The sequence below is a fragment of the Hibiscus syriacus genome, unplaced genomic scaffold, assembly GCF_006381635.1.
Source record: "Hibiscus syriacus cultivar Baekdansim isolate YM2019G1 unplaced genomic scaffold, ASM638163v2 tig00008013_pilon, whole genome shotgun sequence".
Classification (NCBI taxonomy): domain Eukaryota; kingdom Viridiplantae; phylum Streptophyta; class Magnoliopsida; order Malvales; family Malvaceae; genus Hibiscus; species Hibiscus syriacus.
The window spans coordinates 2,360,779-2,432,867 of record NW_024062150.1 but is presented as its reverse complement, the minus strand read 5'-3'; the positions used below and the strand labels follow the sequence as shown (position 1 = coordinate 2,432,867).

Here is a 72,089-nt window from a genome sequence, read left to right as displayed (position 1 = left end):
TATAATAAGAAAATATTGGAGCCTCATTTAAGGTTTTATAATTATATATGCAACCCTTATTTAATATAATTTTTAATAGAATTGTAGCAACAAATTTGTTCGAGACTGGAAGGAAAAGCAGCAATAAGAAGCGGACAACGTGAAGAAACAAAAACATCCAACACTCGCTCACTCACACCTTGTATTGCATATCCAAACTGTGTGAGACTCATGCATTCATCCTCTGCGTACGTGTCTTCATCTCTTTGATCCACGTGTTCCCTTTTGCATGTACCTCTCTCCCTTCCTTCTCTCCCACGACTCTTTCCAACCTCAACTGATTCATCCATTTTCAAACTTCCTTTTTGGAACAAAAATGTTTAGCCTTCTCATTTGCCATTCAATGTAGAAACCAAGAGCAGAAAAAAACCCCCATTTTTGTCTTAGTCCAAGAGGAGACACGGTGAAAGAAGGGCAATGGCAGCGAACGAGTGGATAAATGGGTACTTGGAAGCGATACTGGACAGCGGGGCAGCAGCCATCGAGGAGCAGCATAAGCCGGCTGTGGATTTGAGAGAAAGGGATCACTTCAATCCGACAAAGTACTTTGTTGAAGAGGTGGTCACTGGTGTTGATGAAACCGATCTACATAGGACATGGATCAAGGTTGTCGCCACCCGGAATGCCAGGGAACGTAGTTCAAGGCTCGAGAACATGTGCTGGCGCATTTGGCACCTTACCCGAAAAAAGAAGCAGGTCCCTCCTCTATCCTTATCAGATATCTGTGTGTATGTAATGTAATGTAACTATGCATGTATATATATGTATGTATATCTGCTCATGTAGTATGGTACCCTGTGTTTGAACGAATTCCTCATTGAAGATAGTTAACTCCGTGATGTATTCTTTATAGATATGCGTGTGTATGTAACCATGTATGTATAAATATGCATATAACTTAGTGTGTATGTCTTTGGATGTCTTATGCGTATGCGAGGACTAGTTTGATTCTTAATTCATGGCTTTCATATTTATATCTGCTCATCAAGCTGTATGGTACCTTGTGTTTGAACAAATTCCTTATTGAAGATAGTCAACTCTGTGAATGGGCAATTCTGTAAATGCTTCTTCCTGAATATGGCTAAATGAGAGTTTTGCTAGAATATTTCTAAAGTGTGACATTTCACCCTTTAAATATGATAACATAGCCCGAGCTCCAAGAAACCTCAAAATGAGTTTTTACTTACTGAGAGTGAAGCAATTTAGAGTACTCAAATTACGATCTTATGATGTAAATAGTTGGAATGGGAAGAATTGCAACGATTGGCAAAGCGGAAGTGGGAACGTGAACTTGTGCGCAAGGATGCCACTGAGGACTTGGTTGAAGACTTGTCAGAAGGAGAGAAGGGAGATGCTGTTAGTGAGTTGATTAGCGCAGAGACCCCGAGGAAAACGTTCCAAAGAGACTATTCCAACTTGGAAGTGTGGTCAGAGGACAAGAAGGGAAAGAAACTTTACATTATCCTTATCAGGTATCACTTTCCCTCCTCATATGTATTAATCTTGAATTAATCTTAAGATTTGTTATTGGAGCAGGTGGAACAACCATCATCCGTGTCTCTCAATTTCCCAATGGGTTACACAATTCAATAATGGACATTTTTTAATGCATGTATTTCTTAAATTTCTTCGTTTCATTATTCATAGAAGCAAAAAGAACGTAAATCAAATAACAGTGCCTGAAAGTTACCGTAATGATTTGACTCCAAGTGGCATGACTTGCTTGCATTTTAATGAAAGGGAAACTTTAGAGATTATGTAAGGAATTCAGCTAATTCATTGAAGCACTGTTATATTTCTTCTCACTCAGTTTGCATGGGTTAGTCCGAGGAGAAAACATGGAGCTTGGTAGAGATTCTGACACTGGTGGACAGGTAAATGCAGTATTCTACAATAAAAAAATTATTGCTTGCATTTTGGCTTCACTTAATTTATTTTATGTTTTTAAAACAATAAAATGGTCCACAGGTCAAATATGTGGTAGAGCTGTCTAGGGCTCTTGCAAAGATGCCAGGAGTGTATAGAGTAGATCTTTTTACTCGACAAGTCTTATCACCTGAAGTTGATTGGAGCTATGGAGAGCCTACAGAAATGTTAACGACCGCAGGTGAAGATGCAGATGGAAACGATGTTGGAGAGAGTAGCGGGGCGTACATTATAAGGATCCCTTTTGGTCCACGTGATAAGTACCTTCATAAAGAATTATTGTGGCCTTATATTCAAGAATTTGTAGATGGTTCTTTGGCTCACATTCTTAATATGTCAAAAGTTCTCGGTGAACAAATTGGTGGGGGCCAACCTGTATGGCCATATGTTATCCATGGCCATTATGCTGATGCAGGGGACAGTGCTGCTCTTCTCTCAGGTGCTTTAAATGTCCCCATGGTTTTAACAGGACACTCTCTTGGGAGAAACAAACTTGAGCAGCTTCTTAAACAAGGACGACAGTCAAAGGAAGACATCAATTCAACATACAAGATTATGAGAAGAATTGAAGCAGAAGAATTTTCCCTTGATGTTGCAGAACTAGTTATCACTAGTACACAGCAAGAGATTGAAGAGCAGTGGGGGCTTTATGATGGGTTTGATGTCAAGCTTGAAAAAGTTTTACGTGCCCGTGCTAGACGTGGGGTAAACTGTCATGGTCGATACATGCCAAGAATGGTGGTAACAATATTTCTCCCTTTTTTTTCCTTACTCTTTTCCCCTATTTCGAGATATTGTTTTGATCACTGCTTCCTTCATATGGGTGTTACAGATGATGTGAAAAGAGAATTACCACAGAAGTATATTTTTCCTTGTTTTGAAACATATTGTTAAATCCACGTTGTCTAGATCAATGAGATGACACTGAACTATCTTGTTTGCACCTCTTATTTTAGCTTTGAAGTACAAGTTGTTTGCAGGTTATTCCCCCTGGCATGGACTTCAGCAATGTTGTAGTTCAAGAAGATGCCCCTGAGATTGATGGAGAAATTGTCTCGGTTATTGGAGGAGGTACTGATGGATCTTCTCCCAAGGCAATTCCAACAATATGGTCAGATGTAAGTAGGTCAGCTATGTTATACACTCATCATTTAACGGATCTGTTATTGATTCTTCCTATCATTGGCAGGTGATGAGGTTTCTTACAAATCCCCACAAGCCAATGATCTTGGCCTTATCTAGACCTGATCCAAAGAAGAACATAACCAATCTTTTGAAAGCCTTTGGAGAATGTCGTCCTTTACGAGAGCTTGCTAATCTTGTAAGTTAGTTTGTGCGACAATTTTGATTTACAGAGTGGAAGAAAGGCTACTAATACTATTTTTTTTTGCAGACACTTATAATGGGGAACCGGGATGATATTGATGAAATGACTGGTCCGAGTGTTAGTGTGCTCGTAACAGTATTGAAACTCATTGACAAGTATGACCTCTATGGACAGGTTGCCTATCCAAAGCATCATAAACAGGCTGATGTTCCTGATATTTATCGACTTGCAGCAAAAACAAAGGTTAATTAGAGTTCATTTTTGTTGGAGCTAATTCATGTGCTGTTGTTTTTATATTAACTGTAAGTAAATATCGCAGGGAGTTTTCATAAATCCAGCTCTGGTTGAGCCTTTTGGACTTACACTAATAGAGGTTGTTTTTTTATCGGTTGAAATTTGTTTTTAAAAGCCATCTTATCAAGTTCAATGAGATAGAATCTTTATCTCTACTTATTTGACATAATGCAGGCAGCTGCCCATGGCCTGCCGATGGTGGCAACAAAAAATGGTGGACCGGTTGACATTCAGCGGGTAAGAATGATGAATATATTTTTCAACCATTAGATATAGCCGGTGGACTTTCCAGTGCTTTCAAATATAAACTTTTGCCAGGAAAGACGAGCACAAGAGACTACAAACTTGAGAGGGATTATTTTTCTGAAAATATTAAAAGATTCTGAACATCAGCGTTGTCGTCTATACGGTTTGTCTACAAAATATTACAATAGTTCCAATTCTTGACATTACTTTTTTCCCTTAAAAAATTTTAGGCACTAAATAATGGCCTTCTGGTGGATCCCCATGATCAGAAAGCAATTTCTGATGCCCTGTTGAAGTTGGTATCGGAGAAAAACCTATGGCATGAGTGCAGAAAGAATGGTTGGAAGAATATACATCTGTACTCATGGCCTGAACACTGCCGAACATACTTGACAAAGGTGGCTGCTTGTCGGATGAGACATCCTCAGTGGCAAACAGATACACCGGGGGATGACATCTCTTCAGAAGTATCATCTTTAAATGACTCACTTAAAGACGTGCAAGACATGTCCCTTAGGCTCTCAGTTGATGGAGATAAAGCTTCACTAACCGGATCCCTTGACCCTGTAGCTTCATCTTCTGGTGAACCTGAGCTGCAAGACCAAGTAAAACAAGTCCTAAGCAAGATAAATAAGCCGGAAACAAACTCGAAAGAAACTGAAGGAGTGAAGCTTGAAAATGTGGGAAGCAAGTATCCTATTTTGAGGCGGCGGCGTGGATTAGTTGTTTTAACACTTGACTGCTATGACAGCAAGGGGTTCCCTGACAAGAAGATGGTTCAAATTATACAAGACATATTTAAGGCCATTCGGCTGGACGCTCAAATTGCAAAATTGACGGGGTTTGCTATATCAACAGCTATGCCAGTCTCAGAAACAGTAGAGTTTTTTAAATCAGCAAAGATTCAAGTAAATGATTTTGATGCTTTGATCTGTGGCAGTGGCAGTGAAGTGTATTACCCTGGAACTTACACAGCAGAAGATGGAAAGCTTTTTTCCGATCCTGATTATGCGTCTCATGTTGCCTTTCATTGGGGCTATGAGGGTCTAAAGAAGACAATTTGCAAGTTGATGAACCCTGAGGGTGAACAAGATTCTCCATGTGTCGAGGAAGACATGAAATCGAGCAATGCTCACTGTGTTTCATATTTTGTAAAGGATCCGACTAAGGTATATATATATATATATACACACACATTGGTGACTTATGAATTACTAGAATTTGTTGTTTGGATCTTATGGTGGCTGCTTTTACAGGCAAAGAAAGTCGATGATTTGAGGCAGAAGCTTAGGATGCGAGGTCTCCGTTGCCATCCGATGTATTGCAGGAACTCGACTAGAATACAAGTTGTTCCTCTCCTTGCATCTCGAGCACAGGCACTCAGGTAGAGAGTTCTATAAACTTATGCAGACTGATTCTTTATATTAAGATGGATCTTGATTCTTAAGGTACATGTCTGATACTTGTATCCAACATGTGCATTCGGATATGAGCCTACCTCCAAAACATGGTAAAACTTAAAAAAAAGTGAACATACCGGTGTCCGACACATGCCCATGTCTCACACTCAAGTCCGAATATCATAGGTTTAAATGCTTTAAAGAATGAGACAATCAGAGGTGCATATGGGCATATGTAACATGTAAACTAAGCCCATATCAATCACAAGACAACTGATATCAAAATGTTCTATTTCGTCTAATAAGAAGCTTTTTTTATAAGATCTTTCATTCATGATAAAGTTGATTAATACTCAAGAACTCCACTGTTGATTTTTTCAAGTTGATTTCATGTGTAGTTATTCAATCACTGGTGTTCTCTTTTCTCATGGTCTTCACTGTACCAGGACTCGATTATAATCGACTTTCGGATCATTACTTATTCATCGGATTAACCTGTTCGTTCTGATTATTAGGTACCTTTTTGTGCGTTGGAGGCTGAATGTCGCAAACATGTTTGTCATCGTCGGCGAAACTGGAGACACCGATTACGAGGAATTGATTGCAGGGGCTCATAAGACTTTGATCATGAAGGAAGTGGTGACAGAGGGTTCCGAAGCGTTGCTCCGAACAATGGACTTTAGAAATGACATCGTTCCTCCGGACAGCCCCTTGATCAAGAGTATTAAAGGTGGAGCAACGCCACAGGAGATATCTGAAGCTTTAAAAGCATTGTCTAAAGCGAGCTTGTGAAAGTTGGTGTTTAGAGCATGAAATGGTAGTTTAATTTCCATATTTCAAATAAAAAATTATTGTTAATGGGAAGTTTCCATGTCTTATAGTATTATTCTATCATGTTTATCCCAAATGTAGATAAGTTTCAAATGGTCTTTTTTCTTTCAGGTTTATAAATGTGCAAACTGGTCTGTAATGGCCGCTGCTGATTTCTATCTTGTATTTCATGTAGATAAATTTTTAGCTACCATTGCTCAAGTTATTTGCATATACATATGGTCGGTGGTGAATTTCCATCCCTTCTGAGATTTAGACTCTTTTTAATTAGTAGTCTCAAATTCTATTGAAAAAATAACAAGAATGAGAGGTGTTAAGCTTTTTATCATCCTAGCGTTGAGTTATTTTTCCGCAGGACCTCCCCTACAGTATTGTCACCGCAGTAAGTTTAACCACCAAGTTCGAGATAGATTGGTGTTGTTTCTCTACGCTTAGGACACCAGAATATCGAACCATAAATTAAGAAAGACATGCGAGAAAAGGAAAAGCATAATTAGTAGTGATTAGGAGGCTCCAATTCTTGATGGAGGGGACATCAAAGGCATCCTACCTTCCATCCCATCGATAGATAGAAAGGGAAGATAGAGAGCTTTTTGGTTTTTTCATGTCAAAGAATTGAACAATAGATTTTTAATGTGACATTCGAATTATTTTTCATTTAATGTGATATCTAATTTAGAAGAAAAATTCAAACCGATCATTCGAAAAAGCACTCTATTTAATTACTGATGTCACTGAATAAATTCTTAAATATAAAATTAAACAAGATCAAAGTTAATACACTAAAGTGACTGTGAATCAAAGAGAAAATTAACTCAAAAGTACACAACGAAACATGTTTTACACGATTGAACTGAGATTATTTTTGAAACTTTCAGAGACATTAACAGAAAAGAGGTGAAAATTGTGATGAGTTGCAAGGTTTATTTGTTGAGGAAGCTGAATCCAGAACCACTCAATTTGTCCTCCATGATGTTGTCGAGCCGATCACCTATCTCATCACTCAAATAATTCCTCCAATCCTCAACTTTCCCCTTCCTCAAGTAAGCGCTGTTCTCCATAAACCCCTCCTTTACCTGCTTCCCACTCTTATTAACCTCTAAATTACTCAAACTCTCAAAGCTACACAACTCTACGATCTCCTCTTTCTTCCTCCAAGCTGAAAGGCACCCAAAGAACTCGGCCAATCTCTTCACACACAATTCAGTCTCCTCCTTCATCACCTCATATCTCAAGAACAATATCCTTTCAGTTCCTCAATGGAAACAAAGGACTCTTCTTTGCCTGTTTTGTTGGTTTCAACCATCTTTTTGAAGAAGTGCCACATGGAAAAGAATGTGTCCTTTGGATCTCTACAAAGGTAGACGATATTACAACGTGAATGTATTATTGATTTTGGCAGACATGTGTATGGAATGTGTGAGCCGTAGAGTGGGATTTTGGGACAACTGGGTGAGTAATACTCGCCGAATTCCAGCATAGGGATGCAGTCGTGGGGCAGTGGCTCCTTTGAGAAAGAAGGAATGGAACCAAAAGTGTAGGTATGAGCGAAGGGTCATCATGGAACTCCAACCGTTTTCTTTCGGGAGAGTTGATATCTTCCCCTCGTATTTTCGCAGGGATTCCGGTGTGTCGTTGGATACAATAGTGAGCTTTGAGGTGGCCAAGGGTTCCATATTTGGTTATGAGGGAAAAAAATAAAAGTTTTTTTCTTGGTGGAAGGACGAGCAAGAAATTATTGTACACTGAGAAGTTATATAATTCATCAAACTCTAGTAAAACACATAATATAAGTATTGAATAAGATATAAATTAGGCTTATCATGTTGTGAATAAAAATCATTTAGGGATGATTTATCATATTGTATTTTTTTAAGGAAGACGACGTTTTGTGTTTACAATAGTATAATCCTAATCTAAATTCAAACAAACTCTTAATCTTAATTTACATCTAACTTTAGATTTATATGTAAATAAATGATTAACATAAGGTGTCATCTTCCTAGCAATGACTATCATCGCCGGATCCATTATCAACATGTCCGTTGTAGGCAGCACAGACAAACTGATTTTAATGCATTTGGGCATGTAAAAATTGTCACATGGCACGTCTAACTATATGACAATATATAAGAGAACACTTGATTAATTATATTATCACCAAGGAAACAGGTCATTGTTAATGACATAACAAGTTCATTAAACAAACATTTCATTCACGTCCTTTCCAACATTATACGCATAAAGTCTTTATTCAATTGAAATGATCAACATGTATTCATATTATTTACAAGTTCAACTTGCATTTGATAGCAACATATTGTAACTACATCACAAGTAGTCATTTTATATCACAATCTAAGCCTGCTTTACCTTATTACTTATAATCGAATCAAGTGTCTGATCTAGAAATTTTTTTCAAGGTGTACACATATGTATTGATAATGAAAATTTTTCATACGAGGTGGGTACAAATAAATTTTTAGGGTAGACATATTTAATAAAATAAACAATTAACATAAAGAAATTCAGATTCTAGGATAGACACATATCTGCCCTAAATTCTACATACATCCTCCACTGACCGAAACCATGCATAAAGCATATCTAACGTGCCGAATTATATTTCTAAGCACATGTTTTAGTATTCATTAATGTTCAAGATCAAAAGATCCAAAAATACTATATCTACTTAAAAAATGATGCCGTTTAGGTCAAATTATCTCCAAAATTTTTCAGCATCTTTTTTCATCTTCGTTAATAGGCGACAATACTAGCGTTAGGGTTTTATATAGGGATGAACATGGGTTGGGTTTCAGCCAATCAAATTCGACCCGAAAATTTTACATCCTTCACCTAATTCGACCCGAAATAATAAGAAAAATATTATTTTTATTCAATAAAAACAATGATTTAATTGAAAAAATAATATATAGAGGGGTATTATTATAATTATTCCTAAATATATAAGGTAAATAAATTCGGGTCGGATCGGATATTTTTCACCCTAAACCCGAATCTAACCTGACCCGAACATCACCTTTAAAAAAATCCGACCCGAACGGGTCAGAACCCGTCGGGTTCGGGTCTCAAGCTCATCCCTTGTTTTATAGCATGATTTAATTTTCAATAAGTTTGCTTTATGGCACGTATTTCTCTATTTTTATAACATGTTTTTCTCTGTCTTTTGACATATTTTTGATATTTTCTATCAGCAGTTTAGTTATTCTTTTCATTTAATTTTCTCATGTTAGATCTGATATCGTCTCGACTGATCAAGATGACACTTATTCATTATTTTGTTAATCTTCTTTGCTTTGGACCCTAATATTGGATTTGGATACACGGTTTGCATCCGAATATAGTCTCATGATGTCGACTCCGATTTACAATTGTCGGTGATCTTTCAATAATTTCATCCATGATAGAGTTTGTTTGTCGATCTTTTGTTCGAGTTTTTTTTATGTGTTTATAACATTTTCCTTGTATCCATTTACGCTTATGAATGTAAGTATTTCACTAAAATTTTAGATATTTTCTCATTTTTTAATAAAACTATCGACTTCAATTTGCATAAAAAACACTCTCTCTACTTTACTGAATTCATCGATTTGTTAGTCTTTCAACTTCTTGTGTTTCGTGTTGAGAAGTCTGGTATTGTTTCTGCTCCCAAACATACACTAATCATTGATAATTTATACTTTTTAATTTGGACAAGAAACACAATCGTTAATTTTAAGAGGAGTGATGAGTTAAAGACGATGGATGATGCGTGGCTTAGAGAGTTCAAATCCCCTTTAGTCTTATATGAGGAGTTTATATAATAACTTTTAGTGTTATGTCATGTCTAGGATTATAGTGAATACTCGTAAATTGATAGACTAAATAAATGTGATTACCTAACGTTATATTTAGTTCTAACATCTGACGCGAGCCATCAGATAATTATATTTCGCTAAAGGTTAAAACATTCCTCCAAAAGGTTCAATCTTGGAAAGTTTTGATATGCAAAAAAGTGAGAGAAAAAGATTTGGAAGAGACATAGCATTCATATAAAATCATTATTAACATATCAAATTGAAATTTAAGGTCTAAAATACTGTTTACTCAATTTTATGAGAATAAGTTTAAATCTCTGACTCGATTTTAGTCCCTCCTTGGTTCATCTTTTAAATCTTTCGATCTTATTCAATTTGCTCCTCAATCCTCCATTCTAACTATGGCTATAATCACTATAAAATTCACGTAAGTTTCTATTTGGATCCTGTTAATTAAGTTTACGCAAATGATTAGTTTTTGAGTAAAAAATTAGCTGATCATTTTTCCCATATGTAATGTCGTAAGGGGGAAGTATGATAATAGGTTGCCCCCAACACTAGGTTGAGAGCAACTTCCGTGGGAGACCTCCGAATTATGAAATGCCCTCCGTGAGACTCGATCTCACGACCACAAGATTAAGAGTATTGTGTTCTACCAATTAAGTTTACGCAAATGATTAGTTTTTGAGTAATTATCATCAACTTAAAGTGAGTCAAATAACAGCCTTTTTATCCAACTATAACCCAAAAAAATTATTTTATAAATCAACACCCGTTAAAGATTAATTTTTAAAATAATTCTCTTTTCTAACAGATAAAGCAAAAGCCGTGCCTAGTCAATCATATTCTTAGAAGGCTTGCTTAACTGAGTGTTTATTTTACCTTACATAATAATCCAATCAACAAATGATAATGAAAAAAAAATTTAATCAAAGACACATTTCTAAAATTTTTAAAATATAAAACTGCATAGACTAAATATGTATTTGGGCTCCATGAATTGAAAATAGTATTGATATTAATTTATACAATGAGTCCACTTAAAAATCAAATTAAATTTTTCTTTAATTTTGTTTAGTCGGTGGTGACACCGATTTTAATATTGGTCGTCGGTTATCATTTTCTTTTTCTTTTTTTAAATTTTTTAATAATAATAAATTTGTCTTTGTGGCACTTTTTTTTGCATCGTTTGGTCTTTTATATTTCGTGTTTTTCAGGGTAGAATTTGACAACGACACGGTTAATCATGATAATGCTTATTTGTAACCTTGTTGATTTTCCTTGCTCTGGACCCTTGGATTGAATTTGGAAACATGATTTTACGTTCGTGGATAATTTTTTACAACACTTGGCTCTAATTTGTGGTTCTGGTCTTTCAATAACTTAATCCCTTTTGTTGTTTGTTTGGTTGAGTTTTTAATATTTTTCATGTATAGTTTTTGTATGATCTAAAATGACTAATTTCTTATGTCAATATTATAGGAAAATGTTCGACTTATATTTTTAATTTACAATACTAATAAAAACTCTTATTATAACTTTAAATATTTTTGTATTTTAATAATACTAGGGACTTATATTCACGGAAATTTTTACGATAATGATGTGAAAAAAATGACTCGAATAACACTAAATCAAAAAATTTTGCTTGAATAAGGTGAATGCTACAATGATTCTAACTCGCACGTAGCACCATGTGACACCCATGCAAAACGCATGGAGCACCATGTGTTACCCATATTTTGGTTTTTTTTACTTATGCACGTATTGTCTAGCTATATCGAACCATGCCCTACTCATTAGGTACAACTATATCCCTATATAATCCATACCTTGACACTACAAGTTGCTCGAACTATGCCTTAGTCTTTAGGTACAGCTATATCCCTGTGTAGTACATACCCTGGCATTACAAGTTGCTAAATTTTTTTTTCAGTTATATATATACACGTGGGAATGAATCCGGGAATGAACATTAAGAAGAGAACAACAATTGGTGAAGTGTAAAAGATTTAAGTGCTCATTGTGTTTTTTTTTTTCTGATTTGCTCATTTATAGTGTGTTTTTGTCATTTTGATTTGAATAAGTGTAAAATTATTTGTTTAAATTTTTGTTATTTTATCTAAAATTATTTATTTAATCTATTAAAAAATTTACAAATGACAATAGAGATAGAAGGAATTTTTTTCAAGTCAAGTTGTTGAAAGAAACGATGAAGTAAGTGTGAATAGATTTTATTTGAAGTATTTTACAATTTATTGCTATGTTATTATTATTTTTATAATATTTATAGTTGTATTTTACCTTTATAGATTTATTGTTGTTATTATGATTATAATATTTTTATATTATATAATTTTATTTTACGACTGATGATCATAGTATAACTATTTATGTACCTGTATTTTTTATTCTAAATACAAATTTTAATTTGTAGAGAAAATGAGCAACAAGTAGAAAATGAGGTTGGGGTTGTTTTTCAGTCTGAAAGATTTATATATATGATGTTCAAAAGGGACATCACATTTGTAGAAATAAAGCAGAGGATAGAAAGAAAAATGTGAGCTATTGTTGATAGTTTGAATTACATGTTTATGGTATGTCCAATCCAGTTAAATATTATACAATACCAATTGAAAAAGATGATGATATTGGAACCATGATTGAATTACATGTGTTAACAAATGTTGCAGTCATTGAGTTATTTGTTGAGGTGTGTAACATATCCGATGTTCCTGGGTCATCAAAAAATGTGGCTGAAAGTTCATCTTAAATGGATTTCGAAAGTGAGCTTGAGGACCCGACATATAGGTCGACAAACAGTTCTATGGCGCTATTATAAAGTGAAAATAAAGTCGGTGGGACATCCACAGTAGCAGAGTATGAGTCAAGATGCATACATCATCCGAAATTGACTGTTAGCGTAGATGTTGAAAATTGTTGGGGGAAAATAAATGATGATTCCAGTGAAGATGAAGAAACTGATGAACCCGTTTTGGCGGATAATGACAATGTATGCGGTGGATGTGCACTTGATTTGGGCGTCGATGAAGTTCTGACACCGTATCAAGTCACCCCTCACATGTACGAGATAGGTTATGATGCAATGAGGGTCCCTGAATTCCCAAACATGCCACATTTAACTCCCTATCACATGGTTGAATCATTTGAAAATTTAGTATGCAATTTAGAGGGGAAAATGAAGCTATGTTGGCGATTAAAGAGTATTCCATCAAAGGTCATGTTGATGTCCACGTTGCAGAGTCCAACCTGAAAACCATATATGTGAAGTGTGTTAAATATGGCCCAAAGTGAAATTGGAATATTAGAGTGTCAAAAATTTAGAGATGCGATACTTGAGTCACCACAAGGTACGATACTCCTCATACATGTTTGTAAAATTCCATCGAACAAGACCACCAACTATTGGACTCCAATGTAATATGTGAATACGTGAAGGTTTTGATTGAAAAATATCTAAGGATCCCTTTTCAGTGTTAGCTGCATCTATTGGAAGCCAGTTTGGATGCCAAGTAAAATACGACAAGGTTTGGAATGCGAAGTTGAAAGCAATGAAGTTGGCGTGTGGAGATTGGATACATCGTATAATGAGCTATCGGATTTGTTACAAGCAATGAAGCGATTCAGCCCTAGAACTATAGAGAAGTCTCAAACCATGACTGCATGTGGCAAAGAATGTGAACTTGTTCTAGGGAATAAAATATTTCATAGACTATTTTGGGCATTCAAGTCATGCATAAAAGGATTTTTGTTTTGCAAACATATGGTCCAAGTAGATGGCACATAGTTGTATGCTCAATGTAAGCATGTATTGTTGATAGAGGTTGCCTAATATGGTGAATGAAATATCCTCCTAGTTACATTTACCAATGTTCAATGAGAGACATTAGAGGCTTGAGATTTCTTTTTGACTAATATATGATAATATGTCATTCAAAAATATGGAGTTTGCTTGATTTCCCGTCGATGAACGAGTATTTTAAGCAATTGAACGACCAAACAGTCGTTGGATACCTTTATATGCATGTCTCACATTTTGTATCCTCCATATTGGTAAGAACAATACCGATCAATTTCATAACACCCACATTTCCAGTGAGATAATTAGCATGGATAAGTTTTGTTTTATTTTCAATATGTGAAGTTATGTGTTTTTAATTGATGTTTAACACAATATATATTATGAAATAGGATACAAACTATGCTAACCAAAATTTGATAAGAGGTTGGAGAATTTGAAAGTGGTTTTATGGTGAGAGTATTTAGAACTAAGCTTCGAGAATTCTGCAGGAAAAATGGTTGCAAGCATACGATGGTGGTCGGTGATACGGACATATGACAACAAACCTTGCTGAGTCCATTAATTTAGTATTAAATTGTGTACATCATCTTCCAATGATAAGTGTGGTGAAAGAGACGTATTTTAGGTTGGCTAAGGTTTGGTCCGATAAAGGGAGAGAGATTGAGTGTTTTATAAATAAAGGACAAACTTAAGCTCCTACAGTAGCGGAAGCAATGAAAGCAAATGAGCGATTGGCAACCTCAATGCTTATAACTTCTATTGAATTGGTCATAATTCTATTATGTCATGCATACGCTATAACAAATGAGAAAAATGTCAAACATCTCACAATATATCCAATATTATTGATCCCCAATTATATTGATGAGTATTTTGAAGATTTCCTAAAAACAATATATAATAAGTGTGAACTAAATTACTGGATTTATCCGGCATCTAAAATCCCCCATTCAACTCTAATATATATGCTCGAGTTGCATATAAAACTTCTTCCTCAATACTATTATTTTCAAGCAAAAATTTATTATGCAACCATGATATCCTCAAATGTTGGTCGTTTAAATATGGGGATACTGTCATTTAAATGTGGGGATACTGTCGTTTTCCCAAATAACGTATTACAAGCAAAATCCACATTGTAATTATTATCATGCACTATCGGCATCCCATTTGTTGGGACCCAGAGTTGCATAGCCACCTCCTCCAAAGTTATCGTACATTCTCCACACAGAAAATGAAACATGTGTCTCTCGTCTCCAACGTTCAATCAACACACTGATTAAACCCGGAACCAACTTGAACTCTCAAACAAAGGTTACATAGTAAAATCCAGCATGTTGCAAGTTATATTCAATCAACTGGCGAGACTTCTTGGGAATATTGATTCGATGACGGAAGACTCGTTGTGGGTCTTCCTATAATTAATTAAATCATGAAATTAATCAATTAATAATAAAACAAATTTTACCATTTAAAAATAACGATCGTGTTCTCAAATAAAATATAATATTTTATTAAATTAAACAATAATAGCACCATCAATCCCAAACTGCTAGAAATATGTTGAGCGTCAAGATAAAACAGTTGATTTTATTCTACCATTTGAACATATCTACAGCAAAATAATTTTTAACAATAATAAAATAATCTAAACATTAATTTAAATAAGAATTGTTTTATGTAAAAAAATAATCTAAACAAACTAATTAATTTAACGGCACTACTAAACTTACTAGGTCAAACCAGTCAATACATTAAAAATAATAATAAAATAGTCAAACATGTTGAAAACAACAATTAGTCAAACATGTTGGAAACAACAATTTTTTTGGTGTCAGATCTTTTTACTGTCAAGATGTTGAAAATTACAAACTTTTTTTTTGAAAATTAAAAAATTTAACTAAATACATTTAATTACAAAACCAAATATAATCATATATATAAATGATCTAATTTTGATTTTTAAGTATACTTTACTTTCTTCTCAACACTACAAGGTAATTTTGATTTTTAAGTACATTTCACTTTTTTCTCAACAGTGCATAATCCTGACCCGACCCGCCATCTCCATCCTCATTTCGATCTCCAAACTAGGGTCTGATTTTTTATTTTATTTAATATAATTTTATTTTATTTTATATAATTGTATTTTATTCTATTTTTTTATTTTGTTGCAGGAATATTGTTCTCATTTGACATATAAAAATGTCATTTTTTCTGAAAACAACTCAAATGGTGCTGAATTTTCTACATTGACGTCGCCTTTTTTCTCTAATCAGGTAAAACAATCACATATTATATATATTTTATTTTATTTACTACTATATATATTTTGCAAGAGAATATCATCATAAATGAAAATAAATTGAATTTTAGGTGTTTCGCTCTCACGAAGATTTAAAGAATTAGGCGCAAAGCAAGGGGCGCTCTCTTGGTTACGTCATAATAACTCAAAGATCATACACGGATACAAGTGGTTTTTTGTATGAAGTCACGCTTATGTGTGATCTTGGTGGTGAATATAAACCGAAGGAAACAAGTAAAAATATGCTACCCGAAAAATTAATTGTCCATTCCAATTGGTAGGAAAATATTCAAGTATATATAATGGTTGGTTGATAAGTGTAATATGTGATGAACATAATCATCTTCCTGCACAACATATGGAGGTGCATCCATATGCGAGATGATTTTCTAAAGATGAATATCGATTGTTGAAGATATGACAAAGAAGAATGTGCCGCCACGTGACATTCTATCAATATTAAAGTCGCAAAATGAAAATATTGTGTCAACACTTAAAGACATATATAATGCACAATATAAAATTTGCAAGTCCTTACAAGTTGGGAAAAGTACGATGCAGGTAAAACATTACACATCTTTTTATGTTTCCTTTATATTTTGACTTTTTTATTTTCAAATAATCAAAGTGTAATTTAATTATGAAAATTTGAATATAGGTTCTTATGTCTCTTTTATACTCCTATGGTTATGTTCACGACTTTTCTACAAATGATGTTACGAACGAGTTGGAAGCTTTATTTTTTGTTCATCTAATATCTTTTAAGATATGATGTGTATTCCCACATGTGTTGATGATAGATGCTACGTATAAGACGGACAAGTATAATATGTTTTGTTGAGATTGTTGGCATAACTTCTACAAGAAGGACATTTTGCATAGCTTTTGCCTTTATAAGTGAAGAAAAGATGGACAACTATAAGTGGGTGTTAGAGTGTTTAAAGTTGACACTAGATGAGTGCATGCTACCACGTGTTATAATTACCGACAGAGAATTGACTCTCATGAAAGCATGCAAAAAAGTTTTTCCGAATGTTAATCGATTACTTTGTAGATGGCACATTAGCCAAAATATTTTGAAGAATTGTAAGCCAACAATCAAGACGCAACGTGATTGACTCTTTTCTTTCGGCGTGGAAGTTACTAGAAGATTCTCCGATGTGGATATCGTACATGGAGAACTACAAGTAACTTCAATTAGTATTGAGGAAATATCCACATTTTTTTATATTTGACATATTTTTATTTTTTAATATTTCATATCAAATAATTATATTTTAATTTTATTTAACTTTTCAGGTGTTTTAAGTTATTTGGATGAACAATGGCTGAATAATTATAAAGAAAGGTTTGTGTCTGCATGGAGTGACCAGTCTCTCAACTTTGGCAATCGAACTACCAACAGAGTTTAAAGCCAACACGCCAAGTTAAAAAAGTACTTGAAATCAAAAAAAATATTCATTAGATCAATTTGTGGGCTATATCAATCAAATCGTGCAATCCCAGGTTACAGCAATAAATGAAAGCTTTGAAAGAAGTAGAATTTATCATTATCATCAACATAACCAACCATGTTTCAACTTATTACGGGGTTTTGTTTCAAATGAGGCTCTTGATATGATTTTAGGAGAACTACATCGATTGAGTGATATTGAGTTTAACTACTCAACATGTGGTTGTCAACTTTGTAAGAGTTATGGGCTACCTTGTGCTTGCGTACTTTCAGCGTACTTAAATTCGGGTCAGTTTATTTAACTAAAATCATTTGATTATTTGGAGGTCTTGATTTTTTAGAAACTAAAACTTTTTTTTCCAGGTGAGGATATTCCTTTGGATTCAATTGATATTTTGTGTAGGACACTAGATGTTTCATGGTCAACACCCTTGGAAAATGAAGATATTCAATGTGACGATGAACTGCACATTTTCAAAGAAGAATTCAAAAAGCAGTCCAACGCTGGAAAGAATAGTTTTTTAAGAAAGCTAGGCGATATATTCAATCGAAGCACAAATCTTATTAGAGAACCCACAGTTAAAAAAATACTCGCGGGCGACCAAGCTTGAAGAAACAAAAAAAGAAGAAGTGTGTTGATCCGAAAAATCAAGATCATAGTAAAAGTAGTTATTCCACCAGATTTTTTGATATAGACTTGAATTTGGAACCGATAAATATTGAAACGGCGAGACACGGTTCATATGTAATAAGCGCAAGCGATTTGTTCCTGGATTTAAACGAAGAACCTGCGAGACACAATTCATATGTAAGCCAGTCGTTTGCCAGACCTGGTTCAGAAAGATTTTTGAAACAACTTCCACAAATTTTCCGTCCTTATCTTACAGGTTTACAAGATGTAATAGGTGATGGGAATTGTGGATTTCGATCAGTCGTTGTCGCTCTTGGTCTATCTTAGGATCAATGGCCTTGAATTCGGTCAGACTTGGTGCGGAGTTAGATGTTAACTAGCAAAAGTATAAGTATATATTTGGAACGACATGTTATAAAAAAATCTATAAACCCGTACAATTAGCTGGAAAATGGGTGGAAATGCCAAACACATGATTGATTATTGCTTCTGCATACAATAGAGTTGTTATAAGTCTAGCTAATGGAGGAAACGTCGGAGGTTGTACTACGATTTTCCCGCTTTGGTCCAGACCAAAATCAGAGCCACATGGGACAATCGTCGTTGCACATGTGAATGATAACCATTATATTAAAGTGGCATTATGCGAATGTTGTCCTTTGTCGATGACTCATCCACTTTGGATCACATATAAAAGTTATCACATATAAAAGTGACATTGCATCTGCATGGGAAGACCCATATGTTAGTCGTCAGGAAGAGTTTCGTGAATATTATTTTCGTATTCCTGAAACTTTTGACATATCGAAGTAATTATGTAACGTTCAATTTATTGCAATTCTAGTTTATTTATCAATGAATGTTTTAATATTTACTTTTTTTATACATGTATGTATAATTAAATAAGTAGAAAAGATAACAAAAATTTTAAAAATAAATAATTATTACCATGTTGAAGAAATAAATAAAAAATATTTTAATAAAAAACTTTAATAATGAAAAATATCTTAATAGAAAATTTTAATAAAAATAAAAAGACATCATTATTACATAATGATAAAATATTTTAATAAAAAAATAAAAAAATAAAAAAACATAATTATTACATTAATATTTTGGTGTTTTAATAAAAAAAAAAAATATAATCATTACATCAATCTTTTAATAAGTTTAATAAAAAAATTAATATATTTAAACTAACCCTTAATTTAAATAACAACAAACATACTACAATAATATATGAATAAAGTAAAATAAAAATATCTTTACCTTCTTTTTCGAATCTTTCTTTCCCTCTTTCTCTTGTCTCTTCACTTGGATAAAAGTCGGGTGTCTAATACATATAAAATTATCATCATTATTATGTACCAATAATTGTACCCATAGTCATGCATTTTTTTTCACTTTGCAGAGGGTTCACGTGGTAAGTTTGCAGCTTCTTTCTTTCTTTCTTTGTCTTTACTTTGCAGGTTCACGTGGCCATGTGTTTAATCTTTTTTTTTTAGTATGAAGCTTTGCAGGTTTAGGGAATAGGGATGGACGCATTTGGAGCTTTGCGTCAAATGGGGGATCACATTGACTGCAATGCGAAAACGAGTCGAGTTCGAATATTGCTGAGCTTGCCTCGGCTCGAAAATTCGTGAGTTTAAAATTTTCAAGTTCGACTCGAACTCGAAATCCTAAACTAAAGCTCGTGAGCAGCTCGAAAAGGCTCGAAATGAAAAAAAAATTCTTAAACTTAACTCGATTGAAGCTTCAAACTCAAACTCGAACATGAATTATAAATACATAAAAATTCTTAATATATTATATTTTCGAGTTGCTCACGAGCTTTTCGAGTCGAATATCGAGTAGCTCGTTTCGGCTCGTTAAGAACTCGAGCTCGAGCTCGAGTCGAATTCATTCGATCCGAGTATTTATCGAGCCTTAATCGAGTCGATCTCGAGTAGCTCACGATCTGTCTCATCTCACTTACAGCCCTAAATGCGACACAAAAAAAAATCAAACCCATTGATCACCAATATTTTCAAAACCGGACCGGACATTGAACCGGTGAAGGTAATGGTTCACTGGTTCAACAAGATTCAACCGCGGTTAAACCGAATTTTATATAAAATAATATATTTTTTAAATTTTACATAATATTCAAAACAATATTAATATATATGTAACACTTTTTTTAAGTTTACAATATTAAAAGGTATAAAAATATCACAAGTCATAACATGTATAAATGAAAAACCATAAAATCAAGTGAAACAAAATGATTCAAATCAACTACAACATAATATTTAAGGTAAAACATATTAAATAATAAATATAATTATATAACTATAATAAAAAATAAAATTGGGGTTTTAAAAAATCATAACAAATGATGTCATTTGGTTTAATTGTTTAAAAAAAACAATCTCACATGGCTAAGAAACATAGAAGAGTATCCCAAAAGTTTAAAGAGTAAAAATATGAGAACAAAACAATCCAACATAAAAGAGCATCCCAACTTACTTCTATAAATAATAGAGGTAATTTGACATTCAAAATCATGGAGCCTTTTGGTGAGCACAAAGCGAACTATTCTTTCGCTTCAATTGAGCTCAAATTTTAGGCTTCAATTGAGCTCAAATTTTAGGCTTCAATCGAACTTCTAATTTTTTTTTGAGTTCGAGCCTTTTCGATTTCAAGTTTTAATATTATATTTCGAGTTGATAATTTTTAGCTCGTGAGTTTTTGAGTCGAGTTGAGCTTACTTTTAAAGTTTTCGAGTTCGAGTCGAGCTCAGCAATACTCGAATTTGACTCGGCTCGTTGAACAAACGACGTTGTTTGGTTTAATTTTTTTTTAAGAAAAAAAAGTGAACCGACGGTTCAAACCGATTTTGCCGATTTTTAGCCGGTTCACCCCGATTTTCTCGGTTTTCTTCCGGTTCTTTACCGGTTCTATGCTAATCTGATTTTAGGAGTTAACCGGACCAGACAGGCCACCGATTCACGGTTCAACCGGTCGAACCGACCGTCGATCTGATTTTAATAACATTGTTGATCATAATGCGACATCGCCTTGACTGTAGCAATCACATTATTCAAGCAAATAAATTCGCTTGATCTTTATTCGAGCCATTTATATTTTTGGATCATTGCCCTAAAAATTTAGCCATTTTTGGCAAATTTTTTTAAATAATGCTGTGAGATTTTTTTTATTTTCAAAATAACGCTGCTTTTTATATTCAAACAATATTTACCTAAATACTTCTATAAATAAAAGCAATCTAATAACAAATAAAATCAGAAAAGGTCTTCCCCCCAACACACTCTCTTTCCTCTCTTATTTCTCCCATACGTTGAGACTCTCTCTCTCTCTCTCTTCCATTGTTCTTCCCCTCCATACTCTTAAGTCTTAATCTTCTCTGTTGTTGAAGGAGCAAGCTGGTGCATTGCAGGAGTGATGCAATGCGACCTACAAAAGCTCTTCAAACCTCACTTGATATATATGGTTTCAGTGGCTCCTGCTTCCTGGCCATCCCAGTTTGTTCATCATCTCTTTCTTTTCCTTCATTTTCTGTTTTTTTTAATACTAGGTTTTCGCTTATTTTGTTTATCATCTCTCTTCTTTTTGTAGGTTATAGATCTGATATGTAATGTACCCATCTTCTTAAAGGTATGAATGTTTTTTCCTCCACTTTTGCTCCTTCAGCTTCACAAATTCTACTGATATTTATCTTCTATATACTTTCACTAGTGTTATTAGGGCAAAATTCTTGAGATAACGCTTTGAAAAAAAAATCTTGAGATATTGTAATCCAAGAATTATTTGCTGAAATAGGATGTTTACGACAGTTCGAGAGTTGGTCGTAAGGTGCTCCGGGCGACCTGCACATGCACGTCGCCATGCAAACCATGCGACCTTCTTAGGTCTCCATGCTACCATCCCGTAGGTCGCCCATGTGTCCTTGCGACCGAACTGATCGACCATGTGATCTCTGCCGTGAATAATTGCACGCGTGTTACTATATATCAAAAGCTGAGCAGAAACAAAAGCTCGGGTTACTGTGAACGCGTGAATAATTGCAGTAGGGGGTCGGTTTAGGGTTATAAATTGGCCATGGGTATGGGGTGTTAACAGGAATGAAGAAAGAAAGGTAGAAGAAAGAAAGAAAGGGAGAAGAAAGAAAGAAAGGGAGAAGAAAGAAAGGAAAGGAAGAAGAAGAAAGGATCGGGTAATTGGTAATTATTAGTTTCTTAGTTTAAGTTATATTATATTATAATTTGTTTCTAGTTTAAGTTATATTATATTATAATTTGTTTCTAGTTTAAGTTATATTATAAATAAAAAATTAGTTAATTAATTTGTTAGTTTATTAATTTAAGTTATGTTAGTTTGTTTGTTGAAGTTATATTATATAAAAAAATTAGTTAATTAGTTTGTACGGTTATATTAACATAAATAAAAAAATAGTTTATTAGTTTAAGTTAATTTGTTATTTTTTTTTTGTGCAAATTAGTATTAGATTATATAAAATTAATTTGTTTAATTTATTGTAGGAAGATTTGAAAATAGTATATTATATTATTTATTTAATGATTTATGAAATTATCTTATCAAATTTTTTAATCTAAATTTATATAATTTTTTAATTTGTAGAGAAAATGAGCAACAACTTTTTCACGATTGTCCATTATAATGGACATATTATGGAAAATGAGGTCGGAGTTGTTTTTAGTCTGAAAAACCAATAAATATGATGTTCAAAAGATACATCACATTTGTAGAAATGAAGTAGAAGATAGAAAGAAAAATTTGAGTTGCAGTTGATGGTTTGATGTACAGGTTTATGATATGTCACAACCCAATCAGATATGCTGCAGTTCCACTTGAAGAAGAAGATGATATTTGAACCATGATTGGATTACATGAGTCAACTAATATAGCAGTTATTGAGATTTGTTGATGTGCGTAACATATATGATGTTCCTAGGTCATCAAGAAATGTGGCTCGAAATCCATCTAAAATGACTTTCGATAGTGAGATTGAGGACCCGACATACAGGTGCCAAACAGTTTTATGGCACTATTGGAAAGTGAAAATGAAGTCGGAGGGACATCCGCAACAGCAGAGTATGAGACGAGAAACATACACCATTCGGAATTGATTGTTGATATTGATGCTAAAATCGATGGGGAGAAATTCATGATGATTCAAGCGAAGATGAAGAAACCGAAGAACCTGTTTTGGGAGTCTGATAATTTTATCGGTGGATGTGCACTTGACTTGGCCATTGATGAAGTTCTGACACCGTATGAAGCTACTCCTCACATTTACGAGATAGATTATGATGTAATGAGGGCACCTGAATTCCCAGACATGCCACATTTACCTCCGTACCAAATAGATGAATCATTCGAAAATTATGGTAAATTTTCAATTGGGGTGCAATTCAGAGGAAAAAATGAAGCTACGCTGGCGATTAAAGAGTATTGCATCAAAAACCATGTTGATGTCTATGTTGCAGAGTCCAACCAAAAAACCATATACGCGAAGTGTGTTAAATATGACCCAGAGTGCAAGTGGATGATCAGAGTGTCGAAAATTCAAAGGCACGATGCTTGGGTCATCACAAGGTACAATGGTCCTCACATATGTTTGCGAAACACTATCGAGCAAGACCACCGACTATTGGACTCCGATGTAATATGCGAATACGTGAAGGTGATGGTTGAAAAGGATCAAGGATCTCTTGTTCAGTGTTAGCTATATCTATTCGAAGCCAATTTGGATACCAAGTAAAATATGGCAAGGCGTGGAATGCGAAGATGAAGGCAATGAAGCTGACGTATGGAGATTGGGATACATCGTATAATGAGCTACCACATTTGCTACAAGCAATGAAGCGATTTATCCCAGGAACCATAGTGAAGTCTCAAACCATGCCCGCATATGACAAAGAAGGTCAACTTGTGCCAGGGAAGAAAATATTTCATACTCTTTTGGGCGTTCAAGTCATGTATTGAAGGATTTCCATTTTGCAAACGTATGATCCAAGTAGATGATACGTGGTTGTATGATCAATATAGGCATGTACTCTTGATGGAGTTTGCTTGATATTCGATAGAGGAACGGGTATTTTGGCGGCAATTGAACGATCAGGAAGTCGTTGGATACCTCCGCATGCATATCCGACATTTTGTATCTGTCATATTGGTAGGAATAATATCGACTAGTTTCATAACGCAAACATTCGTAGTGAGATAATAAGCATGTATAAGTTTTATTTTCAATATGTGTGTATTTTTTACGTGGTTTTTTTAATTGAGGTTTAACACAATATATTATGAAACAATATACGAACTATGCCGACCAAATTTTGATAAGTGATTGGACAATTTGAAGGTATTTTATGATGATCAGTGTGTTTGGAAGTGGGCTTCAAAAATACCGTGGGAAAAATGGTCACAAGCATACGATGAAGGTCGGAGATACGAACATATGACCACAAACCTTGTTGAGGCCATTAATTCAGTACTAAAAGGTACATGTTATCTCCCAATAGCGAGTGTGGTGAAAGAGACGTACTTTAGGTTTGTTAAGGTTTGGTCCGATAAAGGCAAGGAAATTGAGTGTCTCATAAATAGAGGTCAAACTTGGGCTCCTACAGTGGTGGAAGAAATGGGAGCAAATGAGCGATTGGCAACATCAATGATTGTTCATAATTTCGACCGAGTTGGTCATAATTTTGTTGTGTCATGCATACACCGTAACGTAGGAGAAAACCAAACATTTAGAGTTGATTTACGACACAAATGGTGTGATTGTGGTCGCTTTCAGGCATGGAAATATCCATGTGCTCATGCAGTCGTTGCATGTATGTATGCTGATGTAAGCGCATACACTTATGTTGATGAATGCTTTCACTTACATAAGATATTAAATGTCTACAGCTATGCGTTCATGCAGATCCCAAATGAATCATATTGGCCCAAAAAGGATCATGACGAATGACTGCCAAATCCAATGCTTCGTAGAAGTCCAAAGGGTCGACCTGAGTCCAGTCGTATTTATACCAGTATGAATTTCCATGCTAGAGAGAGGTCAACCAAAGAGATGCAGATTATGTAGGGGTGAAGGTCATTCAAAAAAACAAGTGTCCTAATTTACCAGAATATAGGTCTCATAAATAATCATATATGTATTTCTATGTATTTATATATTTGACATTTTAATAATGAACCTATTTTTGCAAGGAAATTTATGTGATTTTTTAACTTAAATTATTAAATCTTCGAATTTAAGTTGAATTTATGTTTTATAACTAATAATTATTAAATCAAATTTATGTTTTTAATAATATTTAAGTTTATTTTAAATTGAATTATTTATATTTTATTTTTATTTTATCTTATTATTATTTATAAATAGTCGAATTTATTCAATTTAAATCGAATTTATAAAATTTATGTATGGGCAAAATGGCCGGAATAATGCATAGGGGATTATTTTTCCCCAAAATAATGCAAGGGGGAATTATTACTAATAATTATTTAATATGATTGATTGATTACTAATATTACTAATAATGATTTAATATTTATTATTAATATAATGATTTGATATTTAATGATTTAGTAATGATATGATTTAATAATGAATACTATTAATTATTTATTATAAATATTTAATGATTTAGATTTGATACTAATGATTTAGTAATGATAAGTAATAATAAAATTATAAGATTTGATAATGATTTGATAATATTTTTAATTATTATTACTACTAATTTGATAATATTTTTGATTTTTTTAAATATCAAACAAATTTGTTAATTCATTTTTATAAATTTTAAGATTATATTCGATTCAACTTTTACTCCTTACTCAAATGAAATTTTTTTACTAAAGGTTTTGAATTTAATCGAGTAAAAGATTCAATTTAAACTAAGTAGTATCGATACTGCTAATGTAATACCGATACCATGAAAACAAACCTCAAAATGGTACCGATAATACTAATGATTTATTATTAATATTTAATGATTTGATCTTTAATGATTTAATAATTATATGATTTAGTAATGATTACTAATAATGATTTATTATTAATATTTAATGATTTGATACTAATGATTTAGTAATTATTACTAATAATGAAATTATAATAATTACTAATAATGATTACTAATCATTATTAATAATTATTTAACAATGATTAAATATTTAAATAGAATTTATTCAATTTAAATAGAATTTATAAATAGTTGAATTTATAAATAGTCGAATTTATATTTATAAATAGTTGAATTTATAAATAGTCGAATTTATATTTATAAATAGTTGAATTTATTCTTTTTACATTTCACGTGGAGGCATGCATATTAATATTATAATAGTTAAGTTTTAATAATATTTAACATAATTAAGTTTATTTTAAATTAAAATTTAAGTTTTTAAGTTAAGGTTAAAAAATTCTAAATACATAACTTTTGTTTACAAAATAAAATACTAGTATAATTTAAATATTTAATTTTAAACAAATAACAATTGAGTTTATAATTGTTGTCGATGTTGGGGTGTTGTTGAATGATAATGTCGGGGCGGACGTCTAATGCGTTGTGGTCGTTGCAGTTGCTCAGAGTATGATACTCATCCTCCTTATTCATTGGGGGCATTTCAACTGGTGTTGTAAATATATTCCAACCACTATGCTCTGTCATTCCACCAGTTTGCTCTTCCATCCCACTTGGAAACGTTGACTGACAAATACTGGTATTTGACATCACATATGTCATTTGGTCAAAGTCATACGTCGACTCAAACATGAAAGAGTATATGGGTACCTGAGGCTGCACAAACTCTAGTACGTATGTCGGGACAGTAGAATCATAAAATGCATGATGCATCAATCCCGCATCGCCGAACGGTTATGGTGCGCTATTATCCACATGGGTTATTTTCGCTTCAGGTTGTGAGATGAACTCCCAGTCCCACTTGGTAGAGAGTATTCAGCTTTACCAAATTTTTTCTTAAATTTCAAAAATTATCGCCTTTCTACATTGTTGTCAAGAAAGTTTTTCCATTATCCCAATAATAAACAAGGTAAGCCGAAGTCTCAAAATTAAAGTCATCATCTTGAATGGGATCAAGAGTTGGTAAGAATGAGGCCCTATTGTTCCAAACATTAATGTAGCTTGCATGTTTCTCAACCCAATTCACCTTTTCTTTACGGCGACCATCTAATTTGTGGAGGTGATCATGCGTCTCAACCCAATTCATCTGACGGTGACTATCTAATTTGTGGAGGTGGTCATGATCCCATGTACTCTGTGGAATAGGTTGGTGGAAGCCGAATTGTCTCAACACTCTATCCGCTAATTGGATCTCAACAAAAGCAAAATTAATCAATGGTGTAACAAGACACCAATATTGACACTCATCAAAAACATCGTGCGGCACACATGTCATAATTTATGCATCTACGTATGGTCTTCAATTAAACTGTAAAATTAAAATAACAATAAAATTGATTTAAATCAAATAATATAGTTAAATTAAATAATAACATATTATATATACCTCCTTTTTGCCTTTAATGTCGATCTTCAGCCTAAACTCTTTAATATTGTTGTGCACCAACCCCGTGTCTTCTAGTTTATGTCTCCATCTGAATATCAATCAAAACAAAAATATGGTCATTTTATTCAATATTTTTAATCAAAATAAATAATTTATAATTAATATTTTATATTAAAATAGAGAATTCATATTACCTTCCGGCAAGTGGAAAGTCAACCGCAGTCCGACTAATTGGTGTCAAAAACGGAAGTCTATACCAAGCCCATCATGTAGCAGCATCAGACATCCACCGATTTCTGTTGTATTATTATTATTCACGACTAATGACGCCTTTCACATCTCACGATACAAGAACACCAATATCGTTGATCCCCAGCTATATTGCCTAGTATTCAAAAAATTTCTTAAAAATAGAAGATACTGAGTGTGAACTAGATTACCAGATTTATCCTGCATCAAAATTCCCCCAATCAACTACAATATATATGCTCGTCTTGCATATATAATTTCTTGTTTCGTACTATTTGGTTGGAGCTAAAATTGATTCTTCAACCATGGCAACTTCACACGCCACCCTTTACACTCTGGTTTTATTGGCGTTTGCCCAAGAAACACACTGCAAAGTTGTTCCACATTATTGTACTCATTTGTCATTACCACCGACATCCATTTGTTTTGACCCTGAGTTACATTGCCACATCCTCCAGAGTTATCGTACATTCTCCACGCAGAAAATGAAATGTGTGCGTTTCTGGTCTCCAACGTTCAATCAACGCACTGATCAAACCTGGGACCAAATTTTATTCTCGCACAAATGTTACATAGTAAAATCTAGCCTATTGCAAGTTTTCTTCTATCAATTAGTGTGGCTTGGTCGAAATATTTAGCCGATGACGAAAGACTCGATGCTCGTCCTCTGCAATTAAATAATTCAAAAAATTTATCACAATCATAAAATAATCTTCAAATATTTAATAATAATAATTCATTAAACAAATATTTTATTTTATTAAATAATAATAACACCATTATTCCCAAATGAGTATAAATATGTTTATTGTCAAGTCTCAGCAGTGGATTTTGGTCAGCCATTCGAATGAATCTGTAAAAAAATTAAACAACAATATTTAAAAAATCATTTAATATAATCTAATCTAACTAACTAACTAACTAACTAATTTACAATATATATATATATAATAACTTATAATATAAGAAACTAACAAACTAAATTTTTTAAAATATAACTTAAACGTGAATTAGTTTATTAGTTTGTTATATTATAAGTTATTACATAAAAAAATTTTGTTGTTTTGTAAATTAGTTAGTTAGTTTATTTATATTATATTAAATGATTTTTAAATATTGTTGTTTAATTTTTTTTACAGATTTATTCTAATGGCTGACCAAATTCCACTGCTGAGACTTGACAATCTACATATTTCTACTTATTTGGGAATAATGGTGTTATTATTATTTAATAAAATAAAATATTTGTATAATAAATTATTATTATTAAATATTTGAAGATTATGTTATGATTGTGATTAATTTTTTAAATTATTTAATTGGAGGAGGACGAACAGCGAGTCCTTCGTCATAGGCTAAATATTCCGGCCAAGCCACACCAATTGATAGAAGAAAACTTGCAACATACTGGATTTTACTATGTAACATTTGTGCTAGAATACATGTTGGTCCCGGGTTTGATCAGTGCATTGATTGAACGTTGGAGACCAGAAACGCACACATTTCATTTTACGTGTGGAGAATATATGATAACTCTAGAGGATGTGGCAATGCAACTCGGGGTCCAAACAAATGGGATGCCGGTAATAATGACAAATGAGTACAATAATGTGGAACAACTTTGCAGTGCGTTTCTTGGGCAAACGCCAATAAAATCAGAGTGTAAAGGGTGGCTTGTGAAGTTTTCATGGTTGAAGAATCAATTTCAGCTCCAACCAAATAGTACGAAACAAGAAATTGTATATGCAACATGAGCATATATATTGCAGTTGATTGGGAAAATTTTGATACCAGATAAATCCGGTAATCTAGTTCACACTCAATATCTTCTATTTTTAAGAAATTTTATTAATACTAGGCAATATAGTTGGGGATTGGCGATATTGGTGTTCTTGTATCGTGAGATGTGCAAGGCGTCATTAGTTGTGAATAGTAATAATACAACATAAATCGGTGGGTGTGTGATGCTGCTACAATCATGGGCTTGGCATATGCTTCATTTTTTACACCGATTAGTCGGACTGTGTTGACTTTCACTTGTCGGAAGGTAATATAAATTCTCTATTTTAATATTAATTATTTATTTTGATTAAAAATATTGAACAAAATGACCACATTTTTGTTTTGATTGATATGCAGATAGAGACATAAAATAGATGACACAAGGTTGGTGCACAATAATATTAAAGAGTTTAGGCTGAAGATCGACATTAAGGGTAAAAGAGGTATATATAATCTGTTATTATTAATTATTATTTAATTTAACTATATTATTTGATTTAAATCAATTTTATTGTTATTTTAATTTTACAGTTTAATTGGAGACCATACGTAGATGCATAAATTATGGCGTATGTGTCGCACGATGTTTTTTATGGGTGTCAATATTGTGTTGTTACACCATTGATTAATTTTGCTTTTGTTGAGATCTAATTTGCGAATAGAGTGTTAAGGCAATTCGGCTTCCACCAACCTATTCCGCAGAATACATGGGATCATGACCACCTCCACATATTAGATTGTCACCGTCAGGTGATATGGGTTGAGACGCATGATCACCTCCACAAATTAGATGGTCGCCGTAAAGAAAAGGTGAATTGGGTTGAGAAACATGCAAGCTACATCAATGTTTGGAACAATAGGGCCTCATTCTTGCCAACTCTTGATCCCGTTCAAGATGATGACTTTAATTTTGAGACTTCGGCTTACCTTGATTATTATTGGGATAATGGAAAGTCGTTCTTGACAACAAGGGTAGAAAGGCGCCAATTTTTGAAATTTAAGAAAAAATTTGGTAAAGTGAATACTCTCTACCGAGTGGGACTGAGAGTTCATCTCAACAACCTGAAGCAGAAATAACCCATGTGGATAATAGCGCACCATAACCGTTCGGCGATGCGGGATTGTTGCATCATGCATTTGATGATTCTACTGTCCCGACATACGTACCAGAGTTTGTGTATCCTCAGGCACCTATCTACTCTCCCATGTTTGAGTCGACGTATGACTTTGACCAAATGATATCTATGATGTCAAATACCAGTATTTGCCAGTCAACGTTTCCAAGTGGGATGGAAGAGCAAACTGGTGGAATGACAGAGCATATTGGTTAGAATATATTTACAACACTAGTTGAAATGCCTCTAATGAATGAGGAGGATGTGTACCATACTCCTGAGCAACCACAACGACCACATCATATTTAACGTCCGCCCCGACATTATCATTAAACAACACCCCGACATCGACAACAATTATAAACTCAATTGTTATTTGTTTAAAATTAAATATTTAAATTAGACTAGTATTTGATTTTGTAAACATAAGTTATGTATTTAGAATTTTTTAACCTTAACTTAAAAACTTAAATTTCAATTTAAAAATAAACTTAAATATGTTAAATATTATTAAAACTAAAATATTATAATATTAAATATACATGCATTCACATGAAATATAAAAAGAATAAATTCGACTATTTATAAATATAAATTCGACTATTTATAAATTCGATTTAAATTGAATAAATTCTATTTAAATATTTAATCATTATTAAATAATATTAGTAATAATTATTAAATCATTATTAGTAATTATTATAATTTCATTATTAGTAATAATTACTAAATCATTATTATCAAATCATTAAACGTTAATAATAAATCATTATTAGTAATCATTACTAAATCATATTATTACTAAATCATTAAATATCAAATCATTAAATATTAACAATAATAAATCATTAATAGTATCGATACCATTTTGATGTTATGTTTCTATTGTATCGGTACTGCCTTAGCAGTATCAGTACTACTTAGTTTAAATTGATTTTTTACTCGATTAAATTTAAAACCTTTAGTAAAATATTTTCATTTAAGAAAGTAGTAAAAATTGAATCGAATATAATCCTAAAATTTATAAAAAGTAATTGACAAATTTGTTTGATATTTAAAAAATCAAAAATATTATCAAATTAGTAGTAATCATTATTAAAACATTATTATCAAATCTTATAATTTTATTATTAGTAATCATTATTAAATCATTAATATCAAATTCAAATCATTAAATATTTATAATAAATAATTATTAGTAATCATTACTAAATCATATCATTAGTAAATTATTAAATATCAAACCATTAGATTAATAATTATTATTAAATCATTATTAGTAATATTAGTAATCAATCATATTAAATAATTATTAGTAATAATTTGCCCATGCATTATTTTGGGGAAAAATAGTCCCACATGCATTATTCCAGCCATTTTTCCTATACATAAATTTTATAAATTCAATTTAAATTGAATAAATTCGACTATTTATAATTAATAATAAGATGAAATAAAAATAAAATAAAAATAATTCAATTTAAAATAAACATAAATATTATTAAAAAATCATAAATTCGATGGCCCAGTACTCCTTATGTTCAAGTTCAACCGGGAGATGACAAGCTTTCCCATAGACTAACTTGAATGGTGACATTCCCAAAGGAGTTTTAAACGATGTTCTATACGTCCAAAGTGCTTCATCTAACTTTGGCGACCAATCCTTCCGCCTTGGGTTCACCACTTTCTCTAAAATCTGTTTGATCTCTCGATTGGATATCTCTGCTTGGCCATTTGTCAGCGGATAATATGCCGTTGCAATCTTATGTCGAACTCTATATCTCTTCAATGCCTTGGAAATCAACTTGTTATCAAAATGGGTTCCTTCATCACTAATGATAGCATGAGGTACTCCAAACCGATTGAAAATATACTTGTGCAAAAACTTGAGTACGGTTTTAGAGTCATTCCTTGATGTTGTTATTGCTTCCACTACTTTGACACATAATCCACAGTAACCAAGATATATAGATCTCCTCCAGAAGATGTAAATGGTCTCATGAAATCGATGCCCCAAACATCAAACAACTCTATTTCCAAAATATTTTGCAGTGCCATTTCATGTCGTTTAGAGATGTTTCCAGTCCGTTGGCATCGATCACATGATTTGTAAAATGCTTGAGCATCTCTAAACAGATTTGGCCAGTAAAAACCTGATTTAGGACCTTAGCAGCAGTCCTTGATCCACCAAAATGGCCTCCACATGGGGCTGAATGATAATAGTATAAAATGTTGTGTTGTTCTTTTTCAGGTACACATCGTCTAATGAGCTGATCGGCATAATGCTTGAACAAATATGTCTCATCCCAAAAATAGTGCATTTCATCGTGCTTGAACTTCTTTTTACCTTGGTTATCTAAATCAAAAGGCAATATTCCACTAACAAGAAAATTAACAAGGTCAGCGTACCACGGGTATTGCCGTGGCATATAAAATTTTCTCATCAGGAAATTCCTCTTGAATATCTACGATGTCATGGCATTCATAATTGTTCTCTAGCCTAGATAAGTAATCAGCAACTTGATTTTCAGTTCTTTTCCTATCTACCACCTTTAAGTCGAATTCTTGCAAAAGTAAGATCCACCTAATAAGTCTAGGCTTTGCATCCTTTTTGTTCACTAAGTATTTTATAGCCGAATGATCAGTGTGAACAATAACTTTAGTGCCTATTAGGTATGGTCTAAATTTATCAAAAGCAAATACCACAGTAAGTAATTCTTTCTCAGTGGTGGTGTAGTTCAATTGTGCTTCATTCAAAGTGCGGCTAGAGTAATAAATAACATGAAAAAGTTTACCTCGACGTTTCCCCAAAATAGCTCCTACGGCATAATCGCTTACATCACACATCATCTCAAATGGTGATGTCCAATCGGGAAGAACTACAATAGGTGCCGAGATTAACCGTTGTTTCAGCTCAGTGAATGCGTCAAGGAATAACTCGTCAAACACAAAGGGTTGGTTTTGTTGAAGCAATGTGCACAAGGGCTTAGAAATCTTGGAGAAGTCTTTGATAAATCTTTTACAGAATCCAACATGTCCAAGAAAACTTCTTATAACCTTGACCGAAGTTGGTGGTGGCAACTTTTCAATTACTTCAATATTCTCTTTATCTATCTCAATGCCCCTATGAGAAATTTTGTGGCCTAACACAATGCCTTCAGTCACCATGAAGTGACATTTTTCCCAATTCAAGACCAAGTCAGCCTCATCACATCTTTTGAGAACTTTTACCAAATTGTCGAGGCATCGTTCAAAATCGTCTCATGAAACATAGAAGTCGTCCATGAATATCTCCAGAAAATCCTCAACCATGTCTGAAAATATGGCTTGCATACAGTGCTGAAATGTTGTCGGGCATTACAGAGTCCAAAAGGCATCATCCTAAAGGAAAAAGTGCCATAGGGACAAGTAAATGTAGTCTTTTCTTGGTCATCTGGTGTGATGACAATTTGATTATACCCCGAGAACCCATCCAAAAAGCAATAGAATGCTTTGTCGACTAATCGATCCAACATTTGGTCGATGAAAGGTAGAGAAAAGTGGTCATTCTTTGTAGCTTTGTTTAGTTTTCGATAGTCCATGCATATCCTACATCCAGTAACAGTGCGAGTGGGTAATAGCTCATTATCTCATTGGTAACCACCATTATGCCTCCTTTCTTCGGAACACATTGTACAGGGCTCACCCATGAGCTATTCGAGATAGGGTAGATCACTCCAGCATCAAGCCATTTCAGAATTTCTTTCATTATCACCTTCTTCATAACAGGGTTGAGTCTTCTTTGTGGTTCTATTGAATTGCCATGGCAATCTTCCAGCAGAATCTTGTGCATGCAAATCGTAGGACTAATTCATTTCAAAGCGGCCATAGTCCAACCAATTATTTTTTTATGCTGCATCAAAACACTTAACAAAATTTTCTCTTGATTAGCAGTAAGGTTAGTGGAAATAATCACCGGTAAAGTTTCATCGCTACCCAAGTAAACATATTTAAGATGCCCTGGCAAAGTCTTAAGCTATAGAGTATGTGCATACAATAATGAAGGCTTAGGAGGATTAAAGTCCTATTCTGACCTTAAAAGAAAAGAAATTGAATTTGAAGTTGGAGATAAAGTTTTGTTGAAAGTATCTTCCTGGAAGAAAATATTGTGGTTTGGACGTAAAGGAAAACTTAGTCCTCGATTTATTGGACCTTATGAGATTGTAAAGAGAGTAGGACCTATATCATATCAACTAGTTTTGCCACCTGAAATGGAAAAGATACATGATGTCTTTCATGTTTCAATGCTTCGAAGATATAGATTGATCTTTCTCATATCGTGACACCAGAAGAGATCAAGGTTCAATCTGACTTGACTTATGAGGAAGAACCTGTTCAAATATTAGCTCATGAAGTGAAACAACTAAGGAATAAGACTATTCCATTGGTCAAAGTATTGTGGAGGAATCACAAGATAGAAGAAGTAACATGGGAGAGTGAAGAGGATATGCGGCATCAATACCCTCATTTGTTCGTGGAATGAAAATTTGAGAACGAATTTTCTTAAGGGGGAGATTTGTAACATCTTTAATATAGGGTTAGTGATTAAAGTGTAAGATTTTAAAATTCAATGACCAAATTAGATAAATTAAAAAGTGAAGGAATTAATTGAAATGTATTGTGTAGGATGATTTAACAAATGAAGGAAAAGAAAGGGGCAAAAGGGTCATTGAACAAAGGAAATAATAAAATAATAATTATGGGTATTATAATACCCATGTGGAGCATGTTTTGAGGAGATAAGTTTCCAGACTTATCTTCTTCATCTTCTTCTCTTCTCCAACGTGAAACCCCAAGCCAAGGTAAGTTTGATTTCTTTTGGTTAATCCTTAAAATTCAAACATGGTTTTGATTCATGAAACTTTAGAAAAGATGATGGACATAAAAAAGGTCATATAAACTCAAAGATTTGTAAGTTATGAAGGATTAAAGATAAAAGTGATAAGTGAAATTTTGAATAAAGATGTATAAATGAATTTAGAAGTTGAATTTGACTTGTCATAGGTGTGAATAAGAAGTTATAAGTGTTAGAAATAAGTTTGGATTACATGGAAAATTTAGTAAGATTCTTGGTTTTAAGAATTTGGATGAGATATGGGAGATAATAAGATGTTGGAATGATAAAAGTTAGTTAAAATGATTGTAGTTGAGTTTAGTAGTATGAAAGGAGTTTTATATGAGGAAATTTAATGAAAAGTTATGGAATTTTCAGGTGAAACCAATTTATTATTGAGAGGTGCATCGATACACTATGAATGGGTATCTATGCACTAAGACCAATTTTGAAGGTGCATCGATACACATCGGCAGGCATCGATGCATGAAAATTTTAAAGCTATTTTGAGTACCGATGCACCCATAGTGCATTGGTACACTCCTAAAGGAAAAGTGAATTTTTGGTTCATTGAATTAGCTTAAGTCATTAACATCAAGTTATAAGGTTTAGGTTTATGATAATCATCTTGAAAATTATATTTATGTAGATATATAGCCTAAACGAGTTCCAGAACAAGTGACAAGTAAGATTGATCGAGGGAAAGGCAATGAGACATAGGTGAATGCATATGCATAGCATGAATATAGTAGTATATTTAGTTCTAGACTTGTGATAAGTCTAGATTTAATATCTTGATACTTGATTACATTCCATATTATGATACATGACATGAATTCATATTATATGCATTATTTGACATAAATATGCAGGAAAGTTATATGAGCTATGTGATAAAGGTATGGAAATGATATGTCTATGAGATACACTATGTGAATTGTGATAGCTCATGTTATGTAGATGAGAACTATAGGTATAGTTGGCATGCCAAGAGTAGAGGGTCTACGCGGTCATTCTGGACAATTCTACGTGGTCCTTCGGGACATATATGTATTCTTTGGAACATGTATGAGGTCTTTTGAGACACCTACTTGATCCTTGGTATATGTATATGATTCTTAAGGAATTTCTATGTGGTCTTATGGACAATTTTATATGGCACTACAGTGCAATTCTACGCGGCACTTCGGTGCAAATTCTACGTGGCACTTCGGTGCAATTTATACGAGCTGTGGTGACAACATAGTGCAAAACCTCGCAGTACTCACATACCTCAGGTTCTCAGTATTGTATCATGGGTTATTGAACTTATTGATGTGAATTCATGATAGATAATTTAATAAGATCATGGGTAAGATACATGGTTATATGACTTGCATGGATTGAATATACGATTTCATGATATTGCATTTCATTATGACATTTTCATTATATTTTATTATCATTATTATTATGCCTCACTAAGTCGATGACTTAGTGTATGAGTGTTTCACACGTAGTATCAGAGAAGATAGACAAACAAGGTTAGAACAGAACAACATATCTCCACTTGAAGATCATATCAAAGTAAATTACATAGTATGTATTATTATGTGATAAATAGGTTCATACAACGGAACAACATATCTCCACTTAGAGTGTGAGTGTTTCACTGTAGCACTGTTCATACCGTATATTATTGTTCATAAAACCCTTTTTGCCTTAAATTTTTATAATAAAACATAATTTAATAGTATATTATTGTATTTTCTTAATATAAGTTCAAATGTTTTGTTATTTTGTAAGAATATTATTTTAAAAAGTCAATGTGGCATCTCGGACTCGTATCATGATCAGGTACGGGTTGGGGTGTTACAATATTTATCTTGGAAAATTGGTTGAGCAGGTAATGTGGGCATTTTCCTTATATTTGGAAGCGGTTGCCGTACTCCCTCAGCTTGTATTGTTGCAAAGGACAAGAAATATTGACAACTTGACTGGACAATATGTGTTCCTCCTTGGGTAAACTCCACTCCATAAATCCTATTCAGTTTCAAGTTTTCCATGATTTTATTACATTCCATGAAGGACACTTACTTCCCAGCTTCTAATTCCATATACTGTTTCTTCATTTTGTGTTAATTTGGTGAGGTAGAAAAAAGAGAGAAAATCTCTTAAACAGAGTTGACATCATATTCTGCTTGGCTGCCACAGATTTCTCTTTTTTGGGAGAAGTTAATATGATTTTATGTTAGATAGAAGTTCTCTTTCATTTTTTCGAAACACGGTTAATTGCACTTGATATTTTGCCACTATAACCGATATTCTTCTATAACATTTGTTTCGTGCTTTTCATGGTTCTTTTATTTTATATCTGCTACAGCTGACGCAAGATTAAACCACCCATTTTAAGATCTAGCTGTAAATTAAGTTGTTAAGAAAGGTAAAACAAAAGTGAAAAGATTCCTTAGTGTTTTTGAATACCAGAAGAGACATTCCATGGAATTCGTTACAAGAAAGTGGCTACAATCTGTAACCATAACTTCCATTAAGTTATTGGAGAAATGCAAAAAAGAGTAATAAAGTACATATTATTGGGGTTCTTGTAGATGAGGCTGGCATGAGAATATGTATCTCATGAAATATTAGGAGCTATGTTGATTTAGAACTTTTTCCCTCAACATTTATTGACCTTTTGTAATAGTATTTTTGACACAACATCAGCAAAACTACCTTTGGTTCCATCTCCTTTCACAATCATTATGCATGTTGAGTCAAAAGATTAAACTTCAGTACCATAATGCAGAATGAATCCCTTGAAAGATTTTCATATTGCCTCCGGTTTCGCATATTTTATTGTAATAAGTCATCTGATTGACTAAATGCTTAATTCTTGGTAGGGAGTAATATAATTCAATTTCTTGCAGTGCATACCGAGCACTCTATGTATTGAACTGGATTTATCGGTTCTTCACGGAAGAGAACTATGTCCACTGGATAAGTATGAATCTCTCTCTCCCCCCCCATATACCAGTGCACATGGGTGTATGAGAATGTTTCTTGCAATTTATACATTTCATGTTGTATATCTTATTCCTAGCACCTTGTTAATATGGATTGCCTTTCAGCTTGGGTTTTAGGGCTTGTCCAGACCTTGCTTTATGCTGATTTCTTCTACTATTACTTCCAAAGGTAAGACTCCAGTCTATGTTGCTCTGATGTTTCGTTTTTGTCAAAGTATCTTCTGAATTCGTCATGAAGAAACAGAGGAAAAACCGAACGTGTGCCGGTCGCTCACCCATAGTAGACAGTAGCATCAACCTCAATCATTCTAAAAGAAAATACTCCACACTTACGTTGATGATCGTAATGATTATAATTATCTTTCAATGACTGCAGCTGGAAGAACAATGTAAAGCTTCAACTACCAGCTTGAGACATGAATGGTGCAAGTCTGTAAGTAGCATACATAGATAAAAAGCTGGTCGGATTCGATTACTGGTGCTTAGCATTCTTTCTTTTGCCCTTTGCTTCGGGGTTGTTTTAAGCAACATAGATATAAAACTGGTCTGATTTGATTACTTGTGCTTACCATATGGCTTGAGAGAGATTGCAGTGCCATATTCTTTACATGACAGATAAACAGATAAGTCATTCTGACTGACAATACCTTACTGTTGACACTTTGTGAGGCTCAATGTTTTCAACTTTTCATATGGTTTAATGTGAAAACACACGCACTCAAAAACAAGAACAGTACAAAATTTTTAAACGACATTTTTGGTTAATTTTTCGCATGTCATCAAAACTAAAAATGAATACTAAAATTTGTTTTTTGTTTTCCCTAAGTTGGTCGCAAAATTTAATAAAAATCAAATTTAAGATGCAAATATCATTGAACGCATAATTTAATGGAAATTTTCAGTATTCTTGTAACCCTTAGACCCGAATCTATGTTGTTACATATCGTATACAGATGCCATTTCCTTATTCAAAATGCATTTGTAATCCATTTCGGTGAATAAAATACGAATAACAGTAAAATAAAGAAATACATAACCATAAAAAAAATTCATACAGTAAATATATAGAGATATCAACGTCAGTAAATAAAATATTGGCAATAAAGAAGTGTGAAGACAGTAGTAAAAACACATGTTACAACAAAAAGGGCATACAAAAATATGCAGTGATACAAAAGTGAGGAGAGATCGATCCTCCTGATGCCAAGTCCGCTAACCTACTGTCTGGTACTATATGAAAAGTTAAAATTAAAGAGCGAGCTAAAAAGCTCAGTATGCTCCTTATGATGTATAAAGCATACAAATAAATACTTCACTAAAATTTATTTTATAAAAATATACTTTTTAAAACATGAATACTACTCTCATCCGAACACCAGAATGTGTAGGTTCCCTGAACCATACACATACTTGTACGCCCGATAAGGACCTTATTCTAATAGCATAAGTGCTTGCGGTAAGGTCTTAGACAATGCACAAAGCAAAGGTGTCTGCGGTAAGGTCTTACAAGCAAGAGACTAGGCCTAAAACACTTCCTCCAATCATACCCCTCATGATGGTGAAAACAATAATTTAATTTAATAAAATATTAAATATATGTCATTTTTCAGAATCAGATACAAAAATACAGTAACCAGAGATCATGTAGAAATATATGGAAATCAGATATTAGAAGTTAAACATGTGGTAAAATATGTGTCATGCAGTCTGAATATTTAAATTTCCAAAACAGTTCAGACATATAGTTTAAAACATTACTGTAACACCAATAGGAACACATGTGAACCGATCTAAGAAATTTGGGACGATAGCCTACTCTCGGGTCTGCCTATCATGATAGACGGCAGCGCTAGACCCTACGGATTGGAAATACTATCTTAAAATCCTAACAGAAAATAAATAATAAACTTTAATTAAACAATTTACGAAAACCTATTGTTCTATCGAATGGGAAGTATCGGATCTGGTCGACCCTCGGTCAGGGTAATTACATGTACCTTCACGAAAATATAGCCTCAGATTAATTTCATATTCAAATCTCAAATAAATAAACGGAAATGTTAAAAATACTAAGCATTTTCGGATTAACGATCAGAATTTGGCGAAACGGACATAAAAATCAAACTCAAGACGTCGAAAAACCTCAAGATAGGTGGTCTTGAAAAAGTTAACGATCGATCAACTACGACGTTCAAACGATGACGGTCAACGGTGGTGGTCGGCAACAGTCAACAGTGGTGGTCAGCAACGGTCAACGGTGCTGTGTGGGATAGTGTGACTGGACCTGTTCGATCTGGTTTAGGTAGACCAGTCCGCCTGGGCCGGTTCGATATTTGGGCCAGATGGATCAGCTAGTCAGACAGGTTGAGCAGATAAGCGGGTCAAGAGGTTGATTTCACGTGTTTCTAGAAACCCACTAAGTGGTGGACAATCCCCACGCACAGCGACGACGCGTGTGGGCGCGTTCGGTGTCTTCGGGTGTCGGAAAAATTACATAAAAATTCAAAAAAAAATATTTTTTCAAGTGTTTTAAGTTACTTTACAACCTCGGTTCACAATGTTGAACGGCAGAGAGCTCGATTCGATAACGATGAGAATTTGCTTCCACTCACCTCTACACACGTTGACGCTACGACAATGAGACGACCGCTGTTGAACTCAAAACGATGCAAGGAACACCATGGTATGAGCAATGTCAATAACAGAGCAACGATCGAAAGTAAAACAATGATCAAATTTTATTGGCTAAAAATGGGAGGTTTGAAGAGAGACAAAATGAGTTTATAAAAATGAAAACTGTTAAATTATGGGTTTTAAATCTAACCAAAAAGAAAATGGGTAAATTATATTGTAGGTTCTTGTGCTTTGGTTGCTTTATAATTTGGGTACAAATTTAACTAAAATTTCATTTTGGTCCTTAAATTTTGTCAAAATTTTAATTTAACCTTCAAAATTAAAATTAACAAAAATTTAATCTGGAATTGAGGTGTGGCAATTCTCCTATAGTATGGTGACAAATTTAGCTTTTAACCCAAATATCTCATAATGATATCAGCTGCTAAATCTTTGTTTTGTTTAGGGATATATATATATATATATATATATATATATATATATATATAAGTTACATTTACTTTGACAGTCAGGTTTAACCGGGGATATATATATATTATTTTACTAAAAGTATGTTAAGTTTGGGGATATCAATGGAATGAGTTTTTTGAGGACTTGTCATTTTGTACTCAATTGAATGAGAATGTGTATATGTTTTATGGGTGGTGAGGCGTAAATGAATATAACAATTAGACACATTGTAAGTGGAGGAATTGGTGTGAATCCCTATTTTATTATTGCCTACCTCACGTCATCCTTTTTCGCCAAATATACATAATAAGTGTATTTTAGAAATAAACAACTTGAAAATTAATAATTTTGATAACACTTAGATTGCATGTATTGATTGATTTTTAAAGCTTTTGCAATTAATTGTGTTGCATTTGAATACATTCATGATAGACATCATTTATATTTAGATATCACTATGTAAGAAGAACTCACTGGGTGACCTCAAAGGTAAAAAGAAGGGTTGTTTATTATAAAAGAAAATGTTATTCTTTCTAGAGATCTCGGGTTCGAGCAATTACCTCTGGAAGATGTGTTGTTAATGATTTAGAAAGATTCTGAATAGATATTATTTTATAATCACCCTATGATTTTTTTGAAAATGTTGGAGTTATATTTTCATTAATTTTGGAAACCATATCAAGAATAAAATTAGAGCTCGTGTTCATGTAAAAACGTGTCTTTAATACATACTTCGCGTGTTCCTTATTTTAAAGATAAAATTCATATATTTTTTCACAAATTTTACAATTTTTTTTATGATCCAATCTTTATAAGCTATGTTCGAGTTCTTACTATATAAATAAAGACACTTTTGATAGGAAAATGTCTTTGATGCAGATCGATTTTGTTCTATGTGACTTAAACTGATGTTAATATGGAAAATAAAGTGAAAGTGATATTATTTTAGATAATATAAATTTTAAGAATGATATTTTAATTAAAAAGCTGGGTACTTATATCCTAAAATTTCATTGCAAAAATGCAAATTTAAAATATTTAATTTTTAATAAAACAAATAAAATTCTACACTAGAAATAATTCATTAAAACGCCGAGCAACACCAAAACGAAAAACCAAAATTTACTCCCCAGTCGCTAATCTCCGCCACCGTCTCCATATCCTTTATTTTCAATTTGTTTTCTTCGTCCCCCCCAATAAACAAAGTATTTTCTTCTTTACTTATCTTACAATTCTCTCGATGCCCTAGCCACCGCCCCTCGCCGGAACTCCCCAGGGCGCGTCGCCGCCGCCGGCGATATCTGTGGCACCAAACATTCAAATCTCTATCTCCTTTCTCTAGATTTTGGTTTGTTCGGATTGGATTTGATCACGCAAAAAGGAATAACAAAGACGAAGTAGACACGACGTCTTAGGATCTCTTAGGGTTTAGAGTTGATGGCTGGTTGTCGTAAAAAGGGAGGGAAGAAAGCAAAAGTCAAGGACTTACGTTTAGGCGATCTTGTTCTTGCCAAAATCAAGGGTTTCCCTGCTTGGCCTGCCAAGGTCTTCCTTTTTTATCCTCAATTCCTTAATTTTACAGTTTGATGATTATATTTTTATTTGTTACATGCTTATGCGAACTTATGAAATTTGAGTAAATCCATGATAAGTTTTGTGTGCGTGTTTTGCATGATGTTGGAGTTCATTTTATGCCTACATTGCCTTACTTTGTAGTATATTGTTAGTTTTTATACTCATCTATTTCTTTGGTAAATATTGTTTTACTTTATGGAAAGCCAAACTTTGGAATATAATATTCACGCATACTTATGTTAGCTGTTATTCCTCTTTCAGTGTTTCAGGTTTGGGACTTAGTCTGTTTCTGAATTGGGTTACTTAATGAAACTATGCAAGTTCTTCATTTTGGGACTGGAAAAAGTAGAGAAAATATTTTTATATTGGGTTGTGTGCTAGATTGATTTGAACCTGGGAAGTGAATCAGAAATTTATTGAGGGAATTTGATTTATGTTTTAGTTTTTGATATTTTGTTACGTAGGATCGGTTTTGAAGTAGATTCTGCGGGTTATGACTTTCAGATCAGCCGGCCTGAAGATTGGGAGCAAGAACCCGACCCTAAGAAATATTTTGTCCAGTTCTTTGGAACACAGGAAATGTAAGTTTTGCACAATCAATTTGTAAATGTTTAATGAATCAGGGAGATGGCAACATGATGAATAAATACAGGTGATGCGTCTGTTTTAGGTTTTGCATCTACTGTCTGGTTGGAGGGCATACACATTTTACCATAAGAGGGAACATGAAAGATTATGCTGTCTAAATCCTAGAAATATTAATTTATTGCATTCTGAATGATGTGCTACATATGACTATCCAAGCAGACAAACTTTGTAGTGTTTATATTGCCAATTGAAGTCGTTTGTTTCTTGTCTGTGCTTACTAGAGGATGCAATGAGATTAACATCACTTATTCTATGTATTATGCTGTCTGTATATTTTGTTTCTTTTTTCTGTCCATTCAGACCTTCTGATTGAGATTATAGGATGTATGTTCTAATATGAAGGGCTCAATGCTTGGTATCCGTTTGTTGATGTACTGAACAGTAGACATCTCTGTGATTTAGCTTTAGATTAGTTCTATAAAGTCCCCATTCTAATTTTTGGGGAATACTATGGGCAGAAATGATAAGTCATGCTGATTATCTTGGAAAATTATATCATATGGCTCCTCTACGTTGTAGTTTGATAATGGTTGAGATGTCCTCTACCCAACTAAGATTTTCATTTTAGGATGCAAAAAATCAAACATTGGTTTTGTATAGGTTCTTGAAATATTATGGGCAGGTTCTTTTGGCATTGTGGAAGATGTCTTTCCTCATTTTTGTGTCGGTTGTTAACTAAGTTGCTTATGTTATTTGACAAGGCTTTTCTCGGTGTTGTAGTTAGAAATGGGTCAGTTAGGATTGGAGGTCTCTTTTGTTGGAAACCAGAATCCTCTCTTGCTGTCTTTTGTTACTTATGATGTAATTGGGGGTTTCATACTGCATTTGGGATGTAGAACGGAGTAATACTGTTCATTTCCAGACAAGAGATGCTTGCACGTGTATTATTTTCCTTTACGCTTCTCTTTTCACTTTACTTATGTTCTATTTGCTCACTAATTACACCCTCCAAATCTACCCACATGTTTTATTCTTTTGTAGAGCTTTTGTGCCCCCTGCAGATATTCAGGCATTTACTAGGGAGACAAAGACTAAATTGTCTACAAAGTGTCAAATTAAAACGAAGTACTTTGTCCAAGCTGTGAAGGAAATCTGTGTGGAATATGATGAATTAAATGAAGAGAAGAGCAGAGGTTTGAGAGATGAAACTGATGGATCAAAACCTGGCTATGAGGCTTCATCTGGTGATGGGGTTGAGGTTGATGGTGCGGAGGCCAACTTAAAAAACGGAACAGCTGCAGTTGCACCTCTTGAAGATGCCAGTAGTGAGGGAAAAACTGATCTTGCTTCTAATACGAGGTGCCAATCACGCAGAGATGAGAATAATAGTGAAGATAAAAAGCCATCAGTTTTGAGTGGTGTGTATTATGGCTCATACCCAGTTATGTCTTCTGAGGGGAAACATAAAATATCTTATGGTGAAAAACCTAAAATGGAGGTATTATCTCCTTCATCTTTAGATAAACCTTCTCATATAAAGGAGGAATTTTCTGATGATAAACTTGCTACTGTCAATAGTACTAAGAAAAAATTGAGAGAAGATCAGAAATCAAAGAATATGGCTCCTGAGCCAAAGAAAAGAAATGGGCAAGGACAGAAAAGCAGCAGCTCAGCTGTAAAATCATTGAGGGATGATACATCTGAAGGTTGTCTTGATCTGTCTGAGTCTGAGGAGCGATTGAAAGATGGGCGAAAAGGCAAAGTCTCAGGTAGTCGTGCACAAAAATTCTCACAAGATACTCTCAAAGCAGATTCTAATTACACTGGAGGTAAGAAGGGAAAGGAATTGCTGAAAACCAAAAGCAACTTCAAGGTCACTAATGATGTACAGGACACAGTGGCCAATTCTAAATCTGAGACTGCTGGTAAAAAAAGGTGTGAACCTGGACATGGAAAACCTAAATTAGGAACGGATGAAACTTTACATCCTGCCAAAAAGTCGAAGTTTGTAAATATGAAAATTGATGCCTCCAAGGGATCTCTTGGCAAAAACAAGAAGAGTAGTTCTTCAATTTCTAACAATGTCAGGGACAAAGAAGTTAAAACATCAAAGTTGAAAAAATCCGTATCTCATGTTGTAGCACCAAGAGCCCCAACGAAAGCTAGTTCTGATGTTTCTGATGATGAAGCTGTGCTGCCCTTATCTAAGTGTCCTCAGCAGGCTTTGGAGGCTATGTCTGATTCTGCCTCACCTAATTCTGATGTTAAAATTGGAATAAACCCTATTGAACTGAAGAGTGGTACATCAAGTTCCAATGTGAAAAGTTCAGCTACCCGATTGCCAAAAAGGCGGAGAGCTGTTTGTCTTTTTGTTGATGATGAAGAAGAAGATTCTGATACTCCAGTTCATGGAGGGTTTGCCCACAATGTTAAGGTAACTTCTGTCGGCTCTGATGCTTCACAGAGCATTGATGTAACTCATGCAACTTCTGTCGATGCTCAAGGTAGTGCTGGAAATTCCACACGTTATGAGAATAGTGGTCTTGTGGAGGCTTCTTCACAATTAGCAAATGATTTTGTGCCACCTCTTCAACCAAAGACTTCCGAAAGGACTTTTATGTATGCCTCCATCACTCCTGAAAGATCAGAAGCAGAGGAGTTTTCTTTCAAGGTGGCTAAACCTGTCTTGATTTCCCCAAGGAAGTCCCCTCATCTAGTGTTTGCCACCAAACAAGTTGAACAAAACAGAACTACTAAAGCTACAGTTAAGGCATCCGGTAACAGAACACAGAAAAAGGCTCTATCTGGCTCTGTTAAGGGGTCGGGCATGGTTTCTGATGCTTTGAAATCTTCTCAGGATCAGTTTTTGAGTCAAAGGTATAGGCCAGTTTTTTTCTATAGAAAGAATGAAAAGTGAAATCTATTCGGAAAGCAATTTCTGGTGTAAATGATGCTGCTTTTGTTACTGAAACTTCAGGGGAGTATGGTCTGCATTACCCTTCTTGTTATTGTTATTATATTTAGTTAATCTTTTCTATTGTATCTATAAGTTTTTCAGTGTATATTGTAGACTAATCTTTTCCTATGTAGATTGGATGTCTTTGGAGAAGATAGGAGCAGTTCACTGACTGATGCCAAGACTCCAGATTCTACGATGTCTATGAAGCATCTTATTGCAGCTGCCCAGGCAAAAAGAAGACAAGCTCACTCTCAACAATATTCTCTTGGAAATCCCAGTTCTGTTTTTGTATCGATGTCTGATGTTCAGGGGGCAATCCCCAGCCCTGCAGTTCAGCCTTTTCCATCTGCAATTGACAATGTAATTCAGGTTGATGTGCAGGGATTTGCTCATCAGACAAATCTATTTTCTCCATCAACTGTTGGTCACCAGTCAGTATCCCGTGATCACCAAGATGCTGAAGAGACTGAAGAGAGAAGAGCTAGTTCAGGACACATTGCTATAGGAAACTCTCTTAGTGGTGGCACTGAGGCAGTTGTTGCACGGGATGCTTTTGAAGGAATGATAGAGACTTTATCGAGGACTAAAGAAAGTATAGGACGTGCAACCCGCCTTGCCATTGATTGTGCAAAGTATGGCATGGCAAATGAAGTAAGTTGAATAATATGCTATATTTATTTTTGATGCGAGTTTAACAATGTAAAGATGAGCTCGTTCAACACCAAATTGATATGTTATGATTATTTTAAACAAAATGAGAATTATTGATATGATGTTCATGATTGAAGACTACTTTTTGGGAAGGAGTTTAAAATACAATATCCGCTGCACAGGTTGTTGAACTTCTCATCAGGAAGCTGGAATGTGAGCCCAGTTTTCATCGTAAGGTTGACCTGTTCTTTCTTGTCGACTCAATCACCCAATGTTCACATAATCAGAAAGGTTGGCTTGCTATCTTTATTAGGAATGTTTTAAGTTTCTCTCTAATACTGAATTTTTTTTTTGATACAGGCAATTAAGAAAAGAACCTTTAGTTTATCTTTTTACTTGTGGGTCTGGCATCCATTTTCCTTTTATTTGTTTTGTATTCGTACTAGATTGTCTCCAATAGACTGTTGCTTGATGCCATGTTTATTTCAAGCACACTGTCTTTTAGTTGCTCTTTAAATTGTGTGAACGAATGTTGAATTAGTCAAATGTGATCAATTAATGCTCTGCAATTTGTGTAAATGGTTGTGGTCAATATTTATTTAGGAATTGCTGGTGCTTCTTATATCCCAACGGTTCAGTCAGCATTGCCCCGTCTCCTTGGTGCAGCTGCTCCACCAGGAGCAAGTGCTCGTGAAAATCGTCGTCAATGTCTCAAGGTATGTTTTTGCATTTTAGTTGTAAGAATCTTTTTTTCTGTTTCTTCCTTCCCCCCTCCCCCCCTATCTGGAGGATACAGGGATCTATTGTCTGTACCAGGTTTTAAGGTTGTGGCTCGAGAGGAAAATTTTGCCTGAATCTATTCTGCGAGGCTATATGGACAACATTGGAGTTTCGAATGATGATACAATTTCAGGATTTTCCCTAAGGCGCCCATCTCGAGCTGAGCGTGCTATAGATGATCCTATAAGAGAAATGGAAGGCATGCTCGTTGATGAGTATGGCAGGTCGAAAATTTCTTTCAACCATCTAAACCAAATTATTATAATGATAAATAAATATCTGATATATTATGATTTAGGATTGATATTAGGTTACAAATACATATGAAAACGAACTATGACCAAATTACTACATTGTTTGATTTTTAGACTAAACTATAGCCTTTTGCATTCTAAATGAAAACAAGCCGTACCAAGTCAGTCAGTTAAATCTGATTTTCAGCTTTGATAAAAAAAATCACCCCATTTCTTCAACTTGACATTGGTCTGTAATTTTATTAGGCTTAATATAAAAATAAGTGCTTAAACTATACTCAAAATTAACTTTTGGTGCCTAAAGAATTTTTCGCTAAAAATAGGTGCCTAAAGTTTTTTCCGTTACATTTTTAGGTGCCTACCGTTAAAAAAAACCGTTAAGTGACATGTGTCACGTCCAGATTTAAAAAAAAAATTTAAATAATATTTTTTTTAAAAATCTAGACGTGACACCTGTCACTTAACGGTTTTTTTAACGGTAGGCACCTAAAAAATGTAACGGAGAAAACTTTAGGTACTAAAACGTTTTTCGAGGCATTCTTTAGGCACTTATTTTTGTATTAAGCCATTATTACTATAAACAGTGACATTTTTTGAGTTATCTTACATGATAACTTTCTCAAGCAACTACTATGAAAACTTTCCATCGTTTTCTGTAGCATTTGTGCCCCAATTTAGTTTCCTAGTATTTGTTACTTGAGAGGATCATCAATTTTCTGACATCAGTTTTGTTGCTTTTTGAGACCAGTAATGCTACATTTCAGCTCCCTGGATTTTTGACTTCTAATGTATTTGAAGATGAAGACAATCTTTCAAGCAGTCCTTGCAGAGAAGCTGCTGATGCATCACCACAGGAAGGAGCTTCTGCTTTAGGAGAGCTAGAAACATGTGCAGTTACTCCAAGTGACAGGCCTCATCACATCTTAGACGACGTAGATGGCGAACTTGAAATGGAAGATGTTTCTGGGCATCTGAAGAATGATCGACCATCCACAAATGATGGTCTTGAAATAGACTGGCAGCAGCATGGGATTAAGGAACGGGCTTCAAATAGCTCCAATGAATTCCCTACTCTACCAGAAGGTTCCCCTCCTTTGCCTCCTGATTCTCCTCCACCCCCACCTCCTTTGCCGCCCTCCTCACCCCCACTTCCAACATCTCCATTACAACTTCCTCCTCCACCTCCTCAACTACCTGCTCCTGTGCCTCCTTCGAGCCCTCCTCCGTCCTTCATACCTCAACCATCTGTGCCGACTCAATCATCACTATCCCAGCCTATGCTACCACCCCAATCATCAATACATTATCAAGCACCTGTACCAAACGAATTCCGGGGCACACCAAATGTATGATCCTTGGACATTTTCTTTGCTTGTTACTCAGTCTTCTGGTGATATGTTTTTTTTATTAAACCTATGCTTTTGTATGAACAGGGTAATCAGATAGTTCAAATGGCCGGAAATACTCCTCATGGGGGCCAGATTGATGCTGCCTTGAAAAGTGAATTGTTTCCACAGCAATCACCGTACTTTGTAACAGGTTTGTGCAATTCTAGAGAACCTTCTGGATATGTTTCTTCAAGGCAATCGGCATTTGGACATAATGAAATGTACTTAAATGCTCAATGCTCTCAACCAAGTCAACAGCTTCAACCTGGTAATACAGCCTTTGTGCAAAGGCCTTTACCCCCAAATCTACCACAAACCTCATCTAGCCATTTCTTATTCGCAAAGCCTTCCATGCTACCACATCCTCAGCATTCCTATCCTCAATTCTCACTGCCGTCACAACATGATGGCCGGGGGACATTTGTTGCTAATGAACAGTGGAGAATGCCTGTAGGAGAATACAACACTGATAATCAGCCTGGTGGGTGGGTAGCAGGAAGAAATTCATCACATTGTGGTCCAATGTTTGTCCCAGAAGGTATATACATTGTCCTTCAACCAAATTTTTGGGTCGACTTATTTTAAATTTACTTAAGTGAAATTTGTGTTGCATTCCTACTTGCATGAGTGAAAGGTGGATTTTAGGGGCATTAATTTCAGTTTTGATCTAATTCATATTATTTTTTTTTATAAGAATTTCAGGCTTCATTAAAAATCCCCTTCTTGATTAATGGAGCTTGTAGGGAAGCTCCTTAGTCAGCGGAAGGAGGAAAAGAGTGCCTTAGGATTTTATTGAACATAGGAAAAAAACATAAGATACAACCTGAAACACACTTAACAGAAAAAGATAAACACAGAACGACCTAACCACCCATAAGCATCAACACTAGCTTTGCCCCAAACAACATTAAGCCAACAAACCCTACTGAAAAACATCTAAAACAATAGAAAAAATTCAGCCAATCCCCTGTTTAGCCAGATTATCAGCCTCACAATTACAACTCCTAGGAATGTATCTAACAATAATCTCCCTATCAGAAACTAGGGAAGCAATTTTCCCAACCATTGAACTAAAAAAAGGAGCTGAAGTCGGCAACAAAATCCAATCCACTGCTGATTTACAATCACTCTCTATTATCAGTTTTCCCTTCGTAGCCCAAGCTGATGAGAGAAAGAAATCAATGCCTTTCTCTATGGCTTTCAACTCAGCCAGTGGAGGAGGACCTGGACCAACACTATTCGAAAAGGACCCTAGAATTTTACTGTTCGAATCTCTTAAAATGCCCCCAATTCCACCCAGCAGCCCGTCACCTCTGACTGTCCCATCAACATTAAGTTTGAAAAAATGAGATGGAGGAGGAAGCCAACTCTAAACCTTCATTCTCTTAAATATAGGAAAATGATGCTTGTCTGCAAGTGTGGGGTCCCCAACAAGTGAGTCAACCTGAATAATGACATTCGGATGCTTAGCAAGAAACCATTTAGCCAATCTAAATCTGGAAATGAAGAAAAGAGAAGATCTGTCCAGTTTCCAATTATCAAAAACCACCGAATTCCTAGCCTTCCATATTGACCACAAAACAACTCCTGGTATAAAACTCCATTTTGTAGAATTTGGCCTAATATCAGACCATGAACTCAGCAAGGAAAGTGGATCTTTAGGCAAGACTAGAGATATTTCCCATAACCTGAAATAACTGTTCCATAAATCCCCTGCAACCGAGCACGAAATGAAAAGATGCTGAACAGTTTCATCCTGTTTAGAACAAAACGGACATAGGACATCCTCCAATGTAACACCTCTTCTCTTCAACTCCATTCCAACTGCCAATCTTTGATGCGAAACCTGCCACAGAAATGTTTCGACTCTGGGAGGAGCCAAACCTGACCAAACCCACTTGTTCCAGTTGAAAACACCACCAGATTTGAAATAAAGAGTCGACCTGCATGCTTTTACCGAGAACAATCCATCTCCTTTCCCCGACCAAGACAGAAAATCATCCACCGATTCAGACAACAATATTGTCAAGCAACGACATTAGTTGAATCCAATAATCCAATTCCCAATCACATAAATTCCTCCTAGATTGAATATTCCAAACCCATCTATTGCTCACGAAACAACCAAACTTTGAAACTTTTCCCCACTTGTTATTTGATAGAGCAAAGATCCTTGGAAATTGATTTTTTAGAGTATCATCGTTTACCCAAACGTCGTGCCAGAAGAAAATAGACTTACTATTGCCTACTTGAATCTTAGAGTGGGATCTCAATCCCTCTCCAATTACATCTTCTTTCAAATAGTTCTTTGTAATACCTTTCCAAATCCATGAGTCCATAGGAGAGACTACCTTATTGATAGCTAGGGATAGATTACTAACATTATGTTTGCTGCAAATCATATTTTTCCAAAGGGTGTCTTTTTCATTTGCGAACTTCCAGACCCATTTACCTAGCAGAACTCTGTTTACAAAATTCAGATCCAGGACTCCCAAACCTCCCTCTTCGAAGGGTTGACATACCATTTTCCAATTCACCCAGTGAATACGATTGTTTGATGTTCCCTCCCCCAAAGAAAATTGGCCATCAAAGAATTTATCTTCCTATTAACCGTACTCGGAATTCTGAAAATAGAAAGGAAGAAAATCGGCATTGATGACAGTACTGACTTTAACAACACCAATCTACCCGCCATTGATAGTGAGGAAGCTTTCCAACCGGACAATTTCTTATTAAATTTTTGGATGACCGGATCCAGAGAACCTCATAATTTTTCTTTGCACCTAAGGGTAGTCCTAGATACACTGTAGGAAAAGAACCCACTACACAACCAACCTTAGTTGCCCATTCATTTAATAAGCCGTCTTCCACATTGATGCCATACTAATTGCTCTTAGATAAGTTCAAACGAAGCCCTGTCATTAGACTGAAATTCCTCAACACTCTCCTAATATTTAAACTATGTGTAGGAGAATCACGGCAAAACAAAATCAGATCATCAGCAAACTGTAAGTGAGTTAGATGAAAGGGATCCAATCTAATTCATATTATTGTTACCTGCAAATAAATAAATGTCCTTTAAGGTGTTGGCAACTAAACTTTCACTGAGTATAGATGTTGCATGTTGTGGATGCTCTCTGGTAGTAAAAGAGAAAAATCTAAATATGTGGAACCACGTCAACCATGTAAACATGAAAGGCATGCTTACATGATATCTGAATACTTTGATAGTATGCACTTGATTTCTTGCTTTGAACTGTTGTCATGGCTAAGTTCTTTTTATTTCCTTTCCCGTATGCATTTGACTCAAAAGCCTATGGTTTAGAGTGTAACCCTTACAATCTTCCATTTCTTGTAAGTTTGAGCTATAGTCTCTACCTTTTGATGACGCTGTGTTAATTCTACAACAGGTTACTTTAGACCACCTGTTGGAAGACCATCCTCAAATAATATGGGCTTCCTCCTCAATTCTACCAATAATTTACCAGCTGGAGCTCCAAATACAGGTATTGCAATTTTTTATTGCAGTCTTTATTTGCTTGTAATTTTCTTCTTTTTCCAGTTAAATAACCAATCTTATATTAAGCCATAAAATGACTTAATTGTTGTATCCTTCAGCTCGTGGTGTGTTTTCATGTCAATCAGACATGTCTGCCATTAATTGTTGGAGGCCAGCTTGAGACTGGGAAAGTAGCGTCATTAGGTACTAAATACATTTTATAGTTATTTGTCAATAAATCTCAACTGGAATTTTTCATCTCCTCCCCCCCTTCATTTTTATGAATAGAAAACTTTATCTTCGTCATTGATGTGAAAGTGAAAATTAGTGTTGTGAAATTTGTTGATTTTTCTAGTAAACTACTACTTAGTATTACCTAATGTTGAGAGCTTGTGCTCCTTTTTTTGCTAGAATAGAGTTTGCAGTTTATTTTTTTTCGTTGGCATTTTCTACTGTGAAAATATGAGAAAGTTGACTCTTCCAGGATAGCAGGAAAATACCATACTCAATATCTTAACTCATCCTTTCCAGTTATTGATTAATTATTGCTTTCTTTGTTAAATTGATTTTTTTTGGTTGGCTGCAAGACAAATTACATGGAAGGTGGTTCATTTTTTGGACAAAATAATACCACTACATGAATGCAGTGATGATAACTTCTGGGACTCTTGGCCGGATTGTGCATATTATATTTTTTTCGTGACAATTGTATCCCAGGATCATCTACATGTTTCTCCCTCGGTTAGTAGATCTGTTTCTTAGCTTCTCTAATTATACTGAGCATAAACCATAAAGTTAACAAATTATTTCTTGTTAAAATTTTGAACTCAGGTCAACTTATATAAACTAAACATGCAACGATTTTGTGATCCTCTTTTATTAAAAAATTGGTGTTATGTGTGGTGTTGATTGCATGTGATGTTGCCTTGCCCTTTATTTTGGAGCCTTCTTCAAATCGATACTTATTGTACAATTACTATAATCAGTTGAGCTCCATGTTTAGTTTCTTGTGACTTGTCATCTGTATGAACCACAGTTGTAACTAGGGAATTATTGTAGCATTCAATACGTTCCACTCTGTGTTGGAACTAGGGAAAATGCAATCAAGGATTTTCTGAGTATTAATTAGATTTCCATATGAGGATTCAATGGCCCTGGAGTTTTTTTTCCCCTTGAAAGCCTTAATCTCTTTGAGTGACGCTAATTGTCCTCTTATCTTGTCTTCATTGTTCTCTTTGGTTTTTCCTGGATGACCCGTTCCAGGCTTAGAAGGCTTATTGCAAGTGGACTATTGAATTGTAATGTCACTCTCTGAATCCCCTGCCCCTACCCAGATAAAATCCAATGTAGTATCTTGAACACATATAGTGAAAGTTTTAGCCATGTTAACTGCAATTAACCCGGGTCTTCTAATGTAATAACTGGGTATAGAAACTCAATTATTTTGTATGCTTAGAATGGCGATTTGACTCTAATAAAACCTTATGTGTGTAAGAATTTACATATGGTCGTCAATTCTATTCCTTAGCCTTTGTGACGTATGCTTGATCATCAATGAAGAATTTTTACATTTTTTTCTTGTTTTCAAGCTCTATTGTTATTTTTCTTTTCGGTATGGATATAGATGATTTTTGATAAACTAGCTGGCTTTTATCTTGATCCTGTAACTGTTAAAACTTATCGACTGCACTTGAAAATTAGTTTTTGGTATCCTGGTTAGTCTATGAACTTCAAAATGGCTTGAAGCTGAACTCATGTCTTAACTTCATTTTGCTAGTCAAAGAAAAGGGAAATAGGAGAAGCCAGTTATGCGATTGACTTTCAATTCATACTTGCTACTTGGTGAAAGAGAATTCATTATGTGATGAGGGCATTTCATTTGTTTCAGGTTTTGGCAAATTGTTGAACCTGAAATGTCTATTTATGGTATTGCAACTAGGATATACACCATTGATGTCAGTTGAGAAGCAGAGTAAACTACTGCAACATGTTGAGGTAAATATTTTACAGGGTTTGTTGAGCCATGTCAATGCTTGGATTTTTTCTTACTAGTTAGATGGGAATAGTCTTTACAAGGATGTTTTTGTCCAAGTGTAGGCAGATTGAAATTACTAATTTTTTTTTGTTTAAACCTCAATGTTTACAAGGGAATCATGTACGATTCTGTATATTACATATACGAGTTTCTTTTTTCCTTTATATCCATTTTCTTTTTGCTTAGTTATCTACTTAAATTCCCAAAGTTGGACTGGTATTGATACGCCTCACCCAAGTTTTTTTCTCAATTCCTATGTCCGACACCCGTGCCCCAGAAATAGGTATGGCTATGTCCGAGTCCGGTGCCCCAGAAATGGTTATGAAAAAGATGTTTCAAAAACTTTGAACATATTCTCATGGTATTTATACCTATGCTCGAGTCCAAGTAACTGTAATTTTTAATGAGGTAGGTGATGTATTTTGTTTTTGAATCCTAGCCAGTTGAACCTGAAAGTTGTGGCATAAATTAGGATTTTAGATGATGGTTGGGCTATACTTCTAGTAGTCTGGGGTTTGCGAGAATGAGTGTGGTCCATTGTTATATTATTGTGATCCGTTAGAGTTGGTGCACATTCTTAAGTTATTGTCCACAGCCGGAAGCGCAAAGGTTTATTTTGAGTGTCCAACCTAAATAAATTGCAATGATAAAAACATTATCATATAAGTAGTAAGGTACTTACTCTTTTAAATGATACATCTTATTTAAATAATTTTAATTTCTTAAATACAAATAATTTAAAATTTAATTTTTTTTTTACTGTTAAGTATCTATTAGTGCGAATAAAATTGAATTTCTTTATAGATGTTGGTAGCTTCATTAAAAAAATAGGAATTATAAGAAAGTTTATAATTATAATTGTAAATTTAAAAAAGATAATAAGGATATTTTCCTATAATCACTTTACAAGAAACTTGTCATTTGAGATCATTAGAGGAAAATGTTAAAAACTCCAAAAATTTGAATAAAAGATGGATATGAACGGATTTAATTGCATTGGTAAATTAATTATAGAAACAAAAAAAATCAAATTATTGAAAGATCATTGAAAAATTGTAAATCAAAGCGAGCGACGTGAGGAACCTATTTATGAATGCAAACAGCGCTCTAACCAACTTGATGGTCCAAATCGTGGAAGATAAATATAAGAATAAATAAGTGTTATTTAAGCTAAATAAATTATCATTCTTTTTATCTGATAAATTATCTATTTCAGCACACCTTAACTTTTTTCATAAATCTGAACTGTTCAATATCTTTTGTACTAAATTCTGAAAAAGTACACTATATTTTTATTATTTGGATCGACTTACTATGTTATTTTGGGTTGTAGCTCTTTCTATTTTTTTAATATCTGTTTTTTAATTTATCATGCAACAGTTAAGTGGTGTGCTATGTTTTCTCTCGCTATGTAACGACCCTCTTAGCTGCCCTGGAAAAGACTTTAATTAAAATAGTAATAAACGAGGTTCACTTTTGTTTTCATCCACCAAATTTTTGTATGTTAATCTATGGTCATTAGCAAGCTAGACAAGAAGTGAGAGGAGAAAACAAGTCAATGACGTAAACAAGTGATTAATCGGCAAAACTGCCACGATAATGTATGGGGAATATATTATTTCTCAAAATAATGTTGTAATTATTTCCTCAAATGGGGCAATTGACACAGGAACATGGATCCCTCGGCGTCTTTAGCAGATTTCTCGGCGTCTTCAGGTTGGTTCATTCGTTCGAGGGAGATCTAGGCGTCTTCAATACAATTGCATGCAAAATCATATCTTTAGGCGTCTTCAACACAATTTGCATTCAAACATGGAGGTCTCGGCGTCTTCAAATTATTTTCCATGCTCGTCCGATCTCTCGGCGTCTTCCTTTGATTTCCATGCTTGTTGCATTCAAACATGGAGGTCTCGTTGGTAGCCATAGATTTTGGAGCAAAACGAGGAAAGCAAGGGAAGATAATGGGTTGTAGGGTCCAACGTGAAAGCTTTCCTATCTTATGAGTGAGTTAGTTTGAACACCAATAATCAAATGTCAAAAATCAATCAAAATAATCTAATTAGCATAATGCCAAAGAAAAATGTATATAAAACGCACATTTTATAAATTTATGCAAAAGCAAAAGCATTAGGGCCCAGGATTAACATTAAACAAATGCATACATTTATTATATAAAAGCATTAATTTTATAAAGTAGCACTAAACATTAAGAAAGGTTACATGATCTATATTTATTTATGCAAAAGTGAATCATGCACGCAAAAGGGAATTCACGTGGTGAGCAGGGAATTCACGGGGTGAGATGATAAAGATGCATGGGGCCTGGATGTCGGGATTAGCAGAATGCATGTGATTACTCGGCGTCTTCTTCACAATTTGGGGTGGAATGCTCGGTGTTTTCTTCACATGGGAGGGGAAGCCTCGGCGTCTTCTTCATAATAATGCATGCACAAAAGTTTGAAACATCTTTATAAGAGTGCTCGGCTCGGCGTCTTTCTTCATTGTGAGATAACACAAGAAAAGAGAGTGAGAGGAAGGATATCAGAAGCAAAAAGAGCGAGAGGATCATCATCGTAGTAAAAAAAATTGAGGTAATTTAAACTCAAGCCCTAGATATAATTTTCTTCTTGTTTTTAAGGTTTAGTGATTATATGTTGTGATTATATGTTATTACATTACATAGTTTAAAATAATGATTTATATGTTGTTACATAATTTGAAATAAGCTTTGGATCATTTTGGAACATTGTCAAGTTATAGTGACCGTTTTGCAAACTTTGTGGAATTTAAGGAATAAGATGTAAATTATTAAAAGTTGGTATACTATACTGTAATTTAGTATTAGTATGCATAATTGGTTCAATTTGATAGAATTTATAAATTTAGGGATTATATTGCAAAGTTTGAAAATATTGAGAACCAAATAGTTAATTATTCGAAATTTATCTTTGAAGTTTATTTTTATTTTTTTTATTAAATTAGATAACATGTTATTTGAAAAAAAAACAACTTAATATTTGATTGTAATATTTAATTTTTTTGTCTAGATTTGTTGAAACATGGCAGAAGAAAATGTTCTTTTGAGGCTAGATGGTCGACATATTTCGAGTCATTTGGGAGAATTGGTAATATGATCGACTTATTTTTTTTATTTGAGAACGGTGAATTAATTCTAATTACATGGATTAACAAATTGCAGGATGACGAACAACGAGTCCTTCGTCCTCGACTTATCAACTGTGAGATGCCAGATCAACGTATTGTTGATAATTTGAAAATAGTTGGTTTTTATGATGTTGCTTTTGTAAGAGAATTTCGGTTGATCCCCGGTTTGATAAGTGCATTAATTGAACGGTGGAGACCAGAAACTCATACTTTTCATCTTCCATGTGGTGAATGTACGATCACTTTGGAGGATGTGGCTTTACAACTCGGAGTTCCTACAAATGGAATGGCAGTGGTGGGAAATACCGATCTTGACGTGTTTGCAATATGTGAGCGTTACCTTGGGAAGGTACCAGACAAAGATATAGCAAAAGGGTCACGACTGAGATTATCCTGGTTGGCAAATGAGTTTAAGCTCGATCCTGATTGTAGTGAGCAAGACATTATATATGCAACTCGAGCATATATATTACGGTTGATAAGCGGAATCTTGATGCCAAATAAATCCAGTAATCTTGTCCATATACAATATCTTCCGTTTTTGGAGAACTTCTTTATGACCCGTCAGTATAGCTGGGGATCAGCAAATTTGGCGTTCTTGTATCGCGAGATGTGCAAGGCATCATTACTTGTAAACGATGCGTATACGACTGAAATCGGTGGATGCACGATGTTATTACAATAGTGGGCGTGGTACAAAATTCCATGGTTAACACCGATTAGCCGAACTGCAGTTGACTTTCCTCTTGCCGGAAGGTAATAATATTTTATCTTAAATTAAATAAAGAATATTTTGTAAATGAAAAATAATTACAAAATTTTATTTTGATTGGTATACAGATGGAGACATAAAATAGAAAGAACAGGGTTGGCACACAATAATGTGAAAGAGTTTAGGTTTAAGATTGACATCAAATGCAAAGTTGAGGTATATATAAAATTAATTAGCGAATTGATTTTTTTATTATGTTTATATTATAATATTGTTGTTAATTTATTTTGTAAATTTTTATAATTATTTAATTAAATAATAAATATATAATTTTGTTTTATAGTTTATTTGGAGGCCGTACAATGATCACGAAATTATGTCGTGCGTACCGCAACATGTATGGGAGGGTTGTCAATATTGATGTAGCTTCTTTTTTTCCTCTTATGCAATACTCTTTAATCGCTAGTGTAGCTTCTTTTTTTCCTCTGTATTGGTTTCCAACTGATAATTCACCAGAGTTAACGGACGATTCACTCATGTAGCCTGAAATTAAATGTGGCATCTTCGGGAATTCAGGTGCCCTCATTGCTTCATAATCAATCTCCTGCATGTGAGGGGTAGGTTGATACGGTGTTGGATATTCACCAATATTGATATCAGCTTCATCACCATCGAACATGACGTCATCCTCAGCCAAATGAGGTTCTTCAATTTCTTCATCTTCACTGGAATCTTCAAGTATTTCTTCCCATCGGTTTTCTACGTCATATTGTGCGGCTCCACATGTTCCACCAACTTCATTTGCACTTTCCAACATCGCCACAAAGCTGTTCATCGACCTATATGCTGGGTTATCGAAATGACTCTCGAAACCCATTTGAGATGAAGTTTCAACCGCATTTCTTGATGACCCAGGCACATTAGATATATTACACAACTCAACAAATAACTCAATAATTGGAATATTTGTCGAGTCATGTAATTCAACCATAGTTATTATATCATCATCTTCTTCAACTGGTACTGTAGCATACCTGACCGGATTGAGACATACCATAAATATGTACCTCAAACCATCAACAGTAGCACGGATTTTTCTTTCTATCCTCGCCTTCATCTCTACAAATGTGATGTCCCTTTTAAACATCATATTTATAGGTGTTTCATACTGAAAAATAACCCCGACCTCGTTTTCCATAATGTGTCCATTGTAATAGACAATCGTGAAAAATTTGTTGCTCATTTTCTCTACACGTAAAAATATAGATATTCAGAATAAATTACATTCTTAATTATAATGGATAATTAATAACCTGCAACCACCAACCTACCGAGATGTTAATGGATAATTAATAACCACCAACCACTAACATACTCGAGTTATTACTCAATAACAAAATCATAAATATAGTTCATTCTTTAAAATAGAAAAAATTATCTAATTAATTTCTATTTAAAAATTAAAATAATGGAGCAATTATAAAAATTACATAAAACTTACTATAAATTCGATTTATTCCTTCCTTTATTCAAATTTTTTTCTCTTTTTTTCCCGAAATAACTCTCGAAATCTCGATGTAAGCTTTTCTTCTCTTCTCTTCTAACTTCTCATCGAACTCACTCTCACTCATTCTCCCTGACACCACTATCCTCCTATTTATAAATCATATTCGGTGCATTAACAACACCATTATTGCTTCACATGCGCGCATATTATGGAGTGATTTCCGATTACACATGCAAAATTTTCTTTTGCATTATTGCACGCATTATTGCTTAACTTTTATATAATTTATGTTGATCCTATTACTTTTTTTAATGTTTTTGTTTAGTAGTGTTACTTTATAAAATTAATACTTTTATAAATTTTCTTTTAACAATAACAAACTTTTCTTTTATAAAATGTGCTTTTGTTTAATGTAGGCCCCAATGTTTTTGCAAAATTTTATAAAGTGTGCGTTTTATATAAAATTTTCCTGTTACCTTTTTTTAATGTTTTTGTTTAGTAGTGTTAGTTTATAAAATTAATACTTTTATAAATTTTCTTTTAACAATAACAAACTTTTCTTTTATAAAATGTGCTTTTATTTAATGTAGGCCCCAATGCTTTTGCAAAATTTTATAAAGTATATGTTTTTATATAAAATTTTCTTTGGCATTATGCTATTAGGTTTCTAGTTGCCAAACTTAACTCATTGAATTATTGGCTTCCAAACTCAACTCATTAGCACGATGAAGAAGACGCCGAGAACTCCACCTCCAAGGCTGATGAAGACGCCGAGAATTCCACCTCCAAGGTTGAAGAAGACGCCGAGAGATCCTGCTACATGCACAAGACGCCGAGACATCTCACATGCAATATGAAGAAGACGCGGAGAGATCCCTTAAACATCCTTTGAACGAATATAGAAGACGCCGAGCATTCCATTTTATGCATGGATTGAAGACGCCGAGAGATCCTCTAATAAATCCAACAATATACAGACGTGCATGCCCCCCACATGCATACGTCGCCCCCCACATACAACTTTCTCTGCTCACCCTGGGACATGTAACAGCAACTCCCTACTCACACGTGATTTCCCACGTCCAGTCCCACATGCACAGCTCTCACACCACTGAAGAAGACGTCGAGAGTTCCTATAAGGAATCCAATACCACTGAAGACGCCGAGAGATTACATCTCACCTGTAGCAAACACCTCATTTGGGGAAATAATCGGCTGAGTGGATTATTTTAGGAATTAAACATTCCAAACTACATTATCGTGGAAGTTTTACCGTGATTAATCAGCTCTGTCCTTGGATGAAGTTGTTGATTATCATTATTAAAAAAAATTAAACCTTTTCTTTTCTGTGACCAAGAGACAATGTTGAGGTAAACAAGCTTATCCTAGGATTTTAAATATGCCCAAGTGGATTGAATATGCCCACATGTTAACAATTCTTTTCTTTTTAGTCACTCAATTATTATTTAACGTATATTTTAGTCATCTGACTATTCATCAATATTATCATTTTATTCAATTTTAATCACAGACTTTGTTAAAAGAAATGACGAGAATGATCATGTTATCTGTTTAGTATAAAAAAATTGATAATTACGTTATTATGTTGAATATCAAAATACACTAATAATTTTTTTGTTTAATTATCGATATCTGATTTATTGATCGACTATTATAAATCAAGTTTTACATATGCCCATTATGGGGTAATCCTCCAACCCAAATTGTTTTATTTACAAAGACCAAGATTCGAGCTTTTGACCTTACTTAGAGATTGAATATCTTATCTCATTAGACCAACTTACTGTTGATCGAAGGTTTCGTTTTTATCTGTTAAATAAAATAGTTTTAAAACTCCTAGTTAATGTTATTCCTTTAAACTTATAATAAACTAAAGAATTAATGATTGAAACCTCTAATAGATATCTTTTAAAACTAAAAAGGAAAGGAAAGTGCAGTCCCATTCGTAATTTTGATTATTAAAGTTGCTTGAATTGGTGGAAGTCATGATGAGAAGAAATATAAGTTAGTTAATTAGCTTTTAGAACGACAAGACAAGGTTTCCTATTGTATCTTATTCTAGGGTTTGCTGACTGTCTACGTATAAATGTCAAATTTGGTTATCTGAAAACAAAAATGGTGAGTAATGGATGTTAGATTATCTATCTAGAAAGCTTTTTTTGACATCGTTAAAATGAGTTGTACAATGGGGGTGGGTTCTCTATGTGTTAATATTTAAGTACGGAAATAAATAATTTATTGAGTGGTCTTAGTAATAAAAAAAATTATTATTTTTTACAAGATTTAGATTCGAGCATTTGTATGTATTATCAATGCCTAATTTTTTTTTAAATATATATTATCACATATAATCACCTCAGACTATTAAAAAAATAAAAGCCGAACGGTAAAACTAATTTAAAAACTATAAAAGATTATCTATTTTTTCTAAAGAATTTATAATTAATATTTATGTTTGGTATATATTCAAACATAATTATGTCTGGTATAGTTTATTGGCAGTGCCATCATAGTTTAACTAAAGGTTTGGAGGGTAGTTGTGAAGGTAGAGATGGCAACATCCCACAAGCTGTTAACAGAGGGCAAAATTTCATCTCTTTCGTACATCACAACACACGTGTAGAAAAGAATATTCAATTGTACTTAAAAATATGAGTTAATTGTATTGTACATCCTCAAACTATGACTCTTATTCTAAATTGTTCCTTAAACTTTTAAATATTTTGATTTCATTCCTAAACTCCGACTCACTTGTTAAATTATTAATCAAACTTTTGAATATTCTAAATTCATCCCTAAACTATGACTCTCATTCTATATTAGTCCTCAAACTTTTAGATGTTCTAATTTCATTCTCAAAGGATTGAATGATTTAGGGGGATAGATTTGGAATGTTCATAAGTTTAGGGACCAAATAGAACAAGGGAGGGAACATTCAAAAGTTTTGGGATCAATTTAAAATGTGAGTCATAGTTTAGGGTTGAAATAAAAAAAAATCAAAAGTTGAGAGATAAATTTATATCTAGGGGGAATGTTCAAAAGTTGGTTTAAATAAGATGCAAATTGGGATTAGTCTAAATATACCAATTCTTTTACTAAACTTACCAAAAAATTGATGTAATAATTATGTTTTTTCCATTTTTTTATTAAAGTTTTTTATCATTATGTAATAATGATGTCTTTTTATTTTTTATTAAAGTTTTATATTAATGTCTTTTTCATTATTAAAGTTTTCTATTAAAGTTTTTTCATTTATTTCTTCAATATGGTAATAATTATTTATTTTTTAATTTTTGTTATCTTTTTTACTTATTTAATTATACATACATGTATAAAAAAAGCAAGTAGTAAAACATTCATTGATAAATAAACTAGAATTACAATAAATTGAATGTTACATAACTACTTCGATAGGTCAAAAGTTTCAGAAATACGAAAATAATATTCACGAAACTCTTCCTGAAGACTAACATATGGGTCTTCCCATGCAGATGCAATGTCACTTTCATATGTGATCCAAAGTGGATGAGTCATCGACAAAGGACAACCTTCGGGTAATGCCGCTTTAATTGAAAATAAAAAAGTCAAAATATAAAGGAAATAGAAAAAGATGTGTAATGTTTTACCTGCATCGTACTTTTCCCAACTTGTAAGGAATTGCGAATTTTATATTGTGCATTATATATGTCTTTAAGTGGTGACACATTATTTTCATTTTGCGACTTTAATATTGATAGAATGTCACGTGGCGGCACATTCTTCTTTGTCATATCTTCAACCAATCGATATTCATCTTTACACAATCGTCTTGCATATGGATGCCTCTTCATATATTGTGCAGGAAGATGATTATGTTCATCACATATTACACTTATCAACCAACCATTATATATACTTGAATACTTTCCTACCAATTGGAATGGACAATAAATTTTTTGGGTAACAGAATTTTTACTTGTTTCCTTCGGTTTATATTCACCACCAAGATCACACATAAGCGTGACTTCATACAAAAAACCACTTGTATCCGTGTATGATCTTTGAGTTATTATGACGTAACCAAGAGAGCGTCCCTTGCTTTGCACCCAATTTTTTAAATATTCGTGAGAGCGAAACACCTAAAATTCAATTTATTTTCATTTATGACGATATTCTCTTGCAAAATAAATATAGTCGTAAATAAAATAATTTTTTTTATAATATGTAATTGTTTTACCTGATTAGAGAAAAAAGGTGACGTCGATGTAGAAAATTTAGCACCATTTGAGTTATTTTTAGAAGAAAAAAATAACATTTTTATGTGTCAAATGAGAACAAGATTTCTGCAACAAAATAAAAAAGATAGAATAAAATACAATTGTATAAAATAAAATAAAATAAAAATCAGACCCTAGTACTCCCACATCTACAATAAAATAAAATAAAAAATAATCCCTGCAATAAAATGAGATAAACCTAAGACTCCCAACCACATCTTCTCTTTAAAATAAAATTATATAAAATAAAATAAAAAATCAGCCCTGCAACCACATGTTCGTTTCCTCCGGCAAGATCGAGGCTCGCCGGACACAGTACATGGCTGCCGCTTTTTCTGTCAAGCCTTTTTTGGTATCGTTTGTTATTAACCTACCGCTAGAGGGGATGAATGGGTTACGGGTTGGATCTAGTTTGGAGATCGAAACGAGAATGAAGATGGTGGGTCGGGTCAGGATTATGCACTGTTGAGAAGAAAGTGAAATATACTTAAAAATCAAAATTACCTTGTAGTGTTGAGAAGAAAGTAAAGTATACTTAAAAATCAAAATTAGATCATTTATATATATATGATTATATTTGGTTTTGTAATTAAATGTATTTAGTTAAATTTTGTAATTTTCAAAAAAAAAATTTATAATTTTCAACATCTTGACAATAAAAAGATCTGACACCAAAAAAATTGTTGTTTCCAACATGTTTGACTAATTGTTGTTTCCAACATGTTTGACTAATTTTTTATTATTTTCAATATGTTAATTGGTTCGACTTGGTAGTTTAGTAGTACCCTACAAAGTGTAATATTACATCAATCCGCAATGTTTCTGACCAACACAGAGGCAAGAGATTGAATGAATTACAAGGCAAAAATCCTTATCTTCTAGGTTGGGAAACACGAACCTGCAAGTTTTAGAACATGCAATTAGGAACAAAGAATGTCATTCACTGCTTTAAACAAGTCATCAGTTTCCACATGCCACCCTTAATTAACAAATACAAATTAATGTGTTTTTTTTCTATTTTGCCTGACCCAAAACACGGGAAGGAATAAAGAAACCTTGATAAAAGAAAAGGAAAAGTGGCATCGAACAAACATTTTTTTTAAAATTTAAGTAATTATATGATAATATATGTTTATTTTTTTAAATTATTAATAACATACATATATTTTACGAATACAATTATTCAAATTCAAGATATGTAGATATATCAATACTTTCTTTAACTAAGTTCAACATCAAAGAAACATTCGAGTTCATGGTTCTCATTAGTCAAGTATTAGACTTGAAATAACCTATGTTTAGCATATTGCCAAGACATGTGCTCCCAGTATTAAAGAAACTCTGAAAATAGTTTCATTTAAATCTGCTCAGAAGTCTTGGGGAATGTCTCTCCCAGGTGGCACTGATTCCAACCGGTAGCTTAGGATAACTGCAAAACTCATTAGATCTGTAATCATTATTAGTGGGGGTCCAAGTTTGATGAGCTGCTTAAGTGGCTCCAAATTGTTCTCAAAAGACAGGTTCAAGACATGCCAAGTAAGATATTCCTTTTGTTCATTATGTACATATTAAATTAATGAGTTGAATCTAAGCCAAAAAAAAAAAGAGCAACCATGAATCATGATTTCCTCATTGGAGAACACAATCAATTTCAATTTTGGAACAAGTCTTGTTTCATTTAAAAGTTTATTATTAGGTTGATGTTAATATTGATAAAGAAGCCTTGGTAATGACTAATTAATGAAATAATTATAGATTATTTTTAATAGTCTAAGATGATCATAAATTAGTATTTATTTAAATAACTATAAATTATTTTTATTATAAATACATGAAAAAACCAATTATGAATTAAGTTGACCTAACTCTATCCATCCATATAAAATTGTTTCATACAAAATGCATTCATTTAAATGATAGTCACAACTTTACACTAAAATTGTTACTTTATGATTTAATTAGTACTTATTTTACACGAACCAAATGATCTAAACGGTTAAAAGACTCGTTATTATTCGTTTTGGATTTAAACATCGCAAATATCATAAGTATAAGTATTCATTGTCAAATGGTTAAGAATCTTTAAAACATATACTACTCCTTGTATTTATCTTAGATTTATAAAAAAAAAATACTGAGTTTGAGTGAATATGAATCCAAATAACGATATTTTTTCAGGAATTGATATACAACAACAAGAATGTTATTCTAAGAGTTTATTTTTCTATTATTTTCTTAATTTCATTTTTTTCTTCTCTTTCCTCTTCAATAAAGAAAAACAAAATAATAAAGAGAAAATAACCTCAGTGACCAAAAATGCCTTATAATATACGATTTTAACCAACTTTTTTTGGATTTGCCAAAATGACCAACCAAATCGCAATGCGATCGATAATTCGCAACACGATCTCCGGTATCGCAAATCAGTTTCCAGATTCGCAACGCGATTCTGACTATCGTATTGCGATTTTCCAAATTCGCGTTGCGATTTTCCTAATTCGCAGTGCGAATACGTAAATCGCAATGCGAATACGTAAATCGCAATGCAAATACGTAAATCGCAATGCGAATACGTAAATCGCAATGTGAATACGTAAATCGCAATGCGAATACGTAAATCGCAATGCAAATATGTAAATCGCAATGCGATTATCGCAACGCGATTCTGACTATCGCAACGCGATTCTGACTATCGCAACGCGATTCTGACTATCGCAATACTGAATTTCAAATTCGCAACTCGATTTCTGAATTCGCAACAGGTTTTAGTTTCGCAACACAAATGTTTTGGGTATATAACTACGTAGCAGCAACAACTCATAACCTAAATCCCTAAATCGCAACTCATTCCATCTCCATCTATCACTCTCTCCGGCGACATCCGTTCCTATATCCAACGACATTCTTCCCCATCCGGCAACAGGTTTTAGTTTCGCAGCTCGTTTGTTTAGTAAATTAATTTACAATAATGAAATCATCTAATGTTGATCATGTTTGGATAAATTTGTGTTTTGGAGGGTCATGGGAGAATGTTCATGGTGTTTTACAATATATGCCTTTACCCATGAATCTTCAACTAAAACTGTTATTAAAAAAGTTAACTTATGAAACTCTAATGTTACGTGTTGCAAATAAATTGAATTTAGAGCCCCTAAGTGGTTTTAGGCTATCTTATCAGAGAAATGGTAAAGTTTATTTGTTAACCGACAATGAAGATGTTGAACGATTCATTGCTTACATTAGTGTTTCAAGTGATGATGTTACATTGTATGTTGTTGAACCTAGAAGTAGTGAAGTTGGGTCAGTAGCGGGTAGTAATCAACTAAGTTTTTCAACCCTAGTTTATGGTGCTCAAAATTTAATGGTTCCACCACAATTTCATCACCAAGCAAATATTGTTTCACCACATTTCCAATACCAAACACAATCTCAAAACCCACAACCTTTCCCTAATCCAAACCCCAATCAACTTTCAGCACCAAATTCTGATTTTCGTATTGACCAGTTAGACGATGATGAGCCAACAGAAAAAATTGTGAGTACTAGTCAATATTCGAAATTTGATCTTGGTCAATATCCGGACTTTGATCTTGGTCAATACTCAGATTTTGATGATTTTTCAGAAGAAGAAACAGACCCTGCGTGTAATGATTTTGATATTGGTCAATACCTGAATTTTGATGATGAAACAGCCGTTGCCGAGGAAGATGTTGTTGATGATAATGAGGAGGAAGTTACGACTGTAAATGAACATATTGAACATCCATTCTGTAATTCATATAACCCTGAAGAAGAAAAAGAAGAAAAAGAAATCCCCAAAGAAAAGTCCCCGAAGAAAATGCCACGAGAGTATAACTGGAATATGCCAGAATTACTTCAGATACCAGAAGAAGAGTTGGTAAAGATAGCAGTTGATTGTTACACAAAAATTATTCGTATCAAGAAAGATGATTGTTTTGATACAAAAGAAGACTTGAAGATAGCTTTGTATACAAAATGTGTGGAAGATGGCTATCAACTAAAAGTTAACAAATCAAGCCAAGATCGTTTCGAAACAAGGTGTATGATTGACAAAAACTGTACGTGGCGTATGATTGCAAAGAGGATAAAAGATTGCAAAATGTTTCAAGTTAGGACTTTTATTGATAAATATACATGTTCAAGAACCCAAGTTTTTCCTCACCATAGACAGGCAAACAAAAAGGTGTTGGGTGGTTTTCTGGCTGAGTTAATGTTTTTGAATGGCAGGGTATATCGGGGGCATGAAATTATGACTAACATGAATGCTCGGTTCAAGATTAGTATCTAATATTCTCAAGCTTGGAGAGCCAAATGTTATGCCTTTGAATTGTTGAGGGGGTCGCCAGAAGCATCGTTTGCCCAACTGTCGGCTTATTGTCACAATTTAAAGCTGAAAAATCCTGGGTCGGTAACTCATATCAAAACAGATAGAGATGGACGCTTTGAGTTGTTGTTTATCGCCATTGGTGCTGCGGTTAGTAGATCAATATAATTTTGTTGACTCATTTTTGTTAGTTACATGCATTTCACATTTAAATGATTATATTTATTGTGTATATGATTTTGTAGATTCGTTCGTTTATTACTTGCATGCCCCCAGTTATTATAGTTGACAGAGCATATTTAAAAGGTCGATACCTTGGAGTAAACTTATTAGCAGTAGCCATGGATGCTAACAATGGGATACTGCCAATAGCTTACGGGGTTGGCAAATATGAAACCTCTGATTTATGGACATGGTTTATGGGGCATCTTAGGGATTGCATAGGTCCTATTAGCAATCTGATAATCATATCTGATAGGGTAAACTCAATTGACAACGCTGTTAGAAGGTGTTTCCCATATGCTTTTCATGGACTTTGTGGTGTTCATTTGTATAGAAATCTAAAATCAAGGTTTGCTGGTATAAAAAATCACAAATGGACATACTGGAAGGCTGTAAAAGCTTATCGGGAAGTGGATTTTAATAAGCATATAAACTGTTTAAGACGTTTTTTGCCTCAGTGTGCTCAAACACTAGAAGATGTCGGGTTTGAAAGATGGTCAAGAGTACATCAACTTGGAGCAAGATATGGTTTCATGACGTCTAATAGTGCAGAATCAATCAACGCTCTAAGTCGTCATTCCCGAAAATTACCCATTACTATGTTAATGGAGTTTTTTCGAGCCTCTATTCAACAGTGGTACTACAAGAAAAGAAACCATGCAGGTATTATTTCTTTAAATTCGTAACTTATCATATATTTTACTAAGTATTATTTATTTAAATTTACAGGAACATTGGAACATCGTGTTACACCATGGACTGAAAAAAAGATAACAAAACGTGTTGTGAAGTCAACGTCATAGAGAGTTGAACCATGTTCAAACACTTTGTTTAAAGTACTGGATAATAACTTAAATGGGCTTGTCGATCTAAATGCAAAGACGTGTAGTTGTATGAAATGGCAAACATCTGGTTATCCATGTAGCCATGTTATAAAAGTTGCTCTTCATCTAAACCAAGATGATTCAAGCGCATACGCTATGGATTGCTACACTACAGAAGTATATCGACAGACTTATGTCGAGATTGTCTACCCTATTCCACATCCTTCTGAGTGGGACATACCAGATGACTTACAAACAGTTTTGCCACCAGCCATGGACAGAAGGCTACCTGGCCGACCAAAAAGTCACGATCGTATACCGTCTAAGGGTGAAGAGAAGAAGAGATCGACCTGTAGTCGGTGCAAGGAAAGTGGTCATACAAGGTTGACATGTGGATCACTAGTGCCATCACAATCATCTTTTCCTCTACCAAAATATGGATCTTCATCAAAATCCCAATCACAACCGGCTTCACCTTTTGGGACTGTTAACTTAGGTGATTTTTAAATGCAAACGTTGTATTATGTGTATATTATGTGTGAACTTTTAACATTTTCAGTTAGGCATGTATTAGTAACTTGAGTTTGAACATTGCTATGATATGTTCAGTTGTTATCACTTATTAGACATTCATTTGACTATCGTAACGCGGAAATCACAACGCGAATATGACTATCGCAACACATAAATGACTATCGCAACGCGGAAATGACTATCGCAACGCGGAAATGACTATCGCAATGAGAGAATCGCAATGCGAAATGAAAATCGCAACGAGAGAATCGCAATGCGAAAATATTTTTCTTTGTGCAGGTGAAAGCTTCGACGCAATTATTTTGGCCAGGCTTACTTTATTTCTTAAGGTCAATTGAGCCGAATAAAAGTTCTGCAAAAACAATAAACATACCAAGTTAGATATACCAAAAACTACACTGTGAAGATATAACAAGAACAATAAACATAAAGAGTAGTAGTTTATTCTTCAAACTTAAATTTGCAACACTATGAATTTAGTATTTGTCTTTGTTTTTTGGTTGAAGTAATGCAATTCATTCAAGTTTCAATTTGCAGAAGAAGAATAGTTTCTGAAACTTAAAATTGCAACACGAAAATGAAAATCGCAACACGAAAATGACTATCGCAACACGAATTTGACTATCGCAACGCAAGAATCGCAACGCGAAATGAAAATCGCAACACGAAAATGACAATCGCAACACGAAAATGACAATCGCAACGCGAATTTGACTATCGCAACGCAAGAATCACAACGCGAAATGAAAATCGCAACGACAGAATTGCATTGCGATAGTCATTCTCGGTTTCAAATACTAAAATTGAAAGAAACTTGAATAGATTACATTACTTCAACCAAAAGACAAAACAAAGACAAATACTAACTTCACAGGGTTAAAGACTAAACAGTTTAGCAGTATTGGCAGCAATCGAATGAATTTAATAAGCAATCTAAGTGAAATGGTTAATCTATTATTGAAAACACCAGTAAACTTATCATCAATTTCAATATGAAAATCCTAATAAT

General features: G+C 33.8%; 3 protein-coding genes and 1 pseudogene across 10 annotated transcripts; 3 read left to right on the top strand and 1 right to left on the bottom strand.

Annotated features, from left to right (window-relative positions):
• The first annotated feature begins 255 nt into the window (after positions 1 to 255).
• Positions 256 to 6,237, top strand: LOC120201922 (probable sucrose-phosphate synthase 3). Of its 2 annotated transcripts, XM_039202438.1 has the most exons (12): positions 256 to 735; positions 1,279 to 1,511; positions 1,850 to 1,913; positions 2,008 to 2,706; positions 2,946 to 3,083; positions 3,155 to 3,286; positions 3,359 to 3,535; positions 3,612 to 3,665; positions 3,761 to 3,823; positions 4,063 to 5,001; positions 5,089 to 5,216; positions 5,748 to 6,237. In XM_039202438.1, the coding sequence occupies exons 1-12, from the start codon at positions 457 to 459 to the stop codon at positions 6,022 to 6,024; spliced, it is 3,183 nt and encodes a 1,060-aa protein (XP_039058369.1). In that variant the 5' UTR covers positions 256 to 456; the 3' UTR covers positions 6,025 to 6,237. The 2 variants fall into 2 exon arrangements, with proteins under 2 accessions (XP_039058369.1, XP_039058370.1); XM_039202439.1 differs by lacking the exon at positions 3,612 to 3,665 and having other exon boundaries at positions 257 to 735.
• A 749-nt stretch (positions 6,238 to 6,986) lies between these two features.
• Positions 6,987 to 7,739, bottom strand: LOC120201967 (annotated as a pseudogene).
• A 13,660-nt stretch (positions 7,740 to 21,399) lies between these two features.
• Positions 21,400 to 39,260, top strand: LOC120201792 (ER lumen protein-retaining receptor-like). The gene is made up of 6 exons (XM_039202331.1): positions 21,400 to 21,617; positions 21,712 to 21,750; positions 37,565 to 37,680; positions 38,586 to 38,659; positions 38,787 to 38,850; positions 39,058 to 39,260. The coding sequence occupies exons 1-6, from the start codon at positions 21,543 to 21,545 to the stop codon at positions 39,092 to 39,094; spliced, it is 405 nt and encodes a 134-aa protein (XP_039058262.1). The 5' UTR covers positions 21,400 to 21,542; the 3' UTR covers positions 39,095 to 39,260.
• Positions 39,261 to 42,886: 3,626 nt separating this feature from the next.
• Positions 42,887 to 55,565, top strand: LOC120201920 (ENHANCER OF AG-4 protein 2-like). Of its 7 annotated transcripts, none has more exons than XR_005523692.1 (13): positions 42,887 to 43,310; positions 43,845 to 43,921; positions 44,970 to 46,805; positions 47,019 to 47,538; positions 47,721 to 47,829; positions 48,142 to 48,254; positions 48,355 to 48,542; positions 49,321 to 49,918; positions 50,006 to 50,498; positions 53,371 to 53,466; positions 53,606 to 53,663; positions 54,036 to 54,200; positions 55,348 to 55,565. XR_005523692.1 is itself a non-coding variant. In XM_039202437.1 (12 exons), exons 1-11 carry the CDS (start codon positions 43,203 to 43,205, stop codon positions 53,638 to 53,640), a joined length of 4,173 nt encoding a protein of 1,390 aa, XP_039058368.1. In that variant the 5' UTR covers positions 42,887 to 43,202; the 3' UTR covers positions 53,641 to 53,663; positions 55,348 to 55,564. The 7 variants fall into 7 exon arrangements, 3 of the variants coding, with proteins under 3 accessions (XP_039058368.1, XP_039058367.1, XP_039058366.1); XR_005523691.1 differs by having other exon boundaries at positions 53,579 to 53,663; positions 54,047 to 54,200; positions 55,348 to 55,564; XR_005523693.1 differs by having other exon boundaries at positions 48,181 to 48,254; positions 53,579 to 53,663; positions 55,348 to 55,560.
• The last annotated feature ends 16,524 nt before the right edge of the window (positions 55,566 to 72,089 follow it).

Coding starts and splice junctions, on each gene's coding strand:
- LOC120201922 (XM_039202438.1), top strand. CDS start 457: ATGGCAGCGAACGAGTGGATAAATGGGTACTTGGAAGCGATACTGGAC. Junction 3,287..3,358: donor TACGAGAGCTTGCTAATCTT/GTAAGTTAGTTT, acceptor TTTTTTTTGCAG/ACACTTATAATGGGGAACCG. Junction 3,824..4,062: donor GACCGGTTGACATTCAGCGG/GTAAGAATGATG, acceptor AAAAAATTTTAG/GCACTAAATAATGGCCTTCT.
- LOC120201792 (XM_039202331.1), top strand. CDS start 21,543: ATGCGACCTACAAAAGCTCTTCAAACCTCACTTGATATATATGGTTTC. Junction 21,618..21,711: donor CCTGCTTCCTGGCCATCCCA/GTTTGTTCATCA, acceptor TTCTTTTTGTAG/GTTATAGATCTGATATGTAA. Junction 37,681..38,585: donor CAATATGTGTTCCTCCTTGG/GTAAACTCCACT, acceptor AATTTCTTGCAG/TGCATACCGAGCACTCTATG.
- LOC120201920 (XM_039202436.1), top strand. CDS start 43,203: ATGGCTGGTTGTCGTAAAAAGGGAGGGAAGAAAGCAAAAGTCAAGGAC. Junction 46,806..47,018: donor GATCAGTTTTTGAGTCAAAG/GTATAGGCCAGT, acceptor TTTCCTATGTAG/ATTGGATGTCTTTGGAGAAG. Junction 50,499..53,370: donor TCCAATGTTTGTCCCAGAAG/GTATATACATTG, acceptor ATTCTACAACAG/GTTACTTTAGACCACCTGTT.